The sequence below is a fragment of the Hemiscyllium ocellatum genome, chromosome 42 (assembly GCF_020745735.1).
Source record: "Hemiscyllium ocellatum isolate sHemOce1 chromosome 42, sHemOce1.pat.X.cur, whole genome shotgun sequence".
Classification (NCBI taxonomy): domain Eukaryota; kingdom Metazoa; phylum Chordata; class Chondrichthyes; order Orectolobiformes; family Hemiscylliidae; genus Hemiscyllium; species Hemiscyllium ocellatum.
Genome location: NC_083442.1, coordinates 29,801,947 through 29,874,035, shown reverse-complemented (window position 1 = coordinate 29,874,035; position 72,089 = coordinate 29,801,947). Strand labels below are relative to the sequence as shown.

At 45.1% G+C, this 72,089-nt stretch overlaps 2 protein-coding genes across 3 annotated transcripts; one reads left to right on the top strand and one right to left on the bottom strand.

The window, feature by feature from the left end:
• The first annotated feature begins 10,093 nt into the window (after window positions 1-10,093).
• LOC132834771 (growth arrest-specific protein 1-like) lies at window positions 10,094-12,117 on the top strand. Its single transcript, XM_060853763.1, has one exon. The coding sequence runs from the start codon at window positions 10,714-10,716 to the stop codon at window positions 11,506-11,508; it is 795 nt and encodes a 264-aa protein (XP_060709746.1). The 5' UTR covers window positions 10,094-10,713; the 3' UTR covers window positions 11,509-12,117.
• A 9,386-nt stretch (window positions 12,118-21,503) lies between these two features.
• Window positions 21,504-71,378, bottom strand: ulk3 (unc-51 like kinase 3). Of its 2 annotated transcripts, XM_060853584.1 has the most exons (16): window positions 71,149-71,378; window positions 66,849-66,989; window positions 63,341-63,461; window positions 61,878-61,982; window positions 60,619-60,762; window positions 58,411-58,493; window positions 50,967-51,122; window positions 49,760-49,865; window positions 47,647-47,687; window positions 46,059-46,161; window positions 44,953-45,017; window positions 41,933-42,011; window positions 38,692-38,732; window positions 38,469-38,516; window positions 37,060-37,126; window positions 21,504-23,742 (listed from the first exon to the last, which is right to left on the bottom strand). In XM_060853584.1, the coding sequence occupies exons 1-16, from the start codon at window positions 71,245-71,247 to the stop codon at window positions 23,726-23,728; spliced, it is 1,416 nt and encodes a 471-aa protein (XP_060709567.1). In that variant the 5' UTR covers window positions 71,248-71,378; the 3' UTR covers window positions 21,504-23,725. The 2 variants fall into 2 exon arrangements, with proteins under 2 accessions (XP_060709567.1, XP_060709568.1); XM_060853585.1 differs by lacking the exon at window positions 61,878-61,982.
• Window positions 71,379-72,089: the final 711 nt, after the last annotated feature.

Here is a 72,089-nt window from a genome sequence, read left to right as displayed (position 1 = left end):
TACAAATATCTCAGCAAAGGGCACAGCAATCACTTCCCTAACTTCATACAGAGTTCTAGGATACACCTGATCAGGTCCCGTGAATGTATCCACTCTTATGCGTTTCAAGACATCTAGCACTTGCTTCTCTGTAATACAGACATCTTTCAAGATGTCACCATCTATTTCCCTACATTCTATATTTTCCATGTCCTTTTCCACAGTAAACATTGATGCAAAGTACTTGTTTAATATCTCCCTCATCTCCTGTGGCTCCACACAAAAGCTGCCTTTGCTGATCTTTGAGGGGTGAAAATGTGTTGCTGGTTAAAACACAGCAGGTTAGGCAGCATCCAAGGAACAGGAAATTCGACGCTTCGGGCCAGAGCCCTTCATCAAGAATCTTTGAGGGGGCCTGTTCTCTCCCTAGTTACCCTTTTGTCCTTAATGTGTTTCGAGTCATAGAGATGTATAGCATGGAAACAGACCCTTTGGTCCAACCCGTCCATGCTGACCAGATATCCCAACATAATCTAGTCCCACCTGCCAGCACCTGTCCCATATTCCTCCAAACCCTTTCTATTCATATACCCATCCAAATGTCTCTTAAATGTTGCAATTGTACCAGCCTCCACCACTTCCTTTGGCAGCTCATTCCATATACGTACCACTCTCTGTGTGAAAAAGGTGCCCTTTTTTTATACCTTTTCTCTTTTATATCTTTTCCCGAAACCTATGCCCTCTAATTCTGCAATCCCCCAACCCAGGGAAAAGACTTCGTCTATTTACCCTATCCATGCCCCTCATAATTTTGTAAACCGTTATAAGGTCATCCCTCAGCCTCTGATGCTCCAGGGAAAACGGCCCCAGCCTGTTCAGCCTCTCCCTATAGCTCAAATCCTCCAACTCTCGCAACATCCTTGTCAATCTTTTCTGAACCATTTCAAGTTTTACAACATCTTTCCAATAGGAAGGAGACCAGAATTGCACGCAATATTCCAACTGTGGCCTAACCAATGTCCTGTACAGCCGCAACATGACCTCCCAACTCCTGTACTCAGTACTCTGACCAATAAAGGAAAGCATACCAAATGCCTTCTTCACTATCCTATCTACCTGCGACTCCACTTTCAAGGAGCTATGAGCCTGCACTCCAAGGTCTCTTTGTTCAGCAACACTCCCGAGGACCTTACCATTAAGTGTATAAAGTAAAAACAATGACTGCAGATGCTGGAAATCAGATTCTGGATTAGTGGTGCTGGTTCATCAGAATGTTTCCTGATGAAGGGCTTTTGCCCGAAACATTGATTTTCCTGCTCCTCAGATGCTGCCTGAACTGTTGTGCTTTTCCAGCACCACTAATCCAGCATTAAGTGTATAAGTCCTGCTAAGATTTGCTTTCCCAAAATGCAGCACCTCGCATTTATCTGAATTAAACTCCATCTGCCATTTCTCAGCCCATTAGCCCATCTGGTCAAGATCCTGTTGTAATCTGAGGTAACTCTCTTCGCTGTCCACTACACCTCCAATTTTGGTGTCATCTGCAAACTTACTAACTGTACCTCTTATGCTTGCATCCAAATCATTTATGTAAATGACAAAAAGTAGAGTATCCAGCACTGATCCTTGTGGCACTCCACTGATCACAGACCTCCAGTCTAAAAAACAATCCTCTATCTTCTACCTTTGAGCCAGCTCTGTATCCAAATAGCTGGTTCTCCCTGTATTCCGTGAGATCTAACCTTGCAAATCAATCTCCCGTGGGGAACCTTGTGGAATGCCTTACTGAAGTCCATGTAGATCACATCTACCGCTCTGCCCTCATCAATCCTCTTTGTTACTTCCTCAAAAACTCAATCAAGTTTGTGATACATGATTTCCCATGCACAAAGCCATGTTGACAATCCCTAATCAGTCCTTTACTTTCCAAATACATGTACATCCTGTCCGTCAGTATTCCCTCCAACAACTTGCCCACCACCGAGGTCAGGCTTACTAGTTTATAGTTTCCTGGCTTGTCCTTACCACCCTTCTTAAACAGTGGCACCACGTTAGCCAACCTCCAGTCTTCCGGCACCTCACCTGTGACTATCGATGATACAAATATCTCAGCAAAGGGCACATTTCCTTAGCTTCATACAGAGTTCTAGGATACACCTGATCAGGTCCAGTGAATTTATCCACCTTTAACCGTTTCAAGACGTATTTGCAAAAACCCTTTGGATTCTCCTTAACCCCATTTGCCAAAGCTATCTCATGTCCCCTTTTTTGCCCTCCTGATTTCCCTCTTGGTCCATCTCACTGTGTTCTGTACGTCTCTAATTTGTTATTTTTCACCCCATCATCAAAAGCCCATTATATTTTTGGCCATCAATATCACCACAAGCCACAGGATCAGAATTAGGCTGTTCAGTCCATTGAATCTGTTTTGCCATTCAATGAGATCAATCGCCCTGACATTTGGTACCACAATGTGACTACGCTGAGGAACTCCCTGAAAAACTGAGTGTTGCAGACAGAATGAACGGGGTTTAGGAAAAATAAAAATCACATGAATTTGCCGGCACTCCTCGTATGGTCTGGACAGTGAGGAGCAACAAATCACAAGATGACCAAAACAGAAATTGTTGGAAAAGCTCAGCAAGCCTGGCAGCATCTGTGAAGAGAAATCAGAGTTAATGTTTCTACTTTTGTTTCTGGTTTACAGCATCTGCAGATCTTTCGGTTTTTAAATCACAAGATGAATTCTGATTGTTTGATAGTTTGGCTGTGGTGGCTGTAAGGTGTGTTGTGATTGTGATGTATCTGAATCTGCAGAGGATTATCAAATGCAACAATGATTGCAGATTTCGCGATCGCCCATTCATTGGAAGCCTGAGATTCCTTCCACTGATCTTCATTTTCTCGTGATATATTACAAATTTCGGCTAACATCTGCAAACGTTAACAATTAGAAGCTGAATTTTACAGAAGCTGCTTTATTGCTGTTTTGTTGTTGTCTACGGGTTACATTAATTTTCAAGTCATATAAGTCACAGTTTAGGAATGACTGGGACACTATGTAAGAGAAATGCACATTCTATGATGACCAGGTTTGTATTACAGATTTGTTTGGTGCCATTGAGTTCCACCAGTTGGTTTTAAGCTCCGGTTAGTAGAACATTATTCTCTGGTTTGCTAGTCTAGTGACATGACCACTACACCACTGTCTTCCCCATAAGACCAGAGGAGATCACCAAGGTCATAGGGACTGAGGTCACGGAAGGAGTTTTAGACAAGGCAAGGACTGACAGGCAGAATCATTTCTTTGTATTTTTAACCATTTATTCTAAACAAAACACACTTCACTCAGCAGGTTTGTTAGATTTGGTCTTTTCTGCTGATTGGAATTTTTTATTGATTTATGTGAATGATAATAAATTACATAATGGTCCCATTCAGTTCACAATCTTGCTGCACCAATATTGGAAAAGGCAAAATAATACCAAAACATAACCAGAATAAATAACCATTCAATATTGCCATATGTCTCAGATTCAATGTCAATCAATACTTTGTTAGCTGTTGTTAGCTGCACTGGCACTTTGGTTTTGAGAGTGGACAGATATCTAAGTCCTGATTGTCATCCCATGCAAGGTATTGCATTGTTTGGATAGCTCAGCAAGCACAGGATCAGTCTATCTGTAATACCCCTGGTGAGACTTCAGTAAATGCTGACAGCCCCACCCCTGTAGGACACAATCTCACCCTGCTGTCAGAAATATGGTCTGCTTGACTCCAATTCCATAGAACTTAGAATCACGAAGTCACAAGGCACAGAAACAGACCCTTTGGCCCAACTTGTCCATACTGACCAATTTTCCCAAACTGAACTTGTCTAATTTCTCTGCTTTTGGTTCATATCCATCTAAACCTTTCCTATCAATGTACTTGTCCAAATGTTTTTTAAATGTTGTAATTGTACTTGCTTCTACCACTTCTTCTGACAGCTCATTCCACATACACACCATCCCCAGCATAAAAGCATTGCCTTGCAAGTCCCTTTTAAATCTTTCCCCTCTCGCCTTAAACTGATGCCTTCTAGTTTTGGACTCCCCTACCCTTGGGAACCTTGACCTTTCACCTTACCTATGCCCATCATGATTTTATAAACCTCTGTAAGATCACTAAAGGTATATTTTTGCATCTAGTGATTCCTGATGTTTATTTTGCTACCCTTTTGGTTTGATTGGACCATCCAGTGTTGCGGGAGCACTGCACTGCTGGAGGACCCTCTCATCTATGGATAAGAGGTCTCCAAGCCCAGAGAATTGGATGGTCACTTACGTTAGGACAAAGTGGACAGAGCTGAACCCTAAAATACATCACAAGAGGAAAGTGATATGAAAAATTACAAGGGAACAGCAACAATGGACAGTGAAATTATAGATAACCTTGACAACACAATGACTCTTCACTAAAAGTTCAGATACAATTACTTAATGCCTGATACTTCTGCTCATCAATCTGCAGGAAGTAGCTATTAAAACAAACCCTGGAGAACTAATTACAAAAAATCAGCCATGCTGTTCCTGTTGAGAAAATTGTTCTTGTATATGATTTCCATTCATAATACATTTAAATAGACCTAATTACAGTCACATCTCTCAGAATGGTAACTGTTAATATGCAAATTAAAAATTACATTTCATATTGCATTAAGCACTTAGTCAACCATTATTACTGCACACTGCGCTATCCCTCATGTATTTTACAGGCTGGTAAGTCAGTCACGGTTGAACTGAGTGGCTAAGCAGACTCAAGAGGCTGCATTGTTCCTTTGACTCTCCAAACTTTTATTTGGACATATCTATCTCTTTAGTGACTTTAGATCAGGTTTCTTGGCAATAGACATATCCAGGTCACATTCAGCAATTTCCTGTAACAGTTTGTATTGCCTAAGGGATCTCACAGATTTTGTTTTACCCCCAACTACAACCCCAACCCAATTTGTCCTGAATTTTTTAACTAGCGTTTTGTCTCTCCCAGGTGATCACTTACAATTAGGAGCATGCTAAGGCCATTTAGTTCTTGCTCCACCACACAAAATGAATACAGTTGATGTGAATCCAGACTCAGCTCCACCTTCCTACCTGTCCCCTGCTACCCATTGACTCATGTGTTAGTCAAGAATCTTCCTGAAAAATATTTGATGACCCAGTTCCAGTGCCCTCTGCAGAAGAGTTTTCCATAGATCCACAACCTGTTGAGAGATGTTCTCCTCATCTTCATCATAAATGGGTGACCCTGTAAGTTTAATCTGTGTCCCCACATCCTTGTCTCTCCAATAAGGGAATACATCCTTCCAGCATTCACTCTGTCAAGTTCCCTTAGGGTCTAGGGTGGTGTGTATAAATTTGCAATCTACAGGAGATAATTTTAGTTAAACTTGTTTCTACGGGATCATCAGTAATAGAATCATGAATGGGTATAGAAAAAGCCTGTCTATCTATTTGTCTGTCAGGCTATCTATTGTATCCATTAATCTTATCTATCTCATTATGGAAAAAAATACAAGTGGATCCATTTTCTGTCCCTTACATTATTTGGAAATTTCTTACATCCAAAGTCTCTCATATTTGATTGTCTGATATACAAATGTATTATACTCAATACTAATATATTCTGGCTCAATGCAAATCTCTGTGAGTTGCTGTGCAAGTCAATTAATAGTCATTCAAACCTATTACATAATTGTAGTTATGATTTAGAGACCGCAGTGTTGGACTGGGGTGTACAAAGTTAAAAATCACACAACACCAGGTTATAGAAGCGCTGCTCTCTGAAAGCTAGTGCTTCCAAATAAACCTATTGGACTATAACCTGGCGTTGTGTGATTTTTGCTGCAAATGTGTTGCTGGTCAAAGCACAGCAGGCCAGGCAGCATCTCAGGAATAGAGAATTCGACGTTTCGAGCATTAACTACATAATTGTAGTTCAGTTAAATTTTTTAGGAAGGTGAAGATGGTTTCACAGAAACACTTCCTAATATTTTCCTACAAGGTATTTTCTTTAACTTTCAGTCTGCCAAGCCAAGAATGACAATAACATTTCTTTATTATTACCATGCAATATTATATTTTATATATAGATTTTGCACAATAATATAAAATGTAATTATAACATTTATTTATATTGTTTCATAAATATTGTTACCTGAAGGCCTCATCCAATTCTTGCATCTAATTCAAAACTAGCCGACCACTTATTTCGGGGAGATAAACCAGTTGGGCTAGATTACCTGGTTACAGTGCTGTGATTTCTAAGTAACTGCATGCCATTACCAAAAGTAATTACTTTTCAATGTTCAGCAAGTAACAGGAAAGGCATGTGGAGTGTTGGCCTTTCTTTTAAAGCGAATAATAATAAGGAAAAAACAAAAACAAATTCCTGGAGAAATTCAGCCGGTCTGGCATCATCTATGGAGAGAGTTGATCCGAAGAAAAGGAAAGATATATTGTACTAGCATTGGAAGCAGTCCAGAGAATGTTCACTTGGTTGATCCCAATCACTGAGGGTAGGTTGAGTATGTTAGGCTTGTAATCAATGGGGATTACGACAATGAGAGGTAATCTCATTGACAGGGTAAATACCTAGAGGTTGTTCCCCCTTGAGGGTGGATGAAAGGAAGCACTTAAAAGACTTCCTGAATGTTTCCCTCAAGAAGTGCAACATGGACGTCAACATCTGAGACCTTCACTCAGGAGAAACTAACTTGGAGGAACCTCCTGTGTGAAGAGACACAATTCTTCGAGAACACTCATCAGCAAGAGGTAGCACAGGAAGGAACCTAACAAAGGAATTCCAGCAACAGCAACCTTGAGGCCAAGGATCAGTTTCGTCTCTCAGAGGTTAGTGAAATTGTGAAATTCTTTATCATTAGCTGGCTTCCTTTGTGAAGTTCAAGCTTCTAATTTTAAAACAGCATGTGGTGCATGATGGAGTCTGTGTGAGACTGTGCAGTCAGTTCCAGTGATTTAGGATGGGGAGATTGCGCAATAGGTTTGAGGTTGTCCAGATAAAGAAACTGTGCAGTGATTTCCAGTTTATCAGGTTAGGGAGACTGCGCAATGAGTTTCAATGTAACAGGGTAAAGAAACTGTGCAGTGATTACTGGTGTGCCAGGATAGGGAGACTGTGGAGCTGAGAATCAGGGATGCGTAGGGGAGCTCTGTGGAGGGAAAAGCAAATCCGAGGGACATGAACTGTAGTTTGTTTATACTGAAGATTAATCACTTGAAAATTCCACAAATAATTTAGGACGTATTTTTGTAAATAGTTTAGAAATTATTTACATGAACTTGATAAATAAAAATCACAGGCAACTGAGACACTTTTAATTTGTTTTGCTTCCAGTTAAGAACATGAGAAATAGGAGCAGGAGCAGGCCATTTGGCCCATCGAGCCTAGTCCGCCATTCAATAAGATCATGGCTGATCTTTTCGTGGACTCAGCTCCACTTACCCACCCGCTCACCATAACCCTTAATTCCTTTACTGTTCAAAAATCTATCTATCTTTGCCTTGAAAACATTCAATGAGGAAGCCTCAGCTGCTTCACTGGGCAGGGAATTCCATAGATTCACCACCCTTTGGGTGAAGAAGTTCCTTCTCAAGTCAATCCTAAATCTGCTCTCCCTTAATTTGGGATTATGCCGCCTGGTTCTAGTTTCACCTAACAGTGGAAATAACCTCGCTGCTTATATCTTATCTATTACCATCTATTAGGGTGGCATGGTGGCTCAGTGGTTAGCACTGCTGCCTCACAGCACCCAGGTTTGATTCCAGCCTCGGGCAACTGTCTGTGTGGAGTTTGCGCATTCTCTCCGTGTCTGCATGGGTTTCCTCTGGGTGGTCCGGTTTCCTCCCACACTCCAAAGATGTGCAGGTCAGGTGAATTGGCCATGCTAAATTGCCCATAGTGTTAGGTGCATTAGTCAGGGGGAAATGGGTCTGGGTGGGTTACTCTTCGGAGGGTTGATGTGGACTGGTTGGGCCGAAGGGCCTGTTTCCACACTGTAGGGAATCTAATATAACTTTATATGTTTCTATAAGATCGCCCCTCATTCTTCTAAATTCCAATGATTATTGTCCTAGTCTTCTCAATCTTTCCTCATAAGTCAACCTCTCAATTCCAGAGTCAACCCAGTGAACCTCCTCTGCATCCCCTCCAGTGCCAGTACATCCTTTGTCAAGCACACTGTACTCAGTCTAAATTTTGTTTTCCCCAGTTGCAATTGTGGGATTCAATGTTTATCTTCAGAATATTAGTCTTGTTCATCAAATTATCTTGAACCCAAATGGTGTATTTCTCCAGAGGCAAAAAGTCTATGAAATAGAACCATTCACGGTGAAATACATTTAATCAGCTGCTGTTCACTGTTACAATGTATGTCTTGCATGGACTTCAGGCGTACAACCCTATCGTGGTTATGTTACTGGACTAGTAACCTAGATATCTTAATAAATGATTCAGAGACAAGAGTTCAAAACCCACCACGGCAGCTGGGGGAAATAAATTCGAGTAATTAAACATATTTGGAATAATAAGCCAGGAGTGGTGACTGTGAAATGGTTACATTTAGTGATAATGATACTAGGCCAGCAATCCATACGCCCAGAAAAATGTTCTGTAAATGTAAACTCAAATCCTACCTCAGCAATTAGATAAATGTTAATGAAATACATTTGAAATACAAAATCAGTATCACATCCAGAAGGCATAATCTCAGAGTAAGTGTCAGAGATGACAAGGATATTTTTTCTTACAGAGGTAGTGAATCAGAGGGCTTTCGAGGATGGGTCATTAAGTCTACTCAAGACTGAGATAGATTTGTAATCATTAAGGGTATCAAGGGCTACTGAAATAAGGCAGGAAAGTGGAGTTGAGGATTATCAGATCAGTAGCAATCTCAATGAATGCTGGGGTGGGCTTGATGGGCCGTATGGTCTACTACTGCTCCCACATCTTAGAGTGTTGTAAAACCTGTTTCGTTCACCAATCACAACATTTAAAAGGCACCTGGCTGGGTATATGAATAGGAAGGGTTTAGAGGAATATGGGTCAAATGGTTGCAAACAGGACTAAATTAATTTAGGACATCTGGTCGAGTTGGACTGAAGGGCGTCGTTTCTGTGCGGTACAGCTCTGTAACTCCAACATAAGTTAGTGTTGATGTACTCAGAACAGGATTTGAGACGCCTGCCAGACCATGGGGGTGGGGGAGGAGAAGCCTCTTTCAGGAAACAAAACTCGAGTCTTTTACTTTCTCTGCCTTCAGATTGAATCTCCCACCCCCTTTCTTATCCCGGACTGTCAAACGCGGTCATGGTGTCCGCCGATTTACTCCTGAATTCGCCGCTTTACATCTCAATGGGTGAGTTGGGGGGTGGGGGGGAGAGGTTGTTGGAGAGAAAAGAATCAAACTGGGGGCTGCTCGCCATTTGCGGCGAGGGGTGTGTGTGTGGTGAGCTTATCAAGTGAGGTTGAATGGGAGAGTCTTAAAAAGGGGAACCCTTCCCCCAGACACACACTCCCACCGCCTGGAAAACACTCACTGACCATGGAGGGAGAGAGAGGGGGGGGGAAGGGCCTCTATTCATGGGTTGCAGGGCGGAAACAATTCCCTCTGGTGTCCCGGTATGAGAGGGTTTTGCATGCATAAACTGAAGCAAACTCATAAAGTGAAGCAAACGGTTCAGAAAATGCTATTCACCGCCCTGGCTGAAAGGGGGTTGGGTTGGAGATAGAGGCTGGCCTAGATCTCTTGCTGAAATGCACCCAGGCAGCTTCTGTGTATTTTGTTTTACCAACCCCGCCCCTCAAAAGTTTGAGTTTCCTACATGCAGTTTTGCAAAGTCAAGTGACATTAGATTTCAGATTTAAGTGGAAACCGCACATTCACATGCTGTCCTTGCTCCCCCTGCTGGCTAGCTACTTTTTAACACACACAAAAAAGTAAGACCACACAAGTTGTTTTTTTAAAAAATATATATATATACATTTATATAAACATGCTCCAGAGTGTGACGTGCTGTTTTGCCAGAGTGAAAAAAGATATGTCGCTATGGAGACGAATTCCAGGCTGCGCTATGCTGTTAAAATCGACCAATTGAGTTTGGGAAAAAAAATAAGATTTCTCTCTCTCTCTCTCTGTCTTTCTCTCCCCCTCCATCCCTCGGTTTGGGGAGAGAGGGAGGGGAAAGTTGGACAAGAGTTTGAGCTTGCTAAATCAGGCGTGATGTGGAACACTGGAGAGCAGCTATAGTTTACAGAGAGGGAGAGAGAAGGGGAGTCTGTGAGAAAGAGAGTACTTTGACAATTTGCATCTGGCGTTAAAAAAAAACCCGCGGCAAATTTCTGTGAGTTACAATTGCGAGGATTCCAGGACAAAGGGGAGGGAGGGTGGATTGTAACTTCAGTTCTCCTGCCGGTTTTCAGTATTCTCCTCGGAGACAAGGCTGGATGAAGTTTTCTTGTTTGGTTCCTCGAGTAGATTTTTGACTTTCTTGTTGTGGGAAAGCGGTGGTGAGTGTAAATTTGTCTGGGAGAGTGGAGGAAGTGGGTGGGAGATCACTAACACCCGCTGTTATGCAACTGAGAGGGGGCTTTGGGAAAAAGCAGAGCGGGGAGCCGGCTTCAGGATGCAACCGATCCGGTCGCTTTGAGCCAGGGAGTTACGGATGGTGTTGAAGAATGCTCGAGGCCGCCAGGGTCAGTTGGTACTCTCTGGCGATCTTGGCTTGCCTGAGCTCGGTGAGCGGGGCCGAGTCGGTGTGCTGGCAAGCGGTGCTCCGTTGTCAGGAGGAGAAAGAGTGTAAGTGGGCGTACAGTCAGTACAGCGCGGCTTGCGAGCCCTTCCTCAAGGGCTTGAGGCGCCAGTGTCCCAGTCACTGCATCGGCGCCCTGGTCAAACTCAATCAGACCCAGAACGGCCCCGACCTGGAGAACTGCGACTGCGACCAGGATGTGCAGTGCAGGCGGGCCAAGCGGGCCATCGAGCCGTGCATGCCCAGGCGGTACCGGGGCCAGTCGCCGGACGCGGCCGACCTCGGGTGCACGGCCGCCCGTCAGCGCTGCGAGAAGGAGTCGGTGTGCCACGGTGCCATGAAGGAGTACCTGTCCAGCTGCGGGCAGCTCTTCAACGGCAAGCGCTGCACCGCCGTCTGCAAGAGCACCATCCAGCACTTGCTGTCCATTCCCAGTGGGATCTTGCTGAACACATGCGTCTGCGATGGCGTGGAGAGACCCTTCTGCGAGGTGGTGAAAGAGAACATGGACAAGTTCTGCTCCATCGAAGGCCCCTCGCTGTCTACGGCCACCCCGGACTCGGAAGAGAACTATGAATACGACGATTATGAAATGAACAAAACTGATTTAAGGCCAGAAACTATAGACGGAAAGGACTCGCCACTGAATGACTCCTCAGGACTGGAGACACACACGTGGTGTGCTCTCCTCCTCCTCCTCCTGAACTTGTGGTTTCTCTAATACTTTGTGCAAACAGTTATTTGCAGGTTTGTGTTTTTTTTGTTCAAGTTTTTAATTATTTGTAAACTCCGCGTGTATCAGGCACTGTGCGCCTCTAGTGTTTACAAAACACTTGACTCAAGTTGGGCACATCATGTGCGGATCAAATTAACTTGGGTTATACACGGTTTGGAGATGCCGGAGTTGGACTAGGGTGTACAAAGTTTAAAAAAATCACACAACACCAGGTCATAGTCCAACAGGTTTGATTGGAAGTTCCGAAAGCTAGTGTTTCCAATTAAACCTGTTGGACTATAACCTGGTGTTGTGTGATTTTTAACTGGGTTATATACGCTCTTCCTCCACCTCCGCAAATCGAGTTTTACAAAGATTTAAATTTTTTTGGAAAAATTTCACACATATAAAGCGGGGTATTTTAAAGTTACTCATCGAAACTTCCTTGGGACCTGACTCGATTTAAAATTAATAAAACAGAAGGAAAGGCGTGTACAAATGTTTCTTTTCGATAGTTCAGTTGAACTTTAACACAATAGATGGCGAACACTTGAGCCGCTCGATATTTCGATTTGCAACTTTTCGAAAACTTTTGTATAAACGATGGAGATTTTTGGACACTATTTATGGATTTACAACTAATACATTTTAAAAAAATAAATTCAGATTACAGTTTTGTATCTGCTTTGTCTAGTCCCGTTTTTGCCTGATCTTCTCGGCTTCAAAAAAAAACCCCTCCATTGGCCTGTTGTTCATCCGCACGTCTGATATTCTTGACTCCCTCGGTCGGGTCAGCACTCCCCCCCCCCCCCCCCCCCCCAGCGATTCCATTCCATCCCCCCAAGCCATTGCATCACTCGGTTCCCAAACTGGGTGACCTCTTTAATCCTTTCAGCCTCCATAAATCTCCCCCATCGCCAGGATTGCCCATCCAAGCCGGCATCGCCTACCTCGGCTCTTCTGAACTCCCCTCTGCTTGTCTGTTACCACCTGCAGAATTCTCAGCCTCCACAATGCTGGGAGAGACAGTGGTGGACGTCACCATTGTCCAGAGGACCATGGGGCTCATTAGAGAGGGATGACTGGTGGTAATTAAACCGGAGGGTCACCATGCCTTAGGGGGAGAGAAAGACAAGGAGAGACCCTTGTGGTAACCTCAGGCGACGATGGGATTTGAACCCACGCTGTTAGTATTACTCTGCACTGCAGACCAACTGGTGCTGTTGTCACTAGTCCAGCCATGTGGAATCCCAAGCCAATTCTCTACTGATACAATTTTGCATCTTACTATGCGAGATGATGAGCTTTAAATTAATTTTTGAAAACGAAACATCTGGAATATAGGTGGAGAACCATTTTTATGACAATGTCCTTTTTTAACGACCACGCCACCCTTACCTTCTCTGCCCGGCATGTGACTCCAAACCCAAAGCAAAGTGGTTAACTCTTCACAGAATCTTAGAAGTGAATAAAGAGGCCATTGAGCCCATCATGTCTGTATCAGATAACTCTTAAATGCCCTTTGGGCAAGAAATACTGGCTAATCCAGGGGAACGCACGTCCTGTGAATGAATGAAAACGATGTTAAAAGAATTTTCCAGCCAGCACACCAAGTGCAGCTCGTTTCCTTCCCTTCTGCTCTCACCGATTTGTTCCTCGTACCTCAACATCTGACATCTGGACCTCTCAATGTCCAAGTCTATACCTGCAATCTTCAACTCCCAATTCTCTTCAACTTTCACACAATTTGCACATCCTTCCCACATTGTTACCTACAGCCCTATTTTTAAAAATGTGCTTTTAAAAGTATTTCCTTAAAAAAAGTCCATCCAGGGTCTGGACTGGACATGCTTTCTACCAAGTTTCCCAGTTCTGCTTATCCCCTTATAATTTCCTTTATTTGGGTTTAAAACACTTGTTTTAGGTTTGAAACACTAGTCTAGGACCCACACTTGTCAACTTCAAGCTGAACCTGAAACTCTACCAGGATATATGATGATCATTGTGTGGAGACTGTGATATAATAATCAAATCCGAACGAGAGCAACTTGTTCAATTCAAGTTCAACTCACAATAATCTGTAACAGAAAGGTATCAGTAAGGGTGACCATGAAACTATTGTAGATGTTATACAGTTCTTTAAGGAAGGAAATCACCAACTGTGTCTGGTCTGGCCTACATGTGACCCCAGATTCACAGCAAAGTAGTTGAGTTGTGCCAGAGCAGCACTATGGCCCAGTGGCTGGCTGTTACCTCATAGCATTAGGATTGGATTCCAGCCTCAGGCAACTGTCTGTGTGGAGTTTGCACATTCTCCCCGTGTCTGCGTGGGTTTCCTCCGGGTGCTCTGGTTTCCTCCCACAGTCCAAAGATGTGCAAAAACAGAAGTTGCTGGAAAAGCTCAACAGGTCTGGTCGCATCTGTGGACAGAAAAAGCCTGTTCTAAGTGCCTAATCAACCCAAAATATTAACTCCGATCTCTCTCCACAGATGCTACCAGACCTTCTGAGCTTTTCCAGCAATTTCTGTTTTTGCTTCTGATTTTACAGTATCCACATTGCTTTCCGTTTTTATTGCTAAAATTGTTTAGGTTAGGTGGGTAGTCCAAGCTAAATTGCCCATACTGTTCATGGATGTGCAGACAAGATGGATTAGCCATGGGGAAATGCAGGGTTATAGGGGTACGGGGAGGGGTGGGGCGTCCGATGGGCCGAATGGTCTACTTCCGCACTCCAGGAATTGTATGATTCTAAATACCCTTTGAAATAGCTGAGCGTGTCAGTCAGTTCGAGAGGAATGGACAGCAAATGCAGTGAAGTGATAAAACATTGTCAATGAACTAGGGGCTAACTTTATAATTCCCTCCACTTTAAATATCCTGAGCACTTCTTTCTTTTTTAGCCCTCGGTCAGACACGCGTTTTTCACTCCCCACATCTTCGAATTACTGTTGATTCGATGTTAATATTATGTCCCACGTATAGTAGCTGTAAAACATAACACGTGGCATAATAACACGTTGGTGGAAATGTGCCAATCCACCGACTCAACAAGGCACTCCCGCCTTTGGAGCTGTTTTTTTTTGAGAAGTTCTATTTTCATTGTCCTTTGCGCTTCATTATCCAAATATTCAAATAAACAGTCCTGAGCCTCGAAGCGTGGCTGGTGTAAGACGTGTTGTAGTATGATGTTGTTTATTAAACAACGAGGAAAACGTTTATACTGGCAGAGTGGGACCATCTGGATATATCTAGCTCCCAGTGAACTCTCCCCAAGCGCCAGCGACTACAGAAACTGCTCCAAGTTACATAAACATTTCCAAAGTCAGCACACACAGGAAGTTGTGGAGTAGGAGGATGGGGATGGGGGCAAACAATGAGCCATTCTTGGATAGAGGGGGGAGCAATGATCTCAATAGGGATTGAACAGTCGTGGGGGAAGGTCGGTTGAAAATAAAGCACACAAGGGATTCGGTTTGCAATAGAGAGACAGCTTTTGTGCTTCACTGAAACAACGTTCCCAGAATAATGTGGTTGCTATTACAATTTTACAGCCACATGCTTAGACATTTATCGCATTCTCTTTTGGTCTCGTTTCATTTACGTACAGTGTATTTTTTTTAAAAAGTGGCAGCATTTGCACATCTGCCAGGTACCAGGGGCATTTATTTGCAATCTGGTCGTTTTCAAGATATACACAACAGCAACGGCGGATTAAACTCTGATTAAATTACCCGCAGTGAAAAGGTTCCATTCTTTAAACACGCGAGGGGGATTTCAGTTTCGGAACAAGTGCTCCTTACAGATTCTAAAGTTTGATTTTACACTCTCGCCCCTTCCAGTCCATTGCAATATTACCGAGTGTTCTCGCCGATTATAGTGAGTGCCACTGAAATTCTTGGAAGAAAAATTCCAAAGAATGCAAAGGTTAACATTTCCAAGTTCCCCTCGAATTTTCCTCTTTGTTCTCCCGGTTTGTAAAGTAGAGCATGTTCTCCCCACTCCCCTTCCCTTTACAGTTTGGCTCTCATCTCTAATGCTCCTCGGATAAAGGCGCTATTTTGATTTGAAGAAGTTGTTGCTGAAGGGAACACGAGGGTGGACACGTTCGGAAACTGCGGATTGGCTGGAGGAGTAGCCTCGTGGGGTCAATAAAACGGGAATCGCTTCCTAGACATTTTCTCTAATCAATCTATCCAGACATGTTGTGGAAGCAGGTGAGACTCAGTTGCCCCCAGTCCCACTCCAGAGGGAGGGACGCTACCACTGCACCACAAATAATCTACAGGCTGGCAGTGTGCATCTCTCACATTCAGACTGGTGCTGGAAAAGCACAGCAGGTCAGGCAGCATCTGAGGAGCAGGAAAATCTACATTTCGGGCAAAAGCCCTTCATCAGGAAATGATTTTCCTGCTCCTCGGATGCTGCCTGACCTGCTGTGCTTTTCCAGCACCACTCTATTCTTGATTCTGACCTAAAGCATCTGCAGTCATCATCTCCCACATTTAGACAGGGTTCATAAGCTGGACCCCAATATACAAGAGGGTTTAAAGGTCCAATCTTTAAATATTAAATCTTAAAAACGAGGAGACGAAGCTAATTTAAAAATTGAATCTGTATCCTATCATTTCAATTCAATCAACTGTGTACATATAAGATTTTAACATTTCTTAACCGGTGCGTTGCTGGGGCGGGGGCAAAATTAAAGTAAATTCAAATGGGGAACAGATCGCAACACTAACAAATTTACATAAAACTCGACATACACTCTCTTGTTTTTAACTAATGAAAAAAGCAAAGGATTTCGAAACATGAAAACCTGACAGAGCATAAAAAGCATGGGTAGGATTGGAGTTAAGTTGGAATGGGCATCAGAACAGAGTCAGGGTCTGCAGATTTTAATTGAACGTAAAAAAAAACGCTTGTTGATGATACAGTACACGCCTCCACGTGGAGATGTTCCAGGGTGAGTCAAACTGGATTGAGGGATCAATAACATTGTCATTAACTCGCCAATCTAAACAAAATTGGTCTCTTGAAAAAGTGCAGGAATTGATTAAACACTTCAAATGACTCCTTCAGATAATGGGTCAGACTATTTCTGGAGGAGGGATACAGCCCATACAAGTGTCAAGTGGCCGTTTGTTTTGTCATTCAGATGAGCCTGGCAAAACAATGACTTGTTCATCTGCCAGCGACCAGCTCCAAAAGTTGCTGAACCCAACCCTTTTATTGTCTTGTGTGAGAAAATGTCTCTGGGCGGGCGCGGGGAGGAAACATACGTAAGTTTGGAGGGGAAGGGGGAGAGACACAGAATATTTCACAATTTTGTGTCCCTGCCGTAGTTGACGCAATTTACTTTGGCAACTCACATCACGACAGTACCCGAATGTGATCCCTTCAATTGACCTTATGGTCTTTCCTACTATTTGTAGATTTTATGGAGTCATACAGCACAGCTCATCGAGTCTGTCCCGGTCAAAAACAACCAGCTGATCCCATTTTCCAGCACTCGGCTCACAGCCTTATATGCCCCTTAGCATTGCAGGTGTGCAATAAATACTTTGTCGATAATATTAGGAGTTCTGCCCCTCCTACCTTTACAGGCAAAGACTACCAGTCTTTACGAGACAGTCTTGAAAAATAAACACTGCCGGTAGTGGTAGCTGTCAAACACATAAAAATACAAATGGAAATTCCACACCTTCATAATAAATAAAGTTGTAAATACTCAGGAGCAGGTCAAGTAATATTTGTGTATTGAATCCTTACAGGGAGGAAGCAGGCTATTCGGCCCACTGAGTCCACTCGGACCCACCCCCTACCCTACCCCCGTAACCCTACATTTCCCATGGTTAATCTACCTAGCCTGCACATCCTCAGACACAACTGACAATTTAGCATGGCCAATGCACCCTAATCTGCACTTAAATCTTAGGATTTACATCTACTGTTACAACAGTCGCTGCTGTAATGTACACACATTGTATGCACAACAAGGTCCCACAGAAGACAATCCTTGATGTTGGTTTAAGAATCATGGGCGAGGATTTATCTGCTTTTAGAATAGTGTCATGGGATCCTTCAGATGGACGAAAGTACAGAAAGGGCCTCAGTTTATCAATTCATCCAAAAGTCAGCGCCTCTGACAATGTAGCACCCTGCTTGTCAGCCTGGATCCTATGCTCAAGCCTCCGGTGTTTCATTTTAAAACTTGGTATGACACCCCATTCTCCCCCCTCCCACCACCAAATCAGCCAAGGCAAATTTGGAAAAGCTGCTCCATTTCTGACCGTCACCCATCTTCAGTATCACTTGCTTAACTACCTTTCTGCCAAGTTGGCCAAACCTCTCGCTAATTCTCCTGGAATTTGCCAGCAGACCCATGACTAAAACAAAAATCAGATTTTTAAATAATTAATAATTGCAGGAGTTAATCACTTCTTCTATGCAGTTGTCACCTTCATTCATCCCCGTTTTTAAAACAACTTATGCCTATATAACAAAAACAGAAGTTGCTGGAAAAGCTCAGCAAATCTGGCAGCATCTGTGGACAGAAGTCAGAGTTAACATTTCGGGTCAAATGACCCTTCTTCAGACACTCTGTTTTCTCTCCATTGATGGTGCCAGACCTGATGAGCTTTTGCAGCAATTTTGGTTTTTGTATCTGATTTACAGTATCCACAATACTTTTAGTTTTTATTATGCCTATATAAGTCTTGTAATGTACACCACAGTGAAGTGGAGGATAAATTTAACGCTGTGCCCCTTCAGGAAATATTTGGACTGGTGTTTAAATGCTTGGACAAAGTAGCAGGTTTGAGAAACAATGCAAAAGAGAGAGGGGGGGACAGAGAAGTCCAGGCGGAAATTCCAGAGCTTAGGATTCAGGCAGCTGGAGGTAACATTAAAACTGTTGTCTGTTCCTCAGACAGACGTAGAAATAAACCAAAAGATGCCTCCATATGGTTAAAAGGTTAGGACGTGCAATTTAAGCTGACTTGTCAGCTTTTTGATCTAAACTGCACTTTTGATAGTGAGTTAGGTAGTGGAAAGTGGGGAGAAGAGGAGACAAAGAGGGAAGATGACTGGAGAACTGTAATGAGTTTAGCTCCTGAACCATCCATGTATGAAGCTAAAGGAAAATATACACAAACACACACACACCCACACACACCCCACACGCACACCCACCCCCCCGCACACACACACACCCACACCCCCCCACATACACACCCACACACACACCTCCCCGCACACACACACACACCCACACCCCCCCACATACACACACCCCCAAACCCCCCCACACACACACCCAAACCCTCATACACACATGTACCCCCACACACACCCAAACCCTCCACACACCCAGACACACGCACCCAACCCCCCCCAGAAACCCCAACCCCCCATTCACACACCCAAACCCCCCACACCCCACACCCCTCCACACACACACACCCACACCATTACCACACCCCCACCACATACACCCACACCAAACAACCCCCCACACACAAATTCACACACCCCCACACACAGAAACATATACACACAAACACACCCACCCGCACACCCCCACACAGATACATACATACACACAAACACACCCACACAGATATACACATGCACAAACACACCCACACACACCCCCACAAACACACAGATACATACACATCCACACACGTACCCACACACAGATACATACACACGCACAAACATACACACACACAAACACACCCACACACAGATACATACACACACACAAACACACCCACACACAGATACATGCACACGCACAAACACACCCACACACCCCCCCACAAATACACACAGATACATACACATCCACACACAGATACATACACACAGATACATACACACACACATACATACACACGCACACAAACACACACACACACACACAAACACACCCACACACACACATACATACACACGCACACAAACACACCCACACACACACATACATACACACGCACAAACACACCCACACACACACACATACATACACACGCACAAACACACCCACACACACATACATACCCACGCACACACACACCCACACACACATACCCACGCACACAAACACACCCACACACACATACATACCCACGCACACAAACACACCCACACACACATACATACCCACGCACACAAACACACCCACACACACATACATACCCACGCGCACAAACACACCCACGCACACAAACACACCCAAGCACAGATACATACACACGCACACAAACACACCCACGCACAGATACATACACACGCACACAAACACACCCACGCACACATACATACACACGCACACACACACCCACACACTTACATACACACACACAAACACACCCACACACTTACATACACACAGATACATACACACACACAAACACACCCACACACAGATACATATACACACACACAAACACACCCATACACAGATACATATACACACACACACAAACACACCCATACACAGATACATATACACACACACACAAACACACCCACACACAGATACATACACACACAAACACACCCACACACAGATACATACACACACACACACAAACACACCCACACACAGATACATACACACACAAACACACAAACACAAACACACACACACAAACACACTCAGACACAGATACAAACACACCCACACACAGATACATACACACAGATACACACCCACACACAAATACATACACAGATACATTCACACATACACACACACACACACAAACACACCCACACACAGATACAAACACACCCACACACAGATACATACACACATAAACACACCCACACACAGATACATACACACAAATGCACCCACACATACACACACACACACACAGAGATACATACATACACACAGAGACATATACACACACAGATACATACACACACAAACACACAACACACACAGATACATACACAAACTTTCAGAATTAATGAACAGATCTTTACAAATGTCCATTCAGTTCCCAAATACTGCACATCTATCAGCTGTCACCTCTCCTGAACAGTTCTGACCAATTATCTCAAGTTTAAACACTCAAAATAACTCCCATGCTTAAAAGAAACCCAGAGACCAACACCACCAGCAGATAAGAAACACAGAGACATTATTATTTCTAAGTTTAGTTTCATATAGGCAGTGCACATAATAAGACCATTTCATTGATCTTTATTCTATCTTGAGGTAAGTTCTGAATTGAATCAGGTTTTAACTTGGGATAGGCTCCTTAGGTGATTGGAGACCTCTGAAATGTAAATCTGTCTATGGGTTTGACAGGGGCAGATGTAGAGTAAGGATCCTTTCTACTTGTGGAAACATTGTAAACAGGGTGTCATCAATATAACCAATAAGTAATTCAACAGACACTTGTTGCCCAAGTAGAATAGGAGGGATGAGCAGCTCTGATACATTTCAGGAAAAAATGGATAAACACATATCAAACCTTCCATGGCCTCAAAGACCTCAATCAGGTCATTAGGACACACATATTCAATAGGATCCACACGTTTAAATTTCAATTTCTAAAATTCAGTGCAAGAGGCAACAGTTGAATCAGCCCTTAAATTATTAGACAGTAAGGTAAAACTATTCAGAGCATTAACATTACTGAAATCAGTAACAAAAAAAAACTTACAAGAAACATAAGCTATCATAAAACTGATTTGCTACATTACATGTACAAACTGCTTCACAGGCTAAACAACATTCTGCTTACAAGAGGTCATGTTAACTTATTTGTAAGTTTGAAATGTTTAACTACAATGACCAGCGATGTTAAACTCAGTTCCATCTCCCAGGGCATTTCACTGAGGCTTGGGTTTCATCATTCTGGCTTTGAAAGCTATGGGTCCAAATGAGAGATGGAACCAAATGAATTGAGCAAAGAATTCACCTCCCCCCCCACCCCACCCCAACAACCCCCCCCCCCCTTCGTAAAGCAAAGAAGATGCCAAGATTGCTTCTTGGGTAATGTGGAGGAGGGGAGTGAAATGGCCAGATTAACAGATAAAACAGTGTCGCCGCCTACTCCTATGTTATGTTCCCCTCCCCCCTGAACAGGTGTGGAGTAAGGCGAGTGTTTTCTAGGTGACTGAGGCGGTGGGCAGGATGGTGGAAATTATGTTGATGAAGCTTATCAGATTGCATTTCAAAATAAAAAGCTCCCAGTGCAGCCGTGATCTAATTGAATGATGGTACAGGCTGGTAGGCCTGAATGGTCTCCTCCTCTTCATGCTCCAGCTGTGTATGCACAGGAGGTAGGTACCTGGTAACGATGACCCGTGGTCTGCTGCACTCATCATGGTCACTTCAAAAGGGTGTTGCAAGATTGTCTTTCCCCTTTCTTATATATTGTATGTTTTTCTCAGTTCTCCCAGGACACCAGATGAGTACAGGAGGCATGTGGAGAGAGTTTATAAAGAGATACCCTGATTATGAGGGATAGGTTGGAAGGGCCAGTAGGTTTTTTTTTTAGTTCCTGCCTGTCACTGGGTAAATTCCAAAAGCACGAGAACTTCTCGGAGCAGAATTCCCATCAATTCCCAGGGAGCTTTCCTACAGGTACCAGTATACTCAGGATTACAGCAGGGAGGGCAAAACTGAACCCTACCCCTCTCCCACAAAAAGGGTTGGCAGGACACATAAGCAATTTCAATCAATAAATAACTGGGGCGGGGGTGCAGAGTGTGAGGATGGCAGGATGTGTGGAATCGAATGGATGCCACTGGACTACCCCTCATCATCCAGGGAACCCTGGTACTCAGAGAAAAACATACAAGACTGAAATAGGTTATCAACGTTAAGCTCAGAATGTAGCATTAGAGTAGGCATAATGTCAAGAAACAGTGAAACTAATGCTGGAACTGGACAAAACTTTAAGGACCTTTTAGAATTTCTTCTTGGAAGTTTGGCAAATTCTCTCACGCGTCAGAAAGAATTTAGTCAATAATGCCAGTTGGAGCCATTCTGGTTAGACTTCGTAAAGGTATTGCGTTGCAAAAAGGTTTGGGATGTCTATAGTGCAGTACCATCTATTTGCAAATTCTGTCTTTTTCTAAACTGGCTAATCTTGTTGTCTGGATGGTTACTTGATATCTGCATTTCCGCATCCAATCAATGGATACCAGTATCCCACATATGTAAGGCGAAACAGAATGATTAACAGTAGCCATGACCAGAAAGCAGCAGGGAGTTCATTTCCAAATTCAGCAGTCTAATCTAGGCCAAAATTAAACAGGACTGCTCAAGTAGCACAAATATTATGTTGTACCCATGAAAGGTTAAACATCCTGGACTGTGATTGTGGAAAGAGCAACTTATCGCCAAAGCTGTTCCTCTTGCTTTCATCAGGACAAATGGAAGAATGCCAAAATTTCAACTATCTCATTAATTTATATGACGTGAGACGAAGTAGCGTTCCAGTGCCAGGTTCATGGGCTGTATGTTCCAGCAATTTAGCTGATTGAATCAAACAGCATGCTCCATTCATTTTTAATAGGCAGATACAGACCAAACTCAGCCAGCCACCACCTCCAAACACAATGCAGAACCTCTGTTAGATGTAATTCCATGGAGGGGCAGCTGCGGAGCGATCCAGAATACGCTAATAGCTACTCTTACAGCAAACTTAGGCAATCAAATTAAGATAATCGGACTCATAACATGGCTCATTTACACTTGCTAATAGGGATGTATATTCATTCGCATGAATCTACTATCTGCAAACAAAAGGAACATGTTCAAGCCTCGCACCTTTCTGAACCAGCCAGGATTTCAGGGAATCATACTGTTCTTTGTTGCTATCTTGAGGGCAGCACCTCAGCTGGACTTGACTTGTCAACCAATGGGCATCCTTTTCTCCTGTAATATCAACTTGTGATTGTTTGAAATTTGGCATTCTTGCTCTCGTCCTGATGACCGCAAGGTGAAAACCTTCGATGATGTGTCTCTCTGTTCAGCAATATTCAAGTTCTGCGATTTTCTTCTAAAGTGCAAGCATAAAACTGTTTTCCAGAAAGACTCTTGTACCGATATGATTTGTGGTAGTCATCATTGCTTCAGTCAAGAGATTGTGATTCAATATCCTCAGAGTTACGACCAGAAGTGCTTGGACCTTGCCCAGGGAAGACAGCAGCCAGGTGTCAGCATCAAAATGAAATTGATGCATGTGATCACTGGAGTGAACAACCTGCAGCACAAATTAAGAACGGAATAAAATTACAACTTAAATTTGGACAAGTGTGCTTTCTCCCCTCCCCAGCCTTTCCTCTCAGGAATTGTGGCCGTTATTAGCATGGACATCAGGCAGAACTTTCCTCAATAACAAAGTGCATTCCTAGACCACTCTTAACGTGATAAATATATCCCAAATTAATTCAGAGGAGTGTTTATCAAGCTTTATCTGACATCAAGTCATAATAAGACATTCAGAGAGCTGATCAAAAAAACTGACCAAAGGAGTTGGTTTTAAAGAGCGTCTAAAGGAGGGGAAAGAGAGACAGACGGGCTTACAGAGGGAATGAGTTTGAGTTTATTTTATTGTGGTCACATGTACCAAGATATAGTGAAAAGTATTGTTTTTCATGCTCCACAAGCCAATTGTACCTTATAAAGTGCATCAGTGGTAACAGAAATCGAGTACAGAATATTTTTATTCACTCATGGGATGAGGGTATTGCTGGCCAGGCCAGTATTTATTGCCCATTCCTAATTGCTCAGAGGGTATTTAAGAGTCAACCACATTGCTGTGGGTCTAGACAGGGTAAAGATGACAGTTTCCTTTTCTAAAGGACATAAGTGAACCCAATGGGTTTTTCAAACAATCGACAATGGATTCATGGTTGTTATTAGATTCTTAATCCCAGTTTTTAAAAAAAAAGTGAATTCAAATCCCACCATGTGTCATGACGAGATTTAAACTCCAAGACATTAACTAGATCTCTGACTTAACAGTCCAACAGTAATACCATCAAGACATTGCCTCCTTCATTGTAGCCACAGAGAAGGTGCACAGAGAGAGAGAGAGAGAGATATCAACATTAACATTGGAGAGGACCATTCAAAAGTCTGATAACAGCGGGGAAGAAGCTGTTCTTGAATCTGTTTGTACGTGTTTTCCAACTTTTATATCTTCTGCCCAACTGAAGGGGGTGGGTGAGAGTATAATTGAGATTTGATGATGTTGACTGCTTTCCTGAGGCAGTGGGAAGTATAGATGGAGTCAATGGATGGAAGGCTGGTTTGTGTGATGGACTGGGCTGTGTTCGTCACTCTCTGGATTGGATGCTTTGACTGTCGCGTCGACATGGGTGGACCAGGACAGATTGTTAGTGATCATCACGCCCAGGAACTTGGTGCTCTCGACCCTCTCCACTTCAGCACCATTGATGCAGGCAGAGGTGTGCCTTCCACTCCACTTCCTGAAGTCAATGATCAGCTCCTTTGTTCTACCTACGCTGATGGAGAGATTGTTGTCTTTACACCATGCCATTAAGCACTCATTCTCATTCCTGTATTCAATCTTTGCTGGTGTTTGAGATATAACCTATAATGGTGATGTCGTCAGCAAACTTGTAAACAGAGTTGGGGTAGAATTTGGCCATATGGTTGTGAGTGTATAAGCAGTATAGCAGGGGGCTGAATATGCACCCTTGTGGGCCACTGGTGTTGAGGATTATGTTGGAGGAGGTGTTGTTGCCTATTCTTACTGATTGTGGTCCATGGGTCAGACAGTCGAGGATCCAGTTACAGAGGGGGGAGCCGAGATGTAGGTTTCGGAGTTTAGAGATGAACGTGCTTGGAATTATGGTGTTGAAGGTGAAGCTGTAGTCAATAAGTAGGAGCCTGACATAGGTATCCTTGTTATCCAGATGGTCCAGAGATGAGTGTAGGGTCAGGGAGATGGTGTTTGCGTGAACCTGTTGCGCTGGTAGATGAATTGCAAAGGATCAAGGCAATCTGGGAGACTGGAGTTGATATGACTAACCTCTCAAAACACTTCATAATTACGGAGGTTGGCATCAATAGGCGGTAGTCATTGAGGCAAGATGCATGATTTTTTTTCAGCACCAGGATGACAGTGGTCTCCTTGAAACTTTGAACCTTAGCAGTTCTAGGTCCTGAGTCACCAATGGTGGAGTGGATAAAGTCAGGGATGTGCAAAAGGCCAGAATTGGAGGAGGAGGACAAATATATCACAGAGTTATGGTGTTTAAGGTGATTACAGAGATTGGTTGGTGGGGGATAATGGGGAAGAAGGGGGCGGATGGGGGTATGCTGTAACAGTATGTTTTCCAACTTTGAACTTTCCAGGAGCTGGCCACAGCTTCGTGGGTCATGACCTCACCTCAGAATTTGAAGAGGGTACATTCAGCACAATGAAGACAGCTGAAATTCACAAAGCAGTACGGAGGGACTGCTGCACTGGCAGAGGGGCCATTTTTCACTCGGAGACAGTAAATTGAAACCCGCATGAGGCAAATGTGAAAGGTTTCACTACGTTAGCCTGCAGAACACCAATGTTCTCTCCAGTTGCCTGGCCAACATTTAACACTCACCCACCATCACTAAAGTAGATTTAAACGACAGACTACCACCTGTTGTTTGTGGGAGTTTGCTGAGCATAAACCGGTCACTAAATGTCCTGGAACCCACAACTGCACTTTGAGAGGTCATTGTCTGGAGTTTCGGTCACCCCATTTCTGGGACTTCCCATTCTTCTTTCAGGCTTCTGCTCTGTCTTGCAATGGATTCATTTCGGAGACTAGGTAGTAGGGCTGTGAAGCACTTTGGAACTTCCCAAGTTGTGGACGGCGCTACAGAAATGCACATGTTGCCTTTTACAACTGGCCTACTCCCCAGTGCCAAAGGCAAACCTCTTAAATAGTCATAAAAGTTAAACACACACCAGATGGATCACACGTAAGAACACCACAGCATCACGGGGGTGTTTAATGCAGTTATCCCAGCCTCCTGCCTGAATCACAGTTAACACAAGATCCATTGAAAATGCCAACGTTGTAACTGCTCTCACACTCTCCTGCCTCTACAACATTGTATGGGAATATTAAAAGCATGTGTCTGTTTTATTGCTTCGGATTTTTGCCTGTAATTTGTCCCAGAGTCAAGTCCCACCCACTTCCTCAGGCCTCTCAATCTTTTCAGGCGGCTGTCTTATTAGCTGCATCTTTCCTGTGATTTACCAGGCTGTGTTTAGGCAGCAGACAGCAAGAAAGACAGGACAGCTTACAAACATTTGCCTTCTACACAGTGGAAACACAAACGGTATCACACAACACATTATTTACATACTGTAAACAAAATTTACTTTCGCTGTTCCCAGTATCACAGCAACAAACTGGCTTCTCCTAACTGCCTGCCCCCAGCAGACAGACTCTCGCTGAGATTTTGTAAGAGATTGGGAATTTTCTGGAGAGGGCTGCAGATCGGAATGCTGGCAGCTCCGTGACACTTATTCTGCATCCACATACCATCTCCTCTTGCAGCGAAAGTTACTTGTTAAATGGAGGGCAGGGAATTGCTTCCTGGTGCGCTGGTCAATCTTCAACCCTCAGTCAACAATCACCAAAAGCAACAGCCTGTATTGCAACAAGCTCCCTCCAACTGCAATGTTATTATGCCCAGTCCATGCGGTTTACTCCTGATGGTTAACATCATCAGCTTCAGCTGGAGAGAATGCTGCGAGATCACCAGGTTACTGTTGGTAGCAGGTTCCCTCTTCATCGAGGTGACCATTCTCACTCAGCTACCAGCACTGGACAGGTTACTGCATCAGAATTCCAAACACCTGCACCCTGAAGCTCAATCTCTACTACTGCATGTCAATGGTCATAGGGCAGCCGTTGGTAACTTTTCAAAGGCACCCTGAGAGCTTACTTGAGGAAGACTGGCTTTGACCCAAACAGAGGAGAGGGCACTGTATGCCAGAGGCAGAAACTCTCATAACACTTGAAAAGTATTTAAATGTGCACTTGTGATGCCAAGGCAAACAAGACGGGCGGCACGGTGGCACAGTGGATAGCACTGCTGCCTCACAGCGCCAGAGACCCGGGTTCAATTCCTGCCTCAGGCGACCGACTGTGTGGAGTTTGCACGTTCTCCCTGTGTCTGCGTGGGTTTCCTCCGGGTGCTCCGGTTTCCTCCCACAGTCCAAAGATATGCGGGTCAGGTGAATTGGCCATGCTAAATTGCCCCTAGTGTTAGGTAAGGGGCAAATGTAGGGGTATGGGTGGGTTTCGCTTCGGTGGGTCGGTGTGGACTTGTTGGGCCGAAGGGCCTGTTTCCACACTCTAAGTAATCTAATCTAAAAGACTATGGACCAAGTGCTGGAAAATGGGATTCCAACAGCTAGGTGGTTTGTTTTTGACTGGCACAGGGTCAATGGGCCAAAGGGTCTTTTTTCCAGGTTGCAGACCTCAGTGACACTATGTCCTACCCGTCACGGCTAGCCCTGGGTTACTGAGGTATCCCTGGTTCTGCAGTGAGGCAGATGACAAAAGGACAAAGCTGGAGGAAAAAAAAGATGCATAACCTTTCAATGATCACTGACTGACTGCCAACATTGATTTGGTTTTTATGCTGTTTCTCCCAGAGCCTTTTACTTTCCATTTGCTCCACCTATTTCCTTTCAGTGACTTCACCCCCCCTCTTTCAAAGCCCCTGTTTCTCTTCCTCTTTTCCTTCCTTATCCTCTTTCTTCCTCTTTCCATTTCTCTCTCTCTCTCCTCCTTTCTTATTCCCTCGCCTCTTTTTTTCTCTGTCTTCCTCGTTCCTTCTCGTTCCTCTATGACAGGCACCCTTCTCGTGCTGAGGGACTGTTGAGAAAGGTTGAAGTATAAACATTGGACAGGAGTGCAGGAGGAACACCACACACACTTCCTTGAAATAATCTGATCTTTTATGTCAAACTGAGACAGACGATGACACCGACAGGAGAAAGTGAGGACTGCAGATGCTGGAGATCAGAGCTGAAAATGTGTTGCTGGAAAAGTGCAGCAGGTCAGGCAGCATCCAAGGAGCAGGAGAGTCGACGTTTCGGGCATGAGCCCTTCTTCAGATTCCTGAAGAAGGGCTCATGCCCGAAACGTTGACTCTCCTGCTCCTTGGATGCTGCCTAACCTGCTGCGCTTTTCCAGCAACACATTTTCAGCAATGACACCAACAGCTCAATGCCAACTTGCAATGGGACTGTCAGGCTGGATTTCATGAACAAGTCTTCAGCGGGAGATTCAACCCACAACCCTCTTCTATCAAGATGAGAATGTTACTTATTGTGCTGATAGGGAGAGACTGTTCCCACTTGTGGACAGATTGAAAACATAAAAGGTGCAGTGTGATAAAGCTGTATAATATATTATCAATTGGGAATTCACATTTTAAAGGAGAAGTAACATAGATTTGTGGTTTCAATTCTGTGAAGATTTTTTTTTAAAAAGGTCAGAAAGTCATTTTGGAACAGTGAACTAAAAACATAATTCCCAAGAAAGTAGGTTATTTAACTTAAGTGTTTGTGGAATGACAAAGTTAAATGTTTATAACATACAGAGAAAACAGACAAGGCCCAGATAGTAGCTTAGGCCATCAGAACTTGAAAGATATTCCTAGGCCATTAGAAATAAAAAGGAATCCAGGTCGTCAGTTAAGTAATAAATTAAGGAGTTAAGATTGGAGTGACATTTCACTCTGGTTGAATATCCAGAGGTTATTGCTGGGAAACAAGTTGAAGCTGTCTTTTATATTTACATTGAGATATTTCTAAACTGATTTTTATATATACAATTTTCACTTCTCATTTCTGTAAATAACCTGTCTAAATTGTTGTTAAAGAACTTGGGTAGTCTCATGTGAATATAGGGTGCAAGGCAGCATATTGGCTCAGTGTTTCGCACTGCTGCCTCACAGCACCAGGGACCTGGATTCAATTCCACTCTTGGGCGACTGGCTGTGTGGAGTTTGCACATTTTTACTGTGGCTGCATGGACCACCTTCCTCCGGGTGCTCCAGTTTCCTCCCACAGTCCAAAGATGTGCAGGATAGGTGAATGAGCCACGGGAAATGCAGAGACAGGATTAGGGTCGAGTTGGGTTGGGATGTTCTTTGGAGGGTCGATGTGGGCCGAATGGCCTCCTTCCACACTATGAGGATTCTATGTTTGGTGACTGGCTGCAAAAAAATTAAACATACCATTTTTCACTCTCGATTAGAGTTGCCCACTATTAAAACGAGGTGACATTAACAAAGGATTCAAGGTAAGTGGGCAAAATCAACAATAACGAGTGGAGGAGAGAGCTTTACACATAAGGAGTGGTTCGGATCTGGAATATGCTGCCTGAGGGTGTGGTGGAGACACATTCAAATAAGTCTTTCAAATGGATATTAGACTGTTCCCTGTAAAGGGTGACAGTGCAGGGCTGGGGGGAGAAAGCATTGATTATGTTAAGGTACCACCATCGGCTAACTCAGACAGAATCAAACTCCAGGGCTCAGTACATTACATAACGCCATCCCCCCAAAAAAACAAAACACCCCAGCTTGGTGCATTGACTCAACTGGAATAGAGCAAACAGTCAGACTATACTGAGTCAGGAACCTGATCATTTAACCCAGTCACATTTCTATTTAAAAGCAGGAAAGCAGGAGAAGACAATTAATGAAAGAGAGGAAAATGAGTGAGGCAACATTCATGTTCCACCTGAATCAAGAGAAAGGCTCTCTTTATTTGAAAAGTTGACAAAAGTTTGCACACTGCCACCTGCAACCACTGTAAGGATGGGGAGTGGAACACAGGCTGCTGTGAAATGGTTCAGTTCTGATGACAAAGCATCTGTGTTCTGTAAGCACTCACGCTGACACTGAGACAATGTCAGAGTTCAGGCACTGGAGAACAACCATAATTTTGCAGCCCCCTCCACCCCCCCCACCTCTCAGGCAATGTAAGAGTTGACACGGTCCAGATGCTAAAGAGGACTGGAGGTTTGTTTAGGGGCGGATTTTTTGACAAGAGCTTCTGTTCTCTGCAGCAGTTATTTCAATTAAAACCCATGCGACAACTTGTATGAAATGAAGCAGGAATTACAGCCCACCTGGGATGGGAAATCGTCGGTGTTGGGGTGGGGGAGGTTCGGTTAAAACTGCTACATCAATAGAGAGGGGTGCTTGCTATGCAGGGGATGCATGCTTCATTGAGAAAATGCTGAATAGTGAAGGAATGAGAAACAAAGATTTATATCCCCGTAAGAATTAATGAATGAAATGTCAGCATCACACCAAAATAATGATGTAAGTATGAAATAGCTGAATGAGTAATGTAAATTGTGCCCTACTAAAACAGGGACGTAAATGTGAAATGGAATGTTTTGGTAATGAAAGGCTCAGAGCACTTGTATGACCATGTGGTCATCTTCTTTGATTCAATCTGGGCTCACTCAGGCCAACATTTGCTGTCCATCTCTAGTTGCCCTTGAATGGAGTGTCTTGCTGGTCCATTATGGGGAGGTGGCACAGTGGCTAGCACTGCTGCTCACAGCGTCAGGACCTGGGTTCCATTCCAGCTTGAGCGGCTATCTGTGTGAAGTGTGCATGTTCTGCCTGGGTTTCCTCTGGGTGCTCCGGTTTCTTCCCACTGTCCAAAAGATGTTCAGGTTAGGTGAATTGGCCGTGCTAAATTGCCCATAGTGTTCAGGGGTGTGTAGGTTAGGTGCATTAGTCAGGAGTAGGGTAAAAGGATGGGATGGGTTCGTCTTCAGAGGATCAGTGTGGACTTATTGGGCTGAAGGGCCTGATTCTACACTGTAGGGATTCTAATTCTAAATTACAGATAGCAGTCAACTAGCTTGCTACGATCCTGGAGTCACATGTAGGCCAGACTGGGTAAAGACAGCAGATTTCCTTCCCTAAAACATGTTAATGAACTAGATGGGGATTTTACAACAGTTGATGATCATTTCATCATCACCATTATTCAGGCTAACTTTACATTCTACATAGCATTAATTAATCTTAAAATTATTATGGTGGGGTTTCTACCATTACCTCTACAGCATTTGTCTAGGGATTCTACATTACTAGCCCAATGACATAGTTGCTATGACACTGTCTTCCACTACTGTCAAGAATTCACCCAGATTATGTCATGCACGTGAGACTACTGACCAATTGCGGGTGAGGTGTGTAAAAATGCCACCTGACGAAGGTTCAGCACTCCGAAAGCTAGTGCTTCCAAATAAACCTGTTGGACTATAACCTTGTGTTGTGTGATTGTTAACTTTGTCCACTCCAGTCCAACACCGGCACCTGCACATCATGGGACCCAATCATGGTCAGTAATATGAGATCATTGCCCAATCACAGTCAGGCATGCGAGACCACCAGGGGTGCATGGCCAACTGGCTGAGACTGTGAAGGAAGTAGGTTCAATCGAGGAATTCAAGAGGGAGTTGATTTTTTTCCGAAAAGGAAGAATGTGCGGGGGTATGGGGAGGAGGCAGGGGACTGGCACTGGACTCACACACAGACCTGGTGCAGATCCAATGGGAAGAATGGCCTCCTTCTGTGCTGTGACAATGTTGTGGCTTCCCTTCATCACAATAGCGACTGTGCTTTTACATATCCAGCAGGTCATGGAAGACGCTATCTAAATGCAAATTTGCATTCTTTATAACTTCCTCCCTTCCTATTTCTGTAACCTCCTCCAGCCTCCGTCCTTTAACTGCCTTTTCTATCCCCTTTTGCTGCATCAGTGACCCTGCTTTCAGCTGCCTGGGTCTGAAACTATTGCATTCTCTGATGAAAGCTCTCCACTGCTGTCCCTTCCTTTCAGCCACTCCTCAAAACCTACCCCTCTGGCCACATTTCCGATCACAAATCTCATTTATGCTCTTGTAGATAACATTGGATGACATCACATTAAGAAGAGCTGGAGATATGTACATTTTGGTTTTGCTTAGAACCAGCCCCTCTCTCCAACATCAGTTACATAGAGTCATAGAAATGTACAGCACGGAAACAGACGCTTCGGTCAAACCCGTCCATGCCAACCAGCTATCCTAAATTAAACTAGTCCCACATCCCTCTAAACTCTTCCTATTCATTTAACGATCCAAATGCCTTTTAAATGTTGTAATTGTACCAGCCTTCACCATTTCCTCTGGCAGCTCATTCCATACACGTACCACCCTCTGTGTGAAAAAGTCGCCCCTTAGGTCCCTTTCAAATCTTTCCCCTCTCACCCTAAACCTATGCCCTCTAGTTCTGGACTCCCTCACCCCAGGGTAAATATCTTGCCGATTTACCCTATCAATGCCCCTCATGATTATATAAACCTCTGTAAGGTCACCCCTCAGCCTCCGATGCTCCAGGGAAAACAGCCCCAGCTTATTCAGCCTCTCCCGATAGCTCAAACACTCTAACCCTGGCAACATCCTTGTAAATCTTTGCTGAACCCTTTCAAGTTTCACAACATTCTTCGTATAGGAGGGAGACCAGAATTGTACACTATATTCCAAAATATGGGGCCTAACCAATGACCAGTACTCAATGCTCTGACCAATAAAGGAAAGCATGCTAAACGCCTTCTTCACTATCCTATCTACCTGAGACTCCACTTTCAAGGAACTTCGAACCTGCACTCTAAGGTCTACAAGCAAATTATAAACTTGCTGGCCCAGTAAAGTGGTAGATAATTGCAGTCTTCAATGTTACATCATTTAAAAGTGATATTTTTAAAATTTATATTAGCAGCTAGATTCTGGGTGTTTGAGCTTTTAAGACTAAGCGTTAGGAAATTCAAAATTCCTGACAGTGTTGACAGCTTCACCAGGCCCTACCCACCTCCTCTCCCGGATTTAAATTTGCAGCTAATCTGCACTTTGGGTGGGTGGGGTGGTGAGTTTGTTATACCACAGATGCGGATGCTGGAAGGCATATAATGCTCTCCCACTATTCAGTCAGTCGATCTGTATCTTAACCTCTTCTTAACTTAGTTTAAAAAAATCTCAAGTCCTGAAAAGTCCACATGAAATAACGACACTTTGGGGTGGGGGGGTGATAAAACAAAGCATTAGCTCGTTTTGTTAGTGGAGGTTGGGGGTGACAGAACAGCTTATGCCAAGTAGACTCCCTCTTGAGGCCAAATCTGGTATTTACAATTGTGGGAGACCCACAGACACTTCAGGCTTCTGTCTTCCTGGAGGTATCAATCTCAGCTGTGGCTCTCTCTGTGTCAGCCATGTCTCAGAAAACTGGGCACAAAGCATAGGTTGGCACTCCAATGTAGTACTGTAGGAAGTGCTACCCTGGCAGAAGTGACATCTTTCAGATAGAATCATAGGATCTCTGTGCAGTGCAGATAGTGGCCATTCAGCCCACAAAGTCTGCACCAACCCTAGGAAGAGCATCCTACCCAGATACCCCCGTCCCTTCCCTTAACCCCACATTTCCCACGGCTATCCCACCTAGCCTGCACATCCCTAGACACTATGGAATGATGTAGCACAGCCAATACCTTTGGACTGTGGGAGAAAACTGGAGCACCTGGAGGAAATTCCACACAGACAGTTGCCCGAGGCTGGAATCAAACCTGGGTCCCTGGCATTGTGAGGCAGCGGTGCTAACCACTGAGCCACCATGGGGTCCCAGATGGGACATTAAACTGAAGAAGAACATAAACTTGTGGCACTGTTTCAAAGAGCAAGAGATGTCTCATGACTAATTTTTTTTTATCCCAGCCTACGTCATGGAAATTGGATGATCTGGTACTTATCATGTTGTTTGCGGGAGTTTTCTGTGCGAAAAGTGCTCCTCACATTTTCCTACATCGCCTGAGATACTACACTTCAGAAAGTACTGCCATGAGACCAAAAATAAAAACAGCAAGCGCTGCAGAAATTCAGCAGGTCGGGCAGCCTCAATGAACAGAGAAACAGAGTTAAAGTTTCAAGCCCAAAATCACTCTTAACAGTCTAGCGTGGTAGTTCTGAAACGGAACTCTCAGCTATTTGCATTCCTCCCATTCCGACCTCTTGCAAATTCCCAATTTCTATTTCCCTTCATCTTTTTCACGCAATTTGGTGTCGCCGGCATATCCAACATTTGCTGCCCATGAACTGAGGGCAGTAAAGTGTTAACCAAACTGCCATGCACCTGGGTCTGATCGTAGAATTATATAATCCCTACAGTGTTGGAGCAGACCATTCAGCCCATTAAGGCCACACCAATCCTCTGAAGAGCATCCCATCCCTGACCCCTACTCTACCCATGTCTAACCCAGCCAGCCTGCATATCCAAAGACACTATGAGCAATTTCCCATGGCCAATCAACCTAACCGACACACCTTTGGACTGTGGGAAGAAACCCCCACATTCTGTGGGAGAATGTCTCTGTGGAGTTTTCACAGTCGCACGAGGTTGGAATCAAACCCTGGTCCCTGGCACTGTGAGGTAGCAGTGCTAACAACTGAGCTACTGTGCCAATTGTAGACAAGGATGGCAGATTTCTGAATACACTGCTCATGATTCCTCAGATACTAAAACAGTCCATGTCCAAATGCAGTGAGACCTGGACAATAAGCAGGGTTAAGCTGAAAGACGGTAACAAACACTTGTGTCACACAAATCCTGGACAATGACCATCTTCCAACAAGAGAAGATCTGCTGATCTCCCCATAATATTCTGATTGAATCTCTCATTACCAACAACTAGGGGAGGGGAGGAGTTCATCACTGGTCAGAAACAGAACTGGACTAGCCATATCAATACTGTGGCTACCAGTGCAGCTCAGAGGCGAGGGGTGGGGAGGTTACCAAAGGGCTTGCCAACATTCACATGGGTTCAACAAGCTCCATGGAGGCTGGGTCCCCACTGGAAATGTTACCCACTCCCCACTCTGGCACGCGACCCCCACATGGTGGGGATAGAGTATTCCGCAAGAAGGGGACCTTTGTCCTGAGAGAACACGTTGGAAGGAGGGAAGGTGACAGTTAGAATGAAGATGTGAGACAAGGGGTTAATTAACTCTCTCTCAGTGCTTTCCTCATTGATTCCACTCTGGCAATTTTAATTAAACACTGACAACATGTCTCACTTCATTGCAGAGAATCACGAATAAATCAGTTTATATTTAGCTGCAGCCCTTTGCAGTGACGTGATCTTCTAACCTTCGGCCTTCTAGTCAACTCCACTAATAACTGGAGACCTTTCTCTCTCAGAATTGTGGAACCTATTAGTCACCCATTCGTAAAAGTCCATGTATCATCTTCTGCTAAGTGCAGGCAGGCACGGAGAGTCTGCGTCGGCGGAGACAGGCCCATTATGTTTAGGACTTTGTAAACGCAGACTGTCTACAAGCACACGTGGCCTGTATCTAAATCCCACCAAAGTCCACTCACACACTGCCTGCCACCACCCCCCACCCCACCCCCCCTCTCCACCCCAACAATGCTCGCTGGCCCACCCATGACTCTCAATCAACCAACACCCTCAGTTTTCAAAAGTTCATCCGTCATTTAACATAAGAACATCAGAACCAGGAGCAGGAGTCGGCCATCTGGCCCCTCGAGCCTGCTCCTCCATTCAATCAGATCACAGCTGATCTTTTGATGGACTCAGTCCTACTTCCCCACTCACTCACTATAACCCTTAATTCCTTCACTTTTCAAAAACCTATCTATCTGCACCTTAGAAACATTCACTGAGGTAGCCTCAACTGCTTCACTGGGCAGGGAATTCCACAGATTCCCAACCCTTTGTGTAAAGACGATCCTCCTCAACTCTGTCCTAAATCTGCTCCCCCTTATTTGGAGGCTGTGCCCCCTAGTTCTAGTTTCACCTGCCAGTGGAAACCACCTCCCTGGTTCTATTTTATTTCTTCCCTTCCGAATGTTAGATGTTTATGTAAGATCTCTCCTCATTCTTGTAAATTCCAATGAGTGTTGTCCCAGTCTACTCAATCTCTCTTCATAAGTCAACCCTCTCAACTCAAAAATAAGATGGCACTCCAGACAGACCAAATAGTTGGAATGATATGAGCAAGAGCACCATCTTATCTTTGATAAATTGCAACTATCTCTCTGCTTTAATTCATCAGTTCATAGGTCATCCCTTCAGTTGTTAATCAGCTGTTTACACGTTTCTCACACTATTTGTACTTACCTGCTGACATTCTTAATTACCTGGAATTATCTTGCCATTATCGCTCCGCCTATATATTCTGTGCCCGTGGACCTCCCTCCACTTCACTTGACAAAGGAGCAGTTCTCTGAAAGCTAGTGCTTCCAAATAAACCTGTTGGACTACAACCTGGTGTTGTGCGATTTTCCACTTTGTCCACCCCAGCCCAACACCGGCATCTCCACAGCAGAAGAAATAAGCCAACATTCCCCAGCCTTTGCTCTGAACTCATCCAAAGGATACCAGGGATCAGCCTCATGGAAGTCAGGCTGCATCAGACAGCGAGGGGGAAAGAAGTGTAGCAGGTATTTATTTACTTACTGCTTTTGACGGACTCCGAGAAAGGATCCTGGTCCATAGTAGCTGCCTCCTTCTGAGTCTCTCTCATCTGAAGACGACAAAACAATAAAATTCATTTTGACATGACTGCACCCAAAAAAAAGATCGACAAAAATGTTAAAACCACCGTTCAGGAACAGGGGGAGGCTAAGGAATAGCAGAAAAGGCTTGAGTGGCTGAATGGCCTCAAAAATGAGATGAAGGCAGATGCATGACTTAACTTCATTTAAGGGCAGATTGAAGTTTGCATCAACAAAGGGGTTAGAAGCATGAGAATTGATCTCATTGAATCATACAGAATTCTGAGAGGGTTCAGTGGGTAGATACATGAACAACGTTTCCCCTGGTTGGAGGGGATCTCAAATCTGGACAGATTACCTCAGTGAGGGGCAAGCCATTCAGTCACTAGACTGTCACCAAAATCACCATTTCACACTCAGCTGAAAACTGCCTCTTTACTGTCGAATGGAAAGCAAGTGATTGCAATGGAGACAAGGTTGGCCCAACATGGAGCGTAGTCGTGAAAGATCTCAACGAAAACTGTGGGAGCCCACAGATTTCCCTCGGTTTTTGTGTTACAGCAATGGATGCTAGGATAGTTCAGCGTCCATTACCTCAAATGTTTATCGCTGGAAATCCCTCAGATGGGTGAATTGTCGAGAGACAGAGAGAAAGTGAAAGAGAAAGAGACCATCCAGAAGTAAGAGACAATAAAAGGAACAGAGGCGGGGAGGGCAAGAAAGGGAGCGAGAGGGGGAAAGAAAGGCGACGGGGGAAGAAAGTTGACGGGACACGAAAGGGGACGAAGGGGGGAGAGAGAGGGAGAAAGGGGAAGGGGGGAGCGAGAAAGGAGACGGGGGGGAGAGATAGGACAGAGAAAGGGAAAGGAGAGAAAGATAGAGATAGAGGGAAAGAAGTGAGAAAAAAAATAGAGAAAAAGGGCAGAGAAAGAAAAAGAAAAAAAGAGTTAGAAAAGGAAAAAGATTACAAAGAGTAAAAGGAGAACGGAAGGATGGATGAAGAAGAACGAGAGAGAGAGAAAACGTGAGAGAGAGAGAGAACGAGAGAGAGAGAAAACAGAGAGAGAGAACAGACAGGAGAAAGAAAGGAAAGGAATAAATGAGGGGGAGAGAAAAAAGGAGAATGAATTATGCACTAGCTCTCTAATTTAACCCTTTACAGTATGTTCATATTTTTGATGAGGAAACCAGCTTCCTACACACAGCAAGTGGTATCATCTCAAAGCTGACATGTCTTGGACACTGACAGCTCCAGGTTTCTGGGTGCCAGCTCCCAGCTCCACACGGAGACAGATCATTGCATCAACCCAGGGTCAGTCTTCCATTTCACTTCTCATTTTTCACTCCCCATTAAAAAACAATCAGCCTGACCTTGAGTTGTTCCTTCAGGTATTCAGCTCGGCTCATGAGGTTCTGAACCTGAGGGAATCACGAGGGGAAAAGGTTTAGAATGTTTGATGATGCATGTGGTACACATTCAGAACAACAAGTGAACAAAATGCCATGCCGAATTCAATTAAAATGCAAACAGGAAATTTTTTCAATAAACTAGCACTGAATCTGTGAGCTGAATAAGCCAGGGATTTAGATTTACCTCTTTATGTAAAATCGTTCGTCTTCTGCCCTGTGGTTCACCTGTAATGGAGTTAAAGAAACAGTTTGTCTTTACTGTGATTTGGAGACTAGTCTTATACAGACTCGGAGAAGGTCAAGAGAAAATTTGACTATTATTATTAAGCTGGAGAGGGTTCAAAAGAGATTTACCAGGACGTTGCTGTGAATGGAGAGTTTGAGTTATAAGGAGAGGCTGGATAGGTTGGGAATTTTTTCATTAGAGCAGAGGAGGTTGAGAGGCGATCTTATATAGGTTTATAAAGTCATGAATAGAGAGAAGGTGAATGGTAGATGTGTTTTCCCTGGAGTGGGGGATTTCAAGACAAAGGGGTATATTTATAAAGGTGAGATGAGAAAGAATCAAAGCCATGATGGGCAATTTTGTTTTTTCACACAGCGAATGGTGCATGTGTGGAATGAACTTCCAAAGGAAGTGGTTCATTTGGGAGCAGTCAAAATGTTTAAAAGACGTTTGGATAAGTACATGAATAAGAAATGTTTGGAAGGTTATGGGCCAAGTGCAGGCAGGTGGGACTAGTATAGTTTGGGTTTACAGTCAGCATGGACTGGTTGGACTGAAGGGTCCGTTTCCATGCTGCATGATTCTATAAACTAGAGGGGCATTCAAAATTATGAGGGGACTGGACACTGTATACAGGAAAAAATTGATCCTTCTACCAATGGGGACAGAATAAGAGGGTACAGATTTAAATTAAAAAGGAGACATAGCAATGAGGAGAACCTTTCTCGTGGTTTCAGATCTGGATTGAGTGTGGGGTGGAGGGAGATTCAATCGAGGCAGACAAGAGGGAAATGGATTAATATCGGGAAATGAGGAATGTGGATTCTACAGGGACAAGGCACAAGAATGGTACAAGATGAGCTGTTCATTTGGAGACCCGAGTAGACATAGCGGGCCGAATGGCCTCCTTCTGTGCTGTAACAATTCCGCAAGCCAAGTGCTGGAAAGGCACAGCTAGTCGGCCGGGCTCCTAAAGGGAAGGGTAACGACAATTTGTGTAAAACCAAAGCACGCAGCTCACTGATTCATACAATTCAAACTACAAGTTCAAAGCACCCTAACTGTCAATCAACCTCCAGGTTCAGCAAGCAATTTGAAAGGCAAACTGAGAGTACAGGAATAAGACCATAAGACATAGGAGTGGAAGTAAGGCCATTCGGCCCATCGAGTCCACTCCGCCATTCAATCATGGCTGATGGGCATTTCAACTCCACTTACCAGCATTCTCCACTGTAGCCCTTAATTCCTCCAGACATCAAGAATCTATCAATCTCTGCCTTGAAGACATTTAGCATCCCTGCCTCCACCGCACTCTGCGGCAATGAATTCCACAGGCCCACCACTCTCTGGCTGAAGAAATGTCTCCGCATTTCTGTTCTGAACTGACCCCCTCTAATTTTAAGGCTGTGTCCACGGGTCCTAGTCTCCTCGCCTAATGGAAAAAATTTCTTAGTGTCCACCCTTTCCAAGCCATGTATTATCTTGTAAGTTTCTATTAAGTCTCCCCTTAATCTTCTAAACTCCAATGAATACAATCCCAGGATCCTCAGCCATTCCTCGTATGTCAGACCAACCATTCCAGGGATCATCCGTGTGAATCTCCGCTGGACACGTTCCAGTGCCAGTATGTCCCTCCTGAGGTGTGGGGACCAAAACTGGACACAGTGCTCCAAATGGGGCCTAACCAGAGCTTTATAAAGTCTCAGTAGCACAACGGTGCTTTTATATTCCAACCCTCTTGAGATAAGTGACAACATTGCATTCGCTTTCTTAATCACGGACTCAACCTGCATGTTTACCTTTAGAGAATCCTCGACTAGCACTCCCAGATCCCTTTGTACTTTGGCTTTACTAACTTTCTCACCGTTTAGAAAGTAAATAAGGAAGACTTGTTAAATTTGCACAGGGTTTTGGTGAGACCACATCTGGAACATGGTGCATAATTCTCATCTCTCTATTTAAGAAACAATATTTCGCATTGGAGGCAGCAAAGGGAATATTTGTTACGTCATTGTAATGATGGGGTTGTCCTATCAGGCAGTGAAAGAATGATTTCTTTTATTGTCACATATATATAGGAATATACAGTGAAAGGTGTTTTGTTGCTAAAATCTGGTGACATTTTGAGTTACAAAAAGAAATTACAGAAAAAGTTAATCTTCTGTTCAGACTGGGACTCACACACGGCTCCATGGTTTCTGCATAGTCTCCGCAAGGAGCTCCAGGCCTCAAGGAGTCCCCGTTCTGGGTTACAACAACTGCAACACCGAGGGTCCCCGCTCTGCCCCCCACCGTAGATAGGAGGACCTTGCCCTTCCCCCACTGCGGACAAGGGGACCCTGCTCCACCCTCCCATCACAGACGGGGTTCCCCAGTGATTATCAAACCAACCCACACCGTCCTCCCACATCAAATCTCAGCCAAAGCTCATGCAACAGGGGATTGGCGGTGTAGTGGTAATGTCTGTGGGCCAGACCTTCAGAGTTGAAAATGTGTTGCTGGAAAAGCGCAGCAGGTCAGGCAGCATCAAGATTCCTCAGGATTCCTGAAGAAGGGCTCATGCCCGAAACGTCGACTCTCCTGCTCCTTGGATGCTGCCTGACCTGCTGCGTTTTTCCAGCAACACATTTTCAGCTCTGATCTCCAGCATCTGCAGCCCTCACTTTCTCCCAGACCTTCAGAGTCCCAGGTCAATGCACTGGTAACATGAGTTGGAATTCTACCACAGCAGCTGGAGAGATTTGAATATAGAAAAATGCAGAATTAAGAGTTGGCCTAATGGGGATGATGTCAATTGTCATATTAAAATAAAATTCATCTAGTTCATCACTATGACCTTTAGGAAAGGAAGGAAATCTGCTAACTTTACTTGGTCAGGCCTACACGTAGAGTCATAGAGATGTACAGCACAGAAACATATCCTTTGGTCCAACTCATCCACGCTGACCAGATATCCTAAATTAATCCTGTCCAATTTGCCAACAGTTGGTCCATATCTCTCTACACCCTTCCTATTCATATACCCATCCAGGTGCCTTTTAAATGCTGTAATTGTACCAGCCTCCACCATTTCCTCTGGCAGCTTCTGCTTTCCACCCCACCCCCCCACCCCCTCCCCCAGGCCTGTTCCACTGTTAAACCAAAGCTGCATCATAAACACTTTGGCTTTCCTGACCTCCCTCTGAACAGATCGACTCACTCGCCAACATGAGCAGGAGTTCCCCGAGACTCTGTTGATAAAGGTCTAGAGTTTCTTCCGAATCATCACCTTCTTCGTCCTGGTGGCAGGAACAGAAACAGAGGATAAAACACTCACATAACAAGGCAACATCCCATCGCCATTTCCAAGCCTGAGCCCATCGGCATTGCCTAATGCCAAGCCTGAGAGCACAGCTCCTCCATGCCTTCATCTCTGAGGTTTATTCTTTCTTCTAAACCAATAAAGTAACTCTCCAGAACCAACTGTAAACCTTCCATTGTTCCATCGACAATGGTTTCATGATCATCATTTGACTCTTAATTCCAGATTTTGTGTTGAACTTTTAAGAAAGTGGATTCAAGAGGAATCTCAGTAAGGAACATGGCAGGGGACTAATCATTTGCATCTTTCAGAAGAGCTAGCACAGGCACGATGGGGTGAATGATCGCTAAGTATTTATCCTGTATTCCCCATTCTCTTGTTACAACTGTACAGACTTTTAGCGAGATCACACCTGGGGTACTCTGTGCTGTATTGAGTAAAGAAATCAATGAGGGACACACTTGGAAGCAGTTCAAAGGAGGTTCACTTAACTGATTCCTAGCATAGAATCACTACAGTGTGGAAGCAGGCTAGTCAGCCATCCGACCCAGAGCCACCCCTCAACTCTATCCCTGTAACCCTACATTCCCCATGGCTAACCATCTAACCTACACATCCCTGGATACTATGGGCAATTTAGCACAGCTAATCCAACTAACCAGCACATCTTTGGATTAGAAGCGGGAAGGGATTGTTCTTATGAGGAAAGGTTGGGTAGGTTGGAGCTGTACTCATTGGCATTTAAATGAATGAGAGGCATCTTATCGAAAGAGACAGTATGAAATTCTGGGGTGCGTTTCACAGGGTAGAATCTGAGAAAGTGCTCCCTCGTGTAGGGGAATCTATGACTGCGGGGCACAGCTTCAGAGTTAGGGACCTCCTATTTCAGATGCCGATGAGGAAGCAGAGAAAAATAGGTGCAGTAGGCCATTCGGCCCTTTGAGCCTGCATCATCATTCAATATAATCGTGGCTGATCATCCAATCTCAGTATTCCATTCCCACTTTCCCCCCATACCCCTTGATCCCTTTAGCTGAAAGGGCTACATCCAGCTCCCTCTTGGATATATCGAACGAACTGGCCCCAACAGCTTCCTGTGGGAGAGAATTCCACAGGTTCACAACTCTGAGTGAAGAAATTCCTCCTCATCTCAGTCCTGAATGGTCTACCCCTTATTATTAGACTGTGACCCCTAGTTCTGGACTTCCCCAACATCGGGAACATGGCCTGTCCAGTCCCATCAGGATTTTATATGTTTCTATGGGATTTCCCCCCGTCCCATTCTTTTAAATTCCAGTGAGTACAAGCTCAGTCAGCCAATCTTTCTTCACGTCAGTCCTGCCACCCCAGGAATCAGGCTGCGAACCTTCGCTGGACTCCCTTAATAGCAAGAAGGTCCTTCCTCAGGCTAGGAGACCAAAACTGCACACAATACTGAATGTGGCCTCACCAAGGCCCTGTATAACTGCAGCCAGACATCCTTATTCTGATACTCCAATCCTCTCGTCATGAAGGCCAGCATTCTATTAGTTCTCCTCAGTGCCTGCTGCATCTGTGTGAAAACCTTCAGCCACTGTTCCACCATGATACCCAGGGTCTAGTTGCACCTCACCTTTTTCCTAACTACCACTGTTCAGATAAAAATCTGCCTTCCTGTTTTTGTGACCAAAGTGAATCACCAATTATTACGACACGACAGTGAACCCTTCTGCTAATTAAACCAAACATCCAGAAAAGCTCACCTCACCTCGTAATCTGTTAAAGTATGAGTGACAGAGAACACCCAAATTCCACCAGTTAAAGAAAAATAATATCAGTTTATTCCTTAACTCTAAAAGTGAACATTAATCAACATCTATTCACAATTCTAAACCCCACTTTCTCTGAATTGCTTACTATCTGCCTCCAACTCTACAACAATATATTGTTCCAATAAAAATCAGCATTAAAATTACATCAACCTAATTTCAAAACGACACAACGGCTGTTGTCTCCAGTGTGAGTAAGGTTTCAGCTAAGGGAGCTGGATGTAGCCCTTTCAGCTAAAGGGACCAAGAGGGAGCTGGATGTAGCCCTTTCAGCTAAAGGGATCAAGGGGTATGGGGGGGAAAGTGGGAATGGAATACTGAGATTGCATGATCAGCCATGATTATATTGAATGATGATGCAGGCTCAAAAGGCCAAATGGCCTTTAGCTTTCAGCTAAAGATCTCCTTGGTCGTCTTCTGCCTTCTACCGCAAAGATGTTTCATTTGAAAAAGGTACTTTTGATAGAGAGTGTTTCTGAATGGCAGTCTTTCTCGATAGCAGTTTATTCTCTATCTGATTTTTAAAATGCCTGTTTTCTTCTAACCCAACATCGGATCGTCTCATTGGTTTGAGATTGGCAAAAATACTAAATTCAAACTCAATTGAGTTTTAGTATCCTGGGACATAATTTAAACTGATTGGTTAAATTTGAATCGTTGTCAAAACAGCAATCAAAACTCAGGCATCTATTTCACAAAAAGATACAGGTTTCCAATTTTCCAGTACACTCTGAGACTGCTAGCTAGTCATATGACAGGTGCTTGTAAGCTCTCAATGCATAACAGCATTCACTCTCTCTTAAAAGCTACAGTACATGCCTTCAACTTCATAACACAATTCTCTCGCTGAGGATTGTTGATTTTTGCCTCAGTGAGCAATGGAGACAGGATCACTGAACACATTCAAGGCCTAGTCAGGCTGATGTTTGCTCAACAAAACAGACCAGACAGGGAAGTGGAGTTGAGGCCTGAGTCAGAGGAGATGATCGTACAGACTGGCAAAGCAAGCCCGAATGGCCAAAACCCCTCCTTTCCCTTCTGTCCCCACATATGCACACAATCCAACACGGTGCTTTCTAAAAGCTCAGGGAAACTCAACCCCAGCCTCACCTTGGCGATGGCAACAGAACCAATTTCCAATGCAGCCAGGAGTCGCGGCTTATCCTGGGACATTTCTGAAACAAAAATGAGAAGATGGGGGAAGTTAGGGCTCCCAGTGGTCGGTGTATACACAGCAGCAACACAGCCCAGCCAAACTCCAATTAAACATGGAACAGGGGCTGAGTGGCTTCCACTTCTATTGGCTTGGGCATCACAAAATCTCTTCTACATGCATGGCTCTTTTGGCAATGTCCCTGCCTCTGGGCCAGAAGGTCCAGTTTCAAGTTCCATCTACTTAATGTCTGAACAGTTTGATTTACACTATTTTGTTTTCTTAATTCCTTCATGGAATTAGGTGCTAATGGATGATGCTCATGGATGAGAATGTTTATTGCCTATAGGGCAGCAAAAGGTCAACCACATTGCTGTGGGACTGGAGTCACATGAAAGCCAGACTGGGTAAGGATGGCAGTTTCCTTCCCTACAGGGCACTCGTGAACCAAATGGGTTTTTATGCGATAACCAGGCCTGGACGCATGGTTATTGTTAGACTCTTAATCCCAGATGTTTATTGAATTCACAGAACATAGAACGTTATAGTGCAGTACAGGCCCTTCGGCCCTCAATGTTGCGCTGACCTGTGCAAATAATCTAATGCCCATCTAACCTACATCATTCCATTATTATCCATATGCCTGTCCAATGCCCATTTAAATGCCTTGAATGTCGAGTCTACTACTGTTGCAGGCAGGCCGTTCCACGCTCCTTCTACTCTCTGAGTAAAGAAACTACCCCTAATTCCGTGGTGGGATTCGAACCTGGATCCTCAGAACATTAGCTGGGCCTCTCGATCAACAGTCCAGTGACAATACCATCAAGGTCATTACCTTCCCAGGAATCTTCAACCAGTCACCCTCAATGGGTGTCATCAAAGCCCACCAAAAATTAGTGGCCCTTGATTTTTAGTGTCTGCCAGGAATACAGCTCCTCAGGCTTTGCAGCAATCCTTAAAATATGGAAATGGATGGATAAGGGAAAGTCCAAGTCAGGAATGATGCTCAGGATGGCAACTTTGGCTTGAAACCTGTGCTGCTTTCTGGGAGGGGCGGCCTTACCTTTCAGTATATCTCTCGCTGACTTGGCCTGTTCAAAGTTAGCCCTGTTGCTCTTGGCAACCAATAACTTCAACTCCTCTGCCCTGGAGAGGTACTGAGTTACCTAGCAACAATTAAAAAGAAAAAGTAAATGTGAAGGATAGCCAGGCAGATTTCATATGGCTTGGAAGCCAGAATAGGCCTTTCAGCCCCTCAAGCCTATCCCACCATTCATTAAGATCATGACGTCTTGGTTCAATAAGACTCTAAGACCTGGTGGCTGTTCAATGCCCCTCCAAATGAGAACAGGGTCTCTTGAAATTGTGGAAGCACGCCATTCGACCCATTGAGTCCACGCTGACCCTCTGCAGAACATCCCGCGCAGACCCTGTTACCCTGCACTTCCCTGGCCAATCCACCTAGCCTGCACATCTTTGGACTGTGGGAGGAAACCGGAGCACCAGGAGGAAACCCTCGCAGGCATGGGGAGAACACGCAAACTCCACACAGTTGCCCAAGGCAGAACTGAACCCTGGTCCCTGGCACTGAGGCAGCAGTGCTAACTGCTGAGCCACTGTGGCTGCCCCTCAAGTTCCTCAATCTTTTTGAAGTAAATATTCAGCATTCCACTTGGTATAACACTGTCCCCTGTTTTGGTGCAAATTTACAGCAAATTTCACACCATCATTATAACACAGTGTCACAATAAATCGCTTATCGACTTCATGTTGGTGAACAGCTTCTAACTTTAAACCAGTAACACGGGCTTCTACAGGCACAGAGGAATGTTTAGAGAATGATGGCACACTGAATGCTCATGAGTGAATGGGTCAACGTGGTCAGAAGTTACATTTGGGAGTGCACGATCATTGGAACTTGTGAAAAATCCATAAGTCCTGGCTTGGAGCTTGTACTTGTCAAAGTGGAACTGCACAAGGGGAGGCCATATTGGGAGTCATGTGCCCAGTTCTGGTCCCCTTGCTTGAGGAAGGATGTAATTGCATTGGGGGCAGTTTGAAGATGGTTTGTTAAATTAACTCCAGAGTTGAGAAGTTTGTCTTATGAAGGGTGGTTGAGCAGTTTAGGTCCATATTCCCTGGAGTGTAGAAGGATGAGAGGAGGTCTGATTGAGACGCTAAAGAGGGCTGACAAATGACATGTAGAGAGGATGTTTCCCCTTCTGGAGCAATCTAGAAGAAGAGGTCTTAGTTTTAAGGAGAAGAGGTAACAGATTTAAACCAGACTTCTCTCAAAGGGTTGCGAATCTGTGGCATGTGGGGAAGCTGGCACAGTGAGTAGGAAGTAGACAGATTTTTAATTCAAGAACTATGGGGAGTGGCAGGAAATTAGAGGCAAGGCCAAGAATGAGAACAGCCACTATCGAGGTAAATGGTGCAGCAGACTCGACGGGCTGAATGGCCTACTCCTGCTCCAAATTGTTGGTGAATCAAAAAGCAATGTCGATGAGTGGACATGGGGCTGAAAGATACAGGCAGCAGAGATTTGACATGAGATTTAGGTTGCGGTGGGGGGTGGGGAGGCTGTACAAAAGGGAAGGGAATCCCACCATGAGCCACTCCCAGAAAGCAATTTGCAACTCCTCTCTTACCTTTGACCTGATGGCTGCCTTCCGTCGTCGGTCTGATTCATCTAAACGCATCAAAGAAGAAATACCACACCGAGATTAGCAGAACAGTGCTCGCAGCTGCCGTTCATATACAACGCAGAATTCATCGCCAGTGCAGGTCTCATCAGAGGGAAGTGAGTCTGGGTGGGTTACTCTTCAGAGGGTCGGTGTGGACTGGTTGGGCTGAAGGGCCTGTTTCCACACTGTAGGGAATCTAAGCTAATCTAATCTAATCTAATCTACTCTAAATCTTGTGATGGTGAGTGTACTGCGTTCAAGGCCTGGGGAGGGGAGAGGGGAAGGGACTGGTTCAATAGTAATCTCAATAAAAGGAAATTGCATAAACACATTAAAAGACAACTATACACTCTCAGCCTGCAATCGCTAACTTCTGTATTATATTTCTGCTTTGAGTTTGAAGTGACCCTGTGGGAGGTAGGTTAGCTCAGCTGGCTGGATGGCTGATTTTTGCAGTGCAGTATGACACCAACAGCGTAGGTTCAGGTCTCACACTGCCTGAGGTAGCTGCAATGGTCCCTGCTTTTTATTCCTGCATGGTGACCCTCAAGTAAAAACTCACCACCAGTCGTCTCTCTATGTCTCTAATCAGAGAGCTGTCCTCTGGGCCTGTGGCACCTTTACCTGTGTTGTAGTTTTTCAGATTTACTTTGCAGATGTTGATTGTGTTTTGATTACTTCAAGCAATTCATCAGATCAGCGGTAAGATTATTAACTGTGAGTCAGATTTTTTTCCTTGCTGGCCAAAGTAGGGAAGATTCAAGTAGATTTTTTTTAAGATTAGATTCCCTACAGTGTGGAAACAGGCCCTTCGGCCCAACAAGTCCACACCGACCCTCCGAAGAGTAGCCCACCCAGACCCATTCCCCTATCCCATATTTACCCCGACTAATGTACCTAACACTATGGGCAATTTAACATGGCCAAATCACCTAACCTGCTCATCTTTGGACTGTGGGAGGAAACTGGAGCATCCGGAGGAAGCCCACGCAGACAAGAGGGGGGAATGTGCAAACTCTATACAGACAGTCGCCCAAGGCAGGAATCAAATCTGGGTCCCTGGCGCAGTGAGGCAGCAGTGCTAACCACTGAGTTTGAGTAATGTTTATTCTTCCTGAACTTTGTTACAATTAATTTGCTCACAATTTGACAACTCTTGAATTACAAGGCAGGACAGTGAATTGCCTAGCACATGGGTTGGCCAACGATGGAATGAGGTCAGGTGATGGAGTTCGATTGATAATTTAGCACATCATTCGGCATCAAATCATTCCTGTTACATTCAAAGCTCTGGACTTAAGTGAGACTCTGCAAGGAATCCTCACACCTGATGTTTGCAGTACTGTGGAGGAAGAATAAAGGCGGTCTAATTGGAAAGCTCTTTCAGAGATCAGCAATGTTACAAGGGCTGAATGGCCGCTTTTTCCGAGAGCAGGTGACCCCCACCCACCGCCACACCCTGAGCCTTTTCAAACAGCTTCATGGAATAATGGCCGTGAGATAGCAATATATACTTTTTTTTTAAAAATTCACTTGTGGGATATAGGCGTCACTGGCTGGGCCCAGCATTTATTGCCTGTCCCTAGTTGCCCCTGGAGGTGGTGGTGGTGACCTGCTTTCTTGAACTGCTGCAGTCCATGTGCTGCTAGGGAGGGCATTGCAGGATTTGATGCCGTGAAGGAGGGTTCAGGGATGATGTTACTAAAAGGTGCTTAAGGTTTAAGAGAGGATTTGCTCAGGCAGAGCTACGGTGTTCTGCTGGGAGAGTCTGGGACAACGGGATAAGCTTATAATCCAGTTCATTCAGGAAACATTCTTCCACACAAATGGGGGCGGGGGAGGGCACAGAAGTTAGATACTGCCTCGATTATTAATTGCAAATCTATGATCAATTCAATTTTACTTATGCAGGTGACCCTGGGAGTTAAGATGCAGATCAACTCAATGGGTCTCCTCCTATTGGTAACCAAACAGGCAGGGTCATAGCAAGTTCTGTCCTAAAGGCAATGGGGTCGGAGTCAGAGAGTGCTCACTATATGGTAAGCCATGGCTACAGGACAGAGCAGGAAGGACTCACAGTGCAGCGCAGGAACAAAGTACTCCAGTGACTTGCAATAGAGGGAGAGAGCAGAAGACAGGTCCCCCGACTGATCCTTCTTCACAGCATCCACAACCAACGCAGTCTGAAAGACAAACAGGAAATCAGTAAAAACATAATGAGATAGAGATTGCGGGGGGGGGGGGCAACAGCACGAGGGGGAGAGGCGACATGAAGGTCAGGACAGAAAGACACAGGGAAGGACAGTTGCAGTTTTAAAGTTGTGTTGCAAAGGAGAAGGGTGAGGCAGAGGTGTTTAGGGACAGCATTGCACAGCTTAGGGCCCAGGCAGCAAGACATGATCACTACCAGCTGAGCAATGGAAAATGGGGGAGCCCACAGTGGTCAGAATTGGAGGAGCACAGACATTTCAGAGGATAGTGCAGCTGAAGGTGGTGATGGAGATAGGAACGGGGCGTAGGAGCCGGAGGTGGTGACAGAGATAGGGAGGGGATGCAGAGACTGGAGGCGGTGACGGAGATAGTGAGGGGGTGTAGGGACTGGAGGCGGTGATGGAGACAGTGAGGGGGTGCAGTGACTGGAGGCGGTGACGGAGATAGTGAGGGGGGGTAGTGACTGGAGGCGGTGACGGAGATAGTGAGGGGGGGTTGTGACTGGAGGCGGTGACAGAGATAGTGAGGGGGTGTAGGGACTGGAGGCGGTGAAGGAGATAGTGAGGGGGGGTAGCGACTGGAGGCAGTGATGGAGATAATGAGGGGGCGCAGGGACTGGAGGCGGTGAAAGAGATAGTGAGGGGGTGTAGGGACTGGAGGCGGTCACGGAGATAGTGAGGGGGCGCAGGGACTGGAGGCAGTGACAGCGATAGTGAGGGGGTGTAGGGACTGGAGGCGGTGAAAGAGATAGTGAGGGGGTGTAGGGACTGGAGGCAGTGACAGAGATAGTGAGGGGGTGTAGGGACTGGAGGCAGTGACGGAGATAGTGAGGGGGGTAGGGAATGGACGAGATAGGGTCACAGAAGCTTTTGAAAACAAGGACGTAAATTCTAAAATGAAACGCCTGCACAGGGAGACTCCGAGCTGAAGGTAAACTCTGCTGAGGTATCGGAGGTTACCCTGAAGGAGTCACACTGCGGGGCTGTGACGGATGAACACCCTGTTCCCTTTAAACCGTGGAAACATGGTGTTAACGTGAAGCAGCCAAGAACAGCCCCAGTGCATTCACATACCGCCTTCTCCAGGCTCTCTGCACTCGGCATGTGATCCAGGTCCACAAACGGGTGCGTAAAGAATTCCTCAAAGGTTATTCTCCGTTCCGGATCCCTCACTAGCAGCCGGAGCAGTAAATCCCTGCATTCTCTTGAGACACGGGTGCCTGGCGGAAGCTGAAACCAAAACAGGAAACAGTAAACATTCAGAAAAACGTCAAGGAATTACCCTGGAGCAGAAAGACTGCGGGAGGAGACATGCAACAATGTATTGCACCTCGTCACTAAATATTGTGTTTGCAGTTTCAAAGTTGTATCAATTCAGGACAAAATGGTAAGTTTTAAAACAGTTCAAATCAGATTAGATTACTTAGTGTGGAAACAGGCCCTTTGGCCCAACAAGTCCACACCGACCCACCGAAGAGCAACCCACCCAGACTCATTCCCCTACATTTGCCCCTTCACCTAACATCAATTCACCTAATCTGCACATCTTTGGACTGTGGGAGGAAACCGGAGCACCCAGAGGAAACCCACGCAGACACGGGGAGAACGTGCAAACTCCACAAGACAGTCGCCTGAGGCGGGAATTGAACCCGGATCTCTGGTGCTGTGAGGCAGCAGTGCTCACCACTGAGCCACCATGCCGCCTTTGGTTCCCTGTTATGAAATGATTAACAATGTATAAATGGCAAGATTAACTCTGTTTATTCTGATTGGGGGGGTGGAATTCGATATTTGTCAGAACTCCAAGGATAATTACTCTGCTCCTCTTCCAAATAGAGCCCTGGGATCTTTCACAACCACCTGAACCTGATCTAAAGTCTCACCCCTGACAGTGCAGCACTCCCCCAGCACTGCACTGGAGTGTTGACTCTGGTTTTTAATGTGCTCAGCTCCCTGGAGTGAGATTTGAACCCAGAGCTACTTGACTCAAACTGAGCCACCGAGTTCCTACAAACATTTTGATTGTGCCGGTACAGACCCTTACGAATGTGGTTTACATCACAGCAAACTCCATAGGGACTGCTAAGCATGGTGGGCACAGCAAGATTCCACAAATGTGACCAGATATCTACATCCAGAGAGGGTTGATAGGAATAAACATTTCCTTAGCGGAAGAGTCAATTACCGAGGGACGGGGTGGCGGGTGGTCACTGATTTAAAGGGCAGGAGGTTTAACCGCCCAATTGGGAATCTGGAACTCACTGCCTGGAAAGGTGGTTAAGGCAGGAACCAGCACAACATTTAAAGGATTAAGAGAATCACCTGAAATGTCATAGTAGACAAATGACGGCCAAACGCTAGGAAATGGAATTAGGGTAGATAGGTGCACGAGGACTGGTGTGGACATGATGGGCTGAAAGGCCTCTTTCCATGCTGTAAAACTCAAATAAATTTTCTCTTGACGTGTTGGTGATGCAACACGTGGCTGAGCGACTTGATCGTTAGGGACCAGTCTTCAGCGTTGGAATCTGCCACTCGGACCAAGTCTGGTCCCAGCTGCAGCTGAAGGGAATGCGCCGGCTGTCACCAATCGGTGATGTCTGGTGAACTGGGGAGGTGGGGTTGTGGGTAAGGGGCCCCGCAGGGTTGGGTGTTACCCACGGTCAGTCAGATTGTAACCATGGGACAGATCCCTCAGACTGGTACTGTAGAAACCCTGAATTCAGCTACAGATGAGACCATTCATACTTGGGCTCCATTGGCCCAGCAGTAATGTCCCTGCCTCGGAGTTGGAAGACCACGGTTTAAGTGCTACTAGGCATATGCCTTGATACGTCTGAACAGATTGACTAAAAGTATCCAGACCGTCCACAATTTAAACTACATCTTTGACTATCCGTGTACGAGAGTGCCACCTTGTGTCAGGATGTGAAATAGGTCGAGAAGCTAGTTTCCCACTTAGCTTTATTGTCATGTGCACTGTTGTGAAAGGTTTACAATGTAGTCACTAATGGTGCCATCTTAGGTACGAGATACCTGGATACAGATACTCATAACTGAAAGAATACTAAAGTCCAGCAGTGGCTCAGTAGTTAGCGAAGCTGCCTCACAGCACCAGGGACCCAAGTTCAATCTCATTCTTGGATAACTAACTATGTGTGCAGAGTTCGCACTTACTCCCTGGGTCTGCAAGGGTTTCTGCTGGGTGCTCTGGTTTCCTTCCACAGTCCAGAGATGTGCAGGTAAAGTGGATTGGCCAAACTAAATTGCCCCATAGCGGCCAGGGATGTGTCGGTTAGGTGCGTTAGCCTGTGGGAAGTGCAGGGTTAGGTGAGTTGGGTGTTCCGGACCTGTTGGGCCGAATGGACTGTTTCCTCACTGCAGGTATTCCATGACATTATGATAAGAAAACAAAGGTACTCGAATTATAGCTCTTTTCACCCCAGTCCGTGCCAGCACCAAGCCTCCACTGGGTCATGTCTCCAGACCACACTGGCTTTCAAAGCTTCGGTCTGGGACTCGACACCCCCATTCCCTCTGAGTAAGGTTAGATTAGATTAGATTAGATTCCCGACAGTGTGGAAACAGGCCCTCCATCCCAACCAGTCCACACCGACCCTCCAAAGAGTAACCCACCCAGACCCATTTCCCTCTGTAATGCACCTAACACTATGGGCAATTTACCATGGCCAATTCACCTAACCTGAACACCTTTTGACTGTGGGAGGGAACCAGAGCACTTGGAGGAAACCCACGCAGACACAGGGAGAATGTGCAAACTCCACACAGCCAGTCGCCCGAGGCTGGAATCGAACCTGGGACCCTGGAGCTGTGAGGCAGCAGTGCTAACCACTGAGCCACTGTGCCACCCATTAAAGGTAAAAAAAAGTTTGAAAAGAAATACTCCAGGAAAAAAAGAGAGAGGAGCTTTGGCTGGAGGATTCTACTCTGCTACCACCTTCATCGTCAAATGCTCAAGAGATGGCGAAACCTGTTTCCGATAAAGCAGCCAATTAGTGTTTAAATACGAGGTGTTTAAAATGATTTAATGGTGGGAAACATTTGGTCTGATAGAAGCATACAAGTTTCTGAAATAAGTGGAGGACACTAACACAGGAGGTCTGGCAGTGTTGCCGGAGAGAGAAACAGAGCTATCGATTCTGCTTCAGATATTAAGAGGACTGGAAAAAAACGACAGAACCTAGAGGCAAACCATTGCTTCACCCGGAGTGTGGTTCGGGCCTTGGACAGTGAGGGGAGTAGGCGAAGGTGAACGAGCAGCTCTGTCCTCACATGGGAATGTGACACGCTGAAGGGGGGAGCGAGGAGGAGGAGGAACGAAGAGGCAGTTTCTGAGGAGAGGGCGTCTCAGAGAGAAGATTCTGGAGACTGGATGGAAAGGAAGATTCAGAACAGATTCGACAGGGCAAGTGTTGAGAGAGATTGTTGCTGCTGATCAGGGAATTTACAACACGGGACGGTCTCACAATAAGGAGCCAATTATTCGAATCAGAGGTGAGCAGAACTCAAAAAGGTCGTGAACTTACAGGGGGAGGCAATGGCTCAGTGATATTATTGCTGGACTGTTAATCCAGAGACCCAGGTAATGTTCTGGGATCCTGGGTTCAAATGGTAGAGGATAGAAATTGAGTTCAATAAATATCTAGAATTAAGAGTCTAATGATGACCACAAATCTATCAGAAAACTCCATCTGGTTCACTAACGCCTTCAGGGAAGGAAACTGCCATCCTTACATGATCTGTCCTACATAAGATTCCAGACCCTCAGCAATGTAGTTGACTCCTAACTGCCCTGGGGGCAATTAGGGATTGGCTGCCCAGTGGTGCCCACCTGCCATGAATGAATAAAAAAATTCTCCACTCCCGAGGGTAGGGAATACTCCACTGTTGAAGGATAGGACAGATCAAGCCTTGTTCGTACAGTGTTGAGATTCGATGGGCCGAATGACTTATTGCTTTCATTGTGTTTGCTCTTGCGGACGTGGCTTGAAAATGTGAGCAGGGTCATTCAGGGGAGGTCAGGGACATTCTCCTGGAACTTGCTCTCCCCAGTAAATATCATTGAGGTAGCATGTGCAGGGAGGGTCAATTAAAAGTTTCAATAGCAGTTTTTGTTTGTTGGTTAGGGATTTTAAAGGTGATTGAACCGAGGTGGGTGGGTGCAGTTGACATTCAGTTCAGCTCAGATTCACTTTAAAGTGACTGGGCTGAATGGCCTCCTCATGTTCCTAAGTTGCTGTAATTCTCTCTGTGTAGCCCAGACTCTTTACCCAGTTGCTCGTGTATCACTGACTGGCATGAGACAATGTCTCCAAATGTTGTTCTGGCTGTTCCTGCCTTGAAGACTAGGTGGGTCTGAGCTCGGGATTCCCAAGGTCCCCGGGTTTCCTCGAGGTTTCTGCTGCGTTTTCGTGGCAGCCTGGTTGATCTGGCCCAGCCTGGAACTACTTTCAGTGGCTCTGATGGCTGTTTTCATCAGCGTTGGTCTGTGTCTCCCTTACAGCAGCTTCAGTCTGTGACTCCATGCAGCATTTTCTTCGGCATCGTGGTGGGTCCAGCTCAGGATTCCAACTGGGATTGGCTCCCTGAGCCCAGAGTCTAGAAATGGACCAAGTGAACTTTGTCTTCTATTCTCTTTCATTAAAATTTCTTTTTCATTTTTTATTATTATGGTGGAAGGACTATCTTTCTGAACTTTTTACTTTGTCATTTCTCTAATTTATTAGTATGATTTCTCTAATTGATTAGCATAGGGTGGCACAGTGGTTAGCACTGCTGCCTCACAGCGCCTGAGACCCGGGTTCATTTCCCGACTCAGGCGACAGACTGTGTGGAGTTTGCACGTTCTCCCCGTGTCTGCGTGGGTTTCCTCCGGGTGCTCCGGTTTCCTCCCACAGTCCAAAGATGTGCCGGTCAGGTGAATTGGCCATGCTAAATTGCCTGTAGTGTTAGGTAAGGGTTAAATGTAGGGGTATGGGTGTGTTGTGCTTCGGCGGGTTGGTGTGGACTTGTTGGGCTGAAGGGCCTGTTTCCACACTGTAAGTAATCTAATCTAATTTAATCTAATTTTGTGCTTCTGTTGGCCTGTAATGCTGGCCATCTTAATTTTTCTAGTTTTTTTTCTAAAAGCTTGGACACAAGGAACTGTACCTCAGTAGCTCTGTACCTAAGCTGGCGCCAGGAGAAGTTGAAAACTTTTGACAGTACTCACATGAGTACGTGACAATATAGCCCATCCAATGGGCGGCATGGTGGCACAGTGGTTAGCATTGCTGCCACACAGCGCCAGGGACACAGGTTCAATTCCAGCTGTAGTTTGCACATTCTCCCCATGTCTGCGTGGGTTTCCCCGGGTACTCTGCTTTCCTCCCACAATCCAAAATTGTGCAAGTCAGGTTAATTGGCCACACAAAATTGCCCACAGTGTTAGGTGCATTAGTCAGAGGGAAATGGGTCTGGGGTTGGTTACTCTTCAGAGGGTCGGTGTGGACATGTTGGCCCGAAAGGCCTGTTCCCCACTGTAGGGAATCTATTCAATTCAGTCAACAGGCCTACATTTAGCCCTTTTGACTGTTCTGAACTACCTGTTAAACACAGCAAAGTCAGAGATGGCTGGGGAATTATTAGTGCTAATTTCAGCCTCACACTGAGGAGCTGTGATAAGCAGTCATGGCTGTGTGAGACACTCAAAAGACTTAAGCAATACATTCACACTCATAATGGTGTGAACAAGGCAAGTGTTACCCTTGCAGTGTAACCTTGTGCAGGAATTAACTGAGGCACTATAAACACAAAGAAAGGTGCGATATACACTTCCTGCGCAATGTGCAGTGGCTCTGCAGTTAGCACACTTGCCTCTGGTGCAGTAGGTTGTGAGTTCAAAACCCCCTCCAAGAGCGCACAGAGTTTCCTGATGTCCAGTTTCAATATATTATATCGAAACAAACACGACAAGAATTGGAGAGGAAGCTGAATAAACATGAGGCAGAAAGGAACGGATGCTTCTGCTGATAATGTGGGAGGCAACATGCATGGAGAATATAAATAGCCTGTAAAAGTGGAGCTGAAATGGCCTAGTTCTGTTGATGGGAACTTGCTGTGTACAAGTTGGCTACAGCATATCCTACCATCTAACCTGGATTACACGCTGAAAGTACAGGTAGCTCTTCTACAGTTCTTGTGCAACCCTGTGTTCTAGATAAATCATGCTTGTGTTTGATTTTACCTTTTGTGCCAAGAGATGTTTACAGGGATTGGTGCAAGTGTTTGGAACAGCATCATTAAGTTGGGGATAATCTGTTGGGTTTTTGGGTAAGTTAAGTTACTCTGGAGTCTGTTCTCTTCTATGATTTGGTAATCTTTAAAATAACTTCTGTTTTGTTTAAAACTAAGTGGTTTGACCAGCTGCATCACTCCTGGACTATCTGCTTCACGCCTGCTTAAAACAACTGACAAAATTAGAGTCTGGGCTACTTTCTTGAAATGTTTTTAGGGGTCCATAACTCAGTCCATGCCGACTATGATCACAAACTAAACTCATCCCCACTGCCTGCGCTTGGCCCATTTCCCTCCAAACATCTTTTATCCATGTACTTATCCATCAATGTTACTGTGTCAAAATCCTGGCTCTTGCCCCCTAACAGCACTGTGTGGGTGCACCTACAGCCCAAGGGCTACAGCAGTTTAAGGCAGTGGCTCATCACCACCATCTCTGGGGAAGTAGGGATGGGTAATAAAAACTGGCCCAGCCAGCGATGACCACAATCCAGGACACATCGACATGGCTGGGAGACACAAACAAAGCAGATTCAACTGGTCGACTTGAAACTCCATATCCCATTCTGAAAACCCTGTTAATCATCCGAATTAGATACTGCAGGTCCTATTCTCCTTACAACCCACTCACTCCTCCCAAACTCACCAGGAAGTTGCTACATTGTGCTTAGATTCTCGCCTTCACGTTCAATGCACTCCTTACCCCCGTTCTGTAGCCACCTCCTGATCTCCTGTCATGACCTCACCCTCTTGGACAGCCCCAATTCCCAGCAAGACACCCCCGCCCCTTCGCTGTACTTTCACATGCCTGGAAGACTCCTGCCCCCACCCTCAACACCACACCCCCCCCCCCTACATTCTTCAAATCCGGCAGATCTGATAGCAACTGTGCTGAACTGAAGATTCTTCTACATGAAGTCACACTGGACCTGAAACACTAACCCAGTTTCTCTCTCTCCAAAGATGCGGCCAGACCTACTGAGCTTCTCCAGCAACTTCTGGAGCATTTCCCATTTCCAGCACATGCAGCATTTTTCCTTTACTCCTTTGAACTTACCTCCATGTGTTCCCCACCCCACCTCCCTCATACCTCTGACTGATAACTCTCCTGGGAATCACCCCCAGGGGATATTTTATGGTGCTATGTAAAAGCAAGTTGTTGTTGCCACTTCCCCAGCCTGTGAAAATACACATTACCCTGGCGGCGTCCACGGTCACCCACCTCAATGGCCTTGTTGCTGCGGATTTTCTCCTCCAGCTCAGTGAACGATTTTGATGCGAAGGGCGGGCGTCCGAACAAAGTCTCTGCAGGAAGGGTTGCCAGAGGAGAGCAGGGTCAATGAGGCTCCTTTAACTACACCCCACCCCGTCACCATAAAAGGACCATCGTGAGTCCTTATTACAATAGGGACCTGGGTAGTAGGCCAGACCACGTAAGGGCAGCAGATCTCAGAATCGTAGAATATTTATAGTATGGAAACAGGCCATTCAGCCTATTGAGTCCACACTGACCATCTCCCCACCAACCCCACCACCCCCAACCCTATCCCTGCAACCCTGCATTTCCCATGGCTTACCCACCTATCCTGCACCTCCCTGGACGCTACGAGGTAATTTAGCATGGCCATTCCACCTGACCTGCACATCTGTGGGAGTAAACTGGAGTACCCGGAGGAAACCCACACAGACATGGGGAGAATGTGCAAACTCCAGACAGACAGTCGCCCGAAGCTGGAATCGAACCTGGGTACCCAGCGCGGTGGGTCAGCAATGCTAACCACTGAGCCATCGTGCCATCCCCATTGCTCAGTGTAACCTTTGACACTTACTCCTGAATTGTTATATTGTTTCTTTTTACAAAGGGTCCTCCCATCCAGTCAGAAACCATTGACGTGTTCCATACTCTTAACTCCTTCCTTCCCCCTCTCCTCTCCCAATCTCCCCCAGGACCCCAAAACTGTGCGATCCCTTTACCTTCCTTTTCTCTTCCAAAGCCTATGTGAACAGAAACCCATTGAGCCTTCAAAGTAGAGAGAGAAAAAAAAAGAGGGTAGTCTAGCAACCCAAAGAGCCAGGATAAGGCTCTGGACAAGCCAGTTCAAATTGCACCACTGACAACTGATGGACTTCAAATGAATTGATGAGACTAGCTTTCAATTCCAGATTTCAGGAATTGAAAACTAGTCTCATCAATTCATTGTTTGCCATAACCTTGGCTCTCTAATGTCACCTGGTCTTGACCTACATGTGACTCCAGACCAACAGCAATGAGGGTGACGTTTGAATGGCCCAGGGAGACTCTCCAGGGCCAACGAGGGATAGGTATAAAATGGTCTTGCAGGTGACACCCTGCAGAAATAAAAAAAAAACTGTACAAACCAGATGGTTTTTACAACAATTGACAGTTTCATGGTCTGTATTAGACCAGCTCTTTATTCCAGAAGTTTCAAACTGAATTCAAATTTCATACCGTGATGGAATTCAAACCCAGAGTATTAGCCTGGAGCTCTGGATTACTAGCTCAGTGACGTTGACACTACGCCACCACTTTCACTACACCTTCCCTTTATCCCTTCCACACATTATTTAAATATCAGCAGTCACACGACACCAGGTTATAGTCCATCAGGTTTATTTGAATTCACAAGCTTTCAGAACACTGCTCCTTCGTCAGGTGAAGGTAGAAGGTCAGACTTCAACTGACAAAGGGGCAGTGCTCCAAAAGCTTGTGGATTTCAAATAAACCTTTTGGACTATAACCTGGTGTCAGGTGACTGCTTAACTTTTCCACCTCAGTCCAACACCAGTACCTCCACACCATTCTTTTGAATCTAGGCAACCCAGTCACTGATGATGGGCTTTTGCCGAAACGTCGATTTTCCTGCTCCTCGGATGCTGCCCTGACCTGCTGTGCTTTTCCAGCACCACTCTAATCTTGACTCTAATCTCCAGTATCTGCAGTCCTCACTGACTGCTGTTAAATAGGCATCCACTTTATAATCACACAGCAGCTGAGGTTACCTTGAAGGACTCTCCTTCTCAACCTCTCCCCTCACCCGAGGCATGATGACCCTCAGCTTAAACCACCAACAGTTGTCGGTAATGAGAGAGAAAGAAGATGGATGATCTGGTAAGAACTATGGCAACTTTTATCCCAGATCCCTCTCAAGTTTGTACATCTCAATCGAATCTCCCCTCAGTGTCCCCCCGTCTTCCCTTCGATAGCTGTGGTGATCCCCTGTTCCCTCTTTCGTTCAATCACACCTTTTCTGTCATGAGTCTTTGTGTAAAGCTGAAACCAGGAATCTCTATTCCTGTTGCACTCGGACACTTTTAAACGGAGGACCCTCTGGAGTGATGGGACTCCAGAATTCACCAGAATTCCCCCTTCCCCTGCCCCAGGAAGTGCCAGCCGACATCGCGGACTCACCGTACAGGATGACGCCCACTGACCACAGATCCACACGAGCATCGTACTGTTGGCGACACACCATCTCTGGTGCCATGTAGAGTGGGGATCCACGCAGAACGTGCTTCTCGTCCCAAGGGGACATGTGCTGAGCAAAGCCAAAATCTGCAGCAGACACAAGGAACCAGATTATCGCTGGGTGGGACCTTCCAAAAAGGGCAGAGCAGTTTTCATTCTTGACACAAACGCTGCACGGATGCAGCGTAAGAACACGCGATTGCATTTACATAGCGCTTTCAATGTTGTTTCCCTGGAGGGTTATTACACAGCGGGCCACCTAAGGAGATACTGTGACAAATGACCCATCGAAGAGGTTAACAAAATAAAAAGAGGCAGAGGGAGGGAGTGAGGTGGCAGGAGAGGGAGATGGAAAGATAGAGGGGTGGGGTGGAGCAAGAGAGGGGACAGAAAGGAGGGCAGAAGCAGAGGGGGATGGAGGGAGAAAGGGGCAAAGCAAAAGAGGGGTGGAATGAGGGGGACCAGAGCAATAGGGAGAAGGGGCAGAGGGAGAGAGGGTGGGAGCAAGTGGGTGGGCAGGAGGGATTGGCAAAAGAAGGGGTGGGGAGATCAGAGGGGAGGGCAGAGAGAGGGGGAGGGGGAGGGGATGGGAGGGCAGAGGGCAAGTGAATCTGGTTCTGAGAGACTTCCAATTGCTGATGACACAAAGTTTATCGTTTAGAAATGTTGTTTCGAATGAGATGTTAAACCCAGATCCCAGCTGCCCCATCGGGACAACGTACATCATCCCAAGGTCACTCTGAGGTCAGTTTTCCCGGGTGTCCTGAACAGTTCGTTTATAGTTTGACAGGATGTGGCCATCACTGGCCAGCATTAGCAGTCCGCCCCCTTTAACTGCCCCAGCAAGCCACCTCAGAGGGCAGGTGAGAATCAACCAGCAGGTCTGGAGTCACGTATAGGCCAGGCTGGGTAAGGACAGCAGATTTCCATCCTTAAAGGACACTAGTGAAGCAGGTGGGTTTTTAGATCAATCTGAAATTCAATTCCAGAGTTACTCATTGAATTAACATTCTACTATCTGTGGTGGGATTTAAACCCATGTCTTCAGGACTTGGGCATTGTGAGATGGCAGAAGGTGCTATATAAATGCAGGTCCTTCTTCGCTTTAAACTCCGACCTTCATTGCAATTTAGGAAATACAGCGTTGGGGGTGGGGAGTAGGGGGTGGGCTGTAGGATAGAGGAGAGTCCGAGTTAACTCACCAGCAAGTTTGAGGTGAGGGGTGCTCCGGGAACTGACCAGAATGTTCTGTGGTTTCAGATCGAGGTGAGAGATGTTTCGCTCGTGGAGGTACTGGAGAGCTGATGCTGAGAGGGGAGGAGAGGGAGAAAGAAAGAAAGAAAGAAAAGAGAAAAGCAGCTGATCCATGGAGTCCGTAAACATTTTCGTAACTTCTAGCATTAACAATAACATCTTTGTAAAGTTCACAGGTTAATGCTGGGGCTCCCACAGAGCTCAGAAAGATCTCAGATGAATCTTGACTTGGGTGCATACAGTATACTGCTAGAAGCCTTAAATGAGAACAGAAAAGCTGAAGTAATGCACAGTGCTGCACTGTCAGAGGCAATACAGCATTAAATGCTCAGGCAGGTAAAGGAGATCGTACTATTCCAAATAGGACTAGGGTCATTCTGAGGGATCCCAGGCCAATGTTTATCCCTCCATTAACATAATTGGCAGACCAATCTCTGTGCAACAGAATGTTGATCTAATTGCCTTTTCCTCCCCAAAAAATTGCATTTATATAGCAATTTTCACATCCCAAAGTGCTTTACAGCAAATGAGGTGCTTTTGAAGTGTGTAAAGGTTACAGCAAAGTCACCACGGTCCAGAGGACCATTGAGCTGCTCTCTTAGGCAAAAGCGGTGATTGGTGGTGGTTCCACCTGAGGGTTGGACCTTCATGGGAACATCAGTCCAGGTGGAACTACCCTTTTGAAGTCAGTATTGTAATGTAGGAAACATCAATATGCACATAGCAAGATCCCACATACAGCTATATGGGGATAGCATGAACTTCTATTGTAGTCAGATTGATTGAGGGATGGATCTTAGAATTCCTAAAGTATGGAAGCAGGCTATTTGGCCCATCCAGTTCACACTGACCCTCCAAAGAGCATTCCACCCAGACACATCCCCGTACCCTTGTAACCCTGCATTTCCCATGGCTAATCCACTTAGCCTGCACTTCTTTGGATGGTGGGAAGAAAACAGAGCACCTGGGCGCGCTCCGTGCAGATATGGGGAGAATGTGCAAACTCCACAGTCGCCCAAAGGTGGAACCGAAACTGGGTCCCTGGTGCTGTAAGGCAGTACTAACCACTGAGCCACTGCGCCACCCTGTGTTGGAGAAATATAAACCTTTTTCGTTGACAGGTACCAAGGAATATTTGCCACGACAACTCTTCTCACGGTTTGGGGTGAGAGTTTAGAAAGATGACACCTCCAACAGTGCAGCACTCCCTCAGTGCTGGCATGATAGTGTCAGGTGCAGTTTTCTGCTCTCACCTCTGGAGTGGGAGTTGAACTCTCAACCTTCAGATTCCAATGAGAGTGCTACCCTCCGAGCCAGGGGGAAGCTGATGCTCTCATTGCCCGTGAAGCACTTTGGAACATCCAGTGGACGGGAAAGGCAATATGGCAACCCAGCTCCCGTGGCCTCTTACCCAGCTGCTGAAGAAAGCGCCTGGCCACTCCTTCGGGAAGCACCCTGCGAGTGCGGATGAAGTGGGAGAGATCGCCGCCAGCACAGAATTCCATGATCAGGTAAATGTTCTCGCTGTCCCACTGTTAGGGTCAAGGTCAAACCGCACGTTAGAAACGACTGCAACCAGAAGTCTATAATATCTCCACCTCACCGAACCCCACACCTCCACAAACCGGATTGTCTGGCTACCCGGAATATTCCCAAACTATTCCGCGGGGAAGGGAAGGGCCCCTGGTTACGGTCTGGACCCCTCTGACTCGCACAGGGCAGTGACAGAGAACCATAGAATCCCTACAGTTTGGAAAGAGGCCGTTCATCCCATCGAGTCTGCATCAACCTTCCGAAGTGCAGCACACATAGACCCAATCCCCCAACCCCATCTCTGTACCCCGCATTTAGCATGGCCAAACCATGCATCTTTGGACCTTGGGAAGAAACTGATGCAGACACTGAGAGAATATGCAGATTGTTGCCCAAGGCTAGAATTGAACCCGGGTCCTTGGTGCTGCAAGGCAGCAGTACTAACCACTGAGCCACCATAATCGCTCATCCGATTCCATGATTCACAATGAGAGATTACTTCAGTGGATGATTACCACCTATTACCTACATCTCTCTAGCTGGAATACTGAAGTATTTTGTTTATTGATTGTAAAAATATTGGAGGTTGGAGGGGTTAAAAAACCCTATTCCATCAATAGGTTACAAAGAGTCTGTTCCTCTTCCAACTGGCTAACTGGCAGGGTACTGAGGGTGGTCACATAGTAAAACCTCCAGGAATACTCCCAACCCAAGTTGGCAACTCAAGTCTCTGATTGCCAGTCAAGGAATAGGCCAGGGCTTTAATATTGGTTTCTGTGTCCCATCAGTCACGGCCCCTGCCCCCACTTATCAAGGATCACCCAGTCACTCTTCCCTGAGTGTACATGGTGGTTGGGAGACAGGGATAGAATCTGCCATTCTCCAATTTCCCTCACCTCATTTCAACAAGGAACCCCAACACAGGTCAGACCAGATGGTAGGAAAGGCAATACTGCTGCTCAAACAAAATCACACAGAGGTAAGAGACCGACACACAGCCACTACCACAACCAAGAGAGAGAATCACATACTGACAAAACCATAGCCAAGACACTGACACAAACACAATCAAGACAACAGCACAACCATAAGACTCTAAACACACACACACAGGCAGTAACACGCGTACAGATGACAGTGCAGACAAGACAAAGGCATACAAAATAGAAGCAACAAGAGACTTTCTGGTCCGCTGAGCCTGCTCTACCATTCAATATGATCACGGCTGATTTCCTATCTCAATGTAATCCCCCTGCTCCCTCCTCATATCCCTTGACACCTTTTGTATTTCAGAATCAATTTATTTCTTAAATATATTCAGTGAGTAATAGAATAGAATCCCCTACATTACGGAAAGAGGCCACTTGGCCTGTTGAGTCTGTACCGAACTTCCAAAGAGCCTCTCATCTTATTCGTGTAACCCCACATTTACCTGCATATCCCTGAACACTGAACAATTTAGCATGGTCAATCCATACAACCTGCACATCTTTGGACTGTGGGAGGAAACCAGAGCACCCGGAGGAAACCCACGCAGACACGGGGAGAATGTGCGAACTCCACACAGACGTTCATCCAAGGGTGGAATTGAACCCCGATCCCTGCTGCTGTATGGCAGCAGTGCTAACCACTGAGTTGCTGTTCTTTCCCCTCCACTGCCTTCTGTGGGGTAAAACAACACAGTTCACTACCTTCTGAGTGAAAAACAATCATTTTAGTCTCAAATATCCCATAATCCGAGACAGTGACCCCTTGTTCCAGAAATTCCCCCACTCCAGCTCCCAATCAAAAGGAACATCATCTATGTATTCCGTTTGTGCACCCCTGTCCGAATCTTATATATTTCACTAAGAGTCATACAGCAGGGAAACAGATCCCTTGATCCAACCAGTCGATGCCGACTACAATGGCACACAATACTCCAGGTGTGATTCTACCTAAGCCCTGCACAGCTGGATGACAATTTCCTTGCTCTTGAACTCCAATCCCTTGGCAAAGAAGGCCAACATTTTATTTACCTTCCTAACTGCTTGTTCCATCTGCATGTCTGCTCGCACTGACTGGTGTACCGTTCTCTTTTTTACAGTGCTAGACTGAGATGTGTCAATCATTGTTTAAATAATATGCTTATTCTTTTTTCCATACCAAAGTGGATTACTTCACACTTAGCTGCAACGTACTGCATCTGCCCACTCACCCAATATGTTGAAGTTACCTTGAAGCCTCTTCACTTCTGCCTCATCTCTCAATTCCTTCTAGTTTTATATCATCAGCAAACTTGGAAATATCAAATTTAATACCTTCATGTAATTCATTGTTATATAGCGAATAGCTGGACCCAATCACTGATCCCTGTAATAATCCACGATCACTGCTTTCCACTCCACTTCCACTGCTCCTTGTAAGACCGAAAGAAACTACAGAGAGCTGTGAACACAGCCCAGTCCACTAAGCAAACCAGCTTCCCATCCATTCACTTCATCTACACTTCCCACTGCCTTGCAGTAGTAACCAACACAATCAAAGACCCCTCGCACCTTGGGTATACTCTCTTCCACCCTTTTCTGTCAGGCAGAAGATATAAAAGTTTGTATACACGTACCGATTAATTCAGGAACAGCTTCTTTCCCACTATTATCAGACTTTTGAATGGTCCTCTTTAATGTAAATCTCTCTTTGCACCTTGTCTATGGCTGTAACATTGTACCCTTTACTCTGTTCTGTTACCTAATGCACCTGTATCGTGTTATCTGCCTGTAAAGCATGAAAGACAACACTTTTCACTGCACCTTGGTACACACGATGGTAGTAAATCAAATCACTCCGAAACCCACCCTTATTTATTCCCACTCTCAGTTCCCTGCCTGCTAACCAATTCCCAATCCCTGTTGCTCCTTCACCCCATTCCATGTGCTTCGATCTTACACACTTGCTTCTAATATGTGGGATTTCAGCAATAGCTTCCTGGAAATCCAAAAGCATCACATCCTCTACCTATTCCTCTTGTTATAACCTCAAGATTGCAGCAAAGGGGTGTGTGTGCACGAGAGAGAGAGCGCCATATTTACAGCCAAAACACATGAACACACTGACACACACAGACAAAACAGCCAAGTCAGACAGATAAAAGGTACATTGACACTGTCAGACACACCGCCTGCCTTTCTCACACACACACAAGAGAAACAAAATGCCACTGGAAATCAGATAGAAGCAAGCTGTCAATATTCAGCGAGTCTGTTTAAACAGCCTCTGCAATGTTAAGGCTACTCATGAGAGAAGCTCAGAGGAAAGGTGATGGAATCCCTGTGTTGATGAGTGAAGTTACTTATCCAGCCCTGTTAGTATTATAAAGACATCCACTTTCAGACTCTGCTCATACACACTTGAAAATCCTTCAGCTGCACAATATGAGGATGCCTGACCGTCTTCAAGATTTCGATCTCAGTCAGCAGGTTCTCCACCGAGGCTTTGTTCAAACTTTTTTTACTCACACACTTAATGGCCACGACCTCACGACTGTTCACCTGTTGGAATACAGCAGGAACCACTTTAGAGGAACAGTTTCAGTATAGAGCGACTGTGCAAGTGAGATGCACTTGCAATGAGCAACAATGAAAGCATTCTTACATTGGTGCAAGTTATCCAGTTACAATCAAGGGGTGTGCCCATTTTATCACTATTTGCACTAACAGGGAGGTGATGAGGTCGTGGCAATGTTATTGGACTATGGCACCCAGAGGTTCAGGCAAACGCTCTGGGGACTTGGGTTCAAATCCTGGTGGAATTTAAGTTCAATTAATAAAATGGTGGAATATAAACCTGTGTCCAGTTCTGGTCTCCCTGTTATATTAAGCAAGGATATTAAGCCAGAGATGGTTCAGAAGAGATTTGCCAGGGTGTTGCTGGGGAAGAAGGGTTTGAGTTATAAAGGAGAGGCTGGATAGAGTCATACAGCACAGAAAAAGACCCTTTGCTTCACCTCGCCCATGCCGATTTTCCTATGATAAACTAGTCCCATTTGCTGTGTTTGGCCCATATACCTCCAAATCTTTCCAATTTATGTACCTGACCAAATATCTTTATAACGTTGTAACTGTACCTGCATTCACCAATTCTTCTGCCAGTTAAGACAGGTTAGGACGTTTTTCCAATGGAGTGTTAGAGGTCGAGGGGTGACCTTATTGAGGTTTATAAAATCATGAGGGGTATAGATAAGATGAATGCAGGTTTTGTTTCCCTAAGTTAGGGGACTTCAAGACTAGGGGGCATATTTTTATGGTGAAAGCTGAAGGATTTAAAAAAAGACATGAGGGGCTTTTTTATTTTTAAAACACAGGGAGTGATTTGCATGTGGAATGAATCTCCAGAGGAAGTGGTGAATGCAGGTACAGTTACATCATTTAAAAGACAGTTGGATAAATACATGAATACGAAATGTTTGGAAGGATATGGGCCAAGCACAGGCAGGCAGGGCTAGTTTAGTTTGGGATTACGGTCAGCTTGGACTGGTTGGACTTAAGGGTCTGTTTCTATGCTGTATCACCACTCTCCAGAATAGTGACCAAAACAACTATAACAGATGGTGATAGATTCACTAGTGTTCTTCTGCTGCCCTTACCCAGTCTGGCCTAGATGTAACTTCACAGCCAGGTGATTGCTTTTAACTACCCTCTGAAATAGGTGAGCAAACCACCCAGTTCAAGACCAAACATGGACGGGCAAAAAATGCTGGTCTTGCCAGCAACGTACACATCACATAAAAAAAATGAAATAATATTCTGAACACAGCACCGATCATCACCTTTATAGTGCGTGTCCCCACAGGAATAAAAAAAAAATTCCTGGTTAGAAGTTCAATAGGCAGTGCTCTCATTTCTGAATCAGGAGGTCATCAGTTCAAATCCCATTCCAAATAATCTAGGCTGCAGCAACACTAAAGCACAGGATTGCAGAAATCAGAACTAAAGACAGAGAATGCTGGAGAAACTCAGCAGATCTGGTTGCATCTGTGGAGAGAGAAACAGTTAAAAATTGCACGTGGAGCGACCTTTTGTCAGAGCTGATATCCCCTTATATATTGAACTGACAAAGTTCCATTGCAATCCAGAAACCTTAACTCTGTTTGTATTCACAGATGCAGTGTGGCCAAGGCCGGTTGACAGAAGGGTTTGGTTTAATTTCAATCTCAGCAGCAGCACTGCAGCAATGCCAGTTTTCAAATGAGATGTTTACTCTCTCAACTGCCTGTAAAAAAGGTCCCACAAGACATTGTCAAGGGCAAGATAGATCTTTCCACGGTGTCAAGGCCAATATTCATCACTTGCCATAAAAATGTCATAAATATTTTAGTATAAAGCTGTTTGGGACATCCTGAAGTTCCAGATGAATGCAAAATACTCTTTTCTATTCTCTCAGCTATTACCAATATATTTTAAATGATCATACAATTAAAAGTAGGGCCTTGGGTATTGTAGAACAGAGAGACTAGGGGTTTGGGTACATAATCCTTTGAAGTTTGCATGACATGTAGACAGGGTGGTTAAAAATGCATTTAGTACAGTTGCCTTTATTGCTCAGACCTTTCAGTACAGGAGTTAGGACGTTTTGTTGAGATTGTACAGGACGTTGGTGGGGCCTCTTCTGGAGTACTGTATCCAGTTCTGGGCACCCTGTTACAGGACGGATATTATTAAACAGAGGACAGTTCAGAAAAACAGTTACCAGGATGTTGCCAGAATAGAGAGTTTAAGTTATAAGAAGTTTGGACATGTTTAATAGGACCATAGGAGGTTGAGGGTTGACCTTATAGATATTTATAAAATAATCAGGGACATAGATAAGGAGAATGGTAGATATCTTTTCCCTAGGGTAGGGTGTTTCAGGACCAAGGGGCATATTTTTAAGGAGAAATATTTTAAAAAGACATGAGGGACAATTTTTTTAAAAAACACGAAGTGCTTCATCTGTGGAATGAACTTCCAACAGAAGTGGTGGATATGGGTATGTTTACAATGTTTAAAGTCATTTAGTTAAGGTACATAACAATAAATGTTTGGAGGGATAATGGCCAAGCGCAGGCAGGTGGGACTGGTTTAATTTGGGATTATGGTTGGCATGGACTGGTTAGACCAAAGGGTCTGATTCCATGCTGTTTGACTTTATTACCAGGTTCAAAACAGAACTGCACAATGCTGAAGATATCAAGTCAGTTTATACTTCAACCTGTGTTTGACTGAAGCAGACAGGGCCATTCACAGTCTGATACCATCGTCAGGTTGGACAGTTAGGGTCAATTTAAAGTTTTAAACAGCATAGATGAAATAAACGTAGATCACAGGGTTTGTGAAGGTTTGTAGCTCAGGTTGAGGTTTAGAGTGTAGGTTTGATATCCAGACATTTCATTACCTGGCTAGGTAACATCATCAGTGGCAACCTCCAAGTGAAGCAAAGCTGTTGTCTCCTGCTTTCTATTTATACCTTTCTCCTGGATGGGGTTCCTGGGGTTTGTAGTGATGTCATTTCCTGTTTGTTTTCTGAGAGGTTGATAGATGGTATCTAGATCTATGTGTTTGTTTATGGCGTTGTGGTTGGAGTGCCAGGCCTCTAGGAATTCTCTGGCATGTCTTTGCTGGCAAATGACATCACCACAAACCTCAGGAACCCTATCCAGGAGAAAGATATAAATAGAAAGCAAGAGACAACAGCTTCGCTTCACTTGGAGGTCGTCACTGATGATGTTACCTAGCCAGGTAATGAAACATCTGGATATCAAACCTACAGCTCAGTGAGCAATTCTACACCCTAAACGTAGATCAGAACTTCACTTTAATTCAGGCCATTAGGACAAGCAAGACACAAAAGACCCTGCATTCATACAGCGCTTTTCACATCCTCAGTATTGCCCAAATTGCTTCACAGATAGGGAACAAGTTGTTCTGGCAATATACACACAGCAAGATACAAGGCCCATGAACAAGATGAAAACACAATTAAGCTTTGGTGGTGCTAGCCAATGTTTCTACATAAAACACTGTGGGGTCTTTCAGATCCTAAGCAGGTAAAGAGATCCCACATGCCCAGTTCCATCCCAGTAATAGACCAGTTGAGAAGTACTTCTAAAAATACTAGATCAACACCAAAGGGAGACAAATAAATGGAAATAACTTAAGTGATACAGGTGCCTCGATCAGGCTCTCACCTGTGATACATGTGCATGTCGGTTGTACACACAGGTGCTCCCACCAGAGGTACAGGTGGCCCCCACCAGGCTCTCACCTGTGATACAGGTGCATGTCGGTTGTACACACAGGTGGCCTTACCAGTCACGCATACATCTGGGTCGTACACAGATACTCTGACACAGCTCTCAGCTTCTGATCTGTTGTTATAGGTGCAGGTGTCCCTCAGTCCCTCTCATCTTTGGCACAAATGTCTTTTGGCTGTACAAACTGAAGCCCCTATCAATCTCTCACCTGTGGCACAGGTGCAATAAACACACTCACTCCTCGCACTGCTGCTATATCTGAGGTCACCCGTACGAGTCTCTCATCCCTGGCACAGATGTCTTTAAGTTATACAAACAGATGTCTCCCTACCAATCTCTCAGCTTCAGCACTGATGTCCTGACTCGTTTCTCACCTGGTGCCGCTGCACAAACTCCCTGCCTGACTGAAAACTGCTCACCTTTCTGTAGGCTTTGTATACAGTGGCGTAGGTACCACTGCCCAGTTTCTCTGTGAGAATGAACTCCTCTAGTTTGGGTGGAGCGCAACCAGACGCCATCCAGTAGCTCCATTCAAGGGGGGGTTCGAGACCGACCGAAATATAAAAGGAGGGAAGGTAGAGAACTCAAACCAGAGATTAATCCTCAAACTCCACCCACCACTTTCACTTTGCAAACTAACCCTGGTCACCCAGCCACCAACAGCAACTTCCTTCTCTGACAAAGAAATGCTTCCGGGGGGCTGGGAATTGCGATTAAAGGCACACTGCTTGCAATAAACATGCAACTGCATTTACTACACTGAAGAATGTTGTGTTTAATTCTCTCAAATGCGACGTTCTATCTTTCGTAACATTTTCTGTTTTGCGGCACGCTTCTCAATTTGCGTTGTGCAACTTAAATTCCGGATGACCGCTGCAGAATTTACAACGCAAAGCTGGAACCAGCAACGCATATTTTTTTTTGTTCGTTGTGCACAGCTGCAAATTTTTTATTTTGCAATGCAAAGGTGTAATATTTTGCAACTTCAGTCGAGAAAAACAAATTAGAGGACATTCGGCAGAGATCAGGTTTGAACCAAAGACCTTAGGGCGTCATTATCTGACTTAACAATTTCGTTCCTGTTCAAGAAGTGCAGTCTTGGGAGGTGAATTGTCACTCACTGGGTGTGATACCGTCAAATCGCCTAAGATTTAAAACAAACGAATCATTTGTAAAATATTAACATAATCTCTGGGTTAATCATGTTTAATAGCAGTATTAATTTCACTAGCTCAAAAACAAATTGCTGGAGAAACTCAGCAGGTTTGGCAGCATCTGCAGGAAGAAAGCAGAGTTAACGTTTCGGAAAAGTAAAGCTAAAAATCACACAACACCAAGTTATAGTCCAACAGGTTTATTT

What these genes read in the sequence shown, in the direction of transcription:
- ulk3 (XM_060853584.1), bottom strand. Translation starts at nt 71,247, where the DNA reads ATGGCGTCTGGTTGCGCTCCACCCAAACTAGAGGAGTTCATTCTCACA. An exon ending in CCCTCACCTCAAACTTGCTG is followed by an intron (nt 60,763 to 61,877) that starts GTGAGTTAACTC and finishes TGTCTGCTGCAG; the next exon opens with ATTTTGGCTTTGCTCAGCAC. An exon ending in AGGCAGCCATCAGGTCAAAG is followed by an intron (nt 46,162 to 47,646) that starts GTAAGAGAGGAG and finishes AATTGTTGCTAG; the next exon opens with GTAACTCAGTACCTCTCCAG.
- LOC132834771 (XM_060853763.1), top strand. Translation starts at nt 10,714, where the DNA reads ATGCTCGAGGCCGCCAGGGTCAGTTGGTACTCTCTGGCGATCTTGGCT.